Here is a 72,089-nt window from a genome sequence, read left to right as displayed (position 1 = left end):
CCAATGAAGGCACTCTTGCCCCATGGTGCAGGAGTGCCTGCATTGGCGCACAGCATCCCATTGTGCACCAGCGCAGGGGAAAAAAACAGGAATACGCTGTATCTGATAGATATGATGCATTCCTGCCCTATGGAAAAACCTCATAAATAAAGCCCTATATATGTAATTGCATGTAATATACGTAGAAAGGTTTGTATCAGAGCAGTAACTGGAAAGTAGACACATTAAAGAGAAGCATTGTGATATGATTTCCAGTGACAAAGTGACATCATTACGCGTTCTATGTGTTAATTAGCCACCCACTCTTTTCTATTATGGCTTTCTTTCGAAGGGTCAGCTTGGGCATCCGGTCCTGATGTTAGTCAAGGGGAGACTCTCATGACCACTTGTACCACCCTCTTCTGCCCACTGCATGTTGGGGATGCCGTCCTTAAGTGCGCTGTGCCCAGTGCGAATCGTTCTAGATAGTAACAGTGACCCGCCCCGCGCAGATTCGATCGCGTCTACTCTTGTGGTACTTTGTCATAGGGCAGCGTGGCCTCATTAACTTTCAAAACGACATCTACATAAACCACCGACATAAAAATCTAAAAGAAAGCGTGAATAATGCAAGCCTGGCCCCGGCTGACCCCGTCTGCTTCCGTGGGTTTGTGAAATAACTTCCTCCTGTAGTTTATTAACAGCTTGGCCCCTCTTGTATCTCACCTTTATAATGAGAAGGAGCTGATATGATGGATTACATTATCCCTCGCGCTCCCACTCAAAGTGAATTATTATTACCGTATCAAGTCAGCCCGAATGGTGTGGGTTTCTGGCGCTCATTAAGGATGCCGGGGGCCTGGGGGACGTGGAAGGGAATGTGCATACTTAAAAACGAGTCTCCGGCCTGTGAAGAATAGTAGATGCTGCGAACACAAAGACCTGTGACAATGCCGGAGGAAGAGTGTCAAGCCTTCTACAAGAAAGACAGGGCAGGCTGCTGCCATCGTTTGATAGCGAGACCAGAGGTTCGACTTGAACATTAAAATGAATCCGACGCCGTTGGATTTAAATTTCTCAAGTATAATACACTGCACTGCCTCTCTGCTGAGGAAGGGTAAATGAGAAACATGCAATGAACACGCTCGTGTTAACAACATCTTCTCTAGGAGCTGCTGAGCTCTGGGCAGTCTAATTGCCTCTGTCATCATACTAAACTCTATTTAAAGTTGGAAAAAATGCCCAGACTCCCAGTTTAATGGTTCTGTAGACATTTGCAAGCCATTTGAGGTAAGAGGAAACTCTAACTAAAGTGTATACTTTTCAAGGAAAATTCCCCAATGATAGCAGACTCACAGCAAGGCCGCTTCTTTTTGTTTGGACTCTGGCTTGCATATGTTTGCAGACGTAGAATTGTCCTTGGAAACCTTTTCAAATGGATCCCATTCTTTATTGTTTATCTTTATCCCCCCTCCCCTTCCCCTTTCTCACTCTGCATTCTAGTTGATGTTGTTGAGGTGAATGAGTTTCAATTTTGGCTTCTGAAGTAAAATTCCCGTGCCCTTACTCTAGCATCCAACCTGTTAGTTTACTACAGGGGAGGGTATTTGCCACCCTCTTTTAACTAACGTTAACCTAAGCATCTGTTAAATATAGATTGTCGTTCTCAGGTTCTTGGTATGTGCACCGAATGAGTTTTCCCATGTCCCTATGTTAAAGCGGTTATCTTGGAAACCATAGCAAGTATCTCTTCCCTTCTCTTTGAATGTATGTCTTTAGACTGTGGATGACTTTGAGGCACTTTCAAGGGAGCGCCACTGTAAGGATTGAGGGGCATATTATCTAGGGTTGGCGATAATTATCACCGAGCGCGCTTTTCTTTATCGCTGGAATATCTCGCCAAGCTAGCGCTGTATTACCAACGCTCAGCGCTATGGTGATAAATATTCCAGCGATAGCGGGCAAATGGCCAAACATCGCCTAAAAAACAGCGATGTCCCTCCCAAAACGGCGATGATCTTGGTGATATGACCCTGTGGCCTAAACCCCATAATCCACCTCCCATGTTAGGTATGCCTAACACAGGAATTTAGCAGATGTTAAATTCCTGCGTTAGGCCAGAGGTAGCGCGATTATCATCATCGCTATCCCTCCTTGCTAATATTGCGAAGCTGCCTTCGCAATATTTTCCCATGTTGTTTCTGTCAGCCACGCCTATTTTGCATCTCATTATCGATGCGTAGCGAGTGGTGACAGAAATGGGAGATAAATCAAGAAAACACGCGCTAGCGTGTCCTTGTTTATAATGCAATAGAATTATCGCCGCTTTTTGGCCGAAAACGTCCGCTAAAGCGGCGATAATTCTTTTGATTATATGCCCCCGAGGTTTTTACCTGAAATATGTTAAACTGACCATAGAAAATCGCTGCACAGCTGACCGTTCACTATGGCCCAGCCTCACGGGGCAATTATAGGAGAGAAATGGACAATTTCCTAGGTAGACCATCCTTGATGTAGGTCCTATGATTAAGTTCACTAAAAAGGCTCTTTTGCTTTTCGAGCTATGTGAGTCATGTGATGTGCGCCATTTCTGAAGGTTTTAGTGTGTAAGATATTAGGTTATCCCATGCATTTAATTGTTTGATGCAATATGAAACTACTGGCTGGTGACTGAAACTAACTAGAGAGCTCACATCTGCAGAACAGACCTCACTCTCTGCTTGAGTGGTAGTCCAGAGCATCTGTACAGCACATTTGGCTTTGACTCCTGTATAAAGACCATCAAATAGACACACAGATTCGCTGTTTCTGGTCAGGCACTGTGGCCCACTCATGCTGCATATTCCCTTCAGCAATGTATAATAGTGGTTAACCTTCTACAGAGAGGTGTGTAAAGCCAACTCTTGGCTGTGGTATAGGACCAAAAACCACAGGTAAAGTGCAGTTACGGTTATAAATTAGAACAAAAAAACCCCTGATATTCGCAAATTATGGCCCATAACTCACACTACAGTCATGTAAACCTTAACATGCATACCAAGTGCAACACTCATGACCTTACAATATTTATATCAATTAAGTTCCCCACCTGAAATATAAATATAAATAAGCAACAACATATAATCAAACCTACTAATTATATTACATTCGTAGTCAATTCCCTCAAAGTGATAGGGCTAATGTGTCCTGTGTAATGTGATTTATGGCATTTGCCCTGTGACCAACTCCTGGAGCGCAAGGGCAAAGGCCTTCTATTTCACAGCAGTTGTTGAACATTACGTACATCATAAAAAACACAAGGAGATTCAGAAGGAAAAAAACGGTTAAAACTTAGTATTGTTCTCGCTCCGATGTTAAAAACCTCTGAAATTCACCAGTTTTGGTTAACAACACACACAAAACGAACCATATAACATTCCACCCACCATGTTCAAAATACCGATTTGGCAATAGTATAGAAGAAAACTCCACTCGTAATAGACTTTGCTGCCTTCGCTGTTTTTTACCCCTGATTTGCCGCCTGTGTTGCAGGACTGGAAGAGCCATCTTGACCCTGTGTTGCTGGAGCGGCTGGGACGCCGGAAAGCACCGCGTGGCCGCAGAGGAGGGTGAGGCGCTGGCCCCGGGACTGCGAGGACCAGCATACAACAGCTTCAGCTGGTCCCCTTCCAGCGAGAGCCGCGCCCCCTCACAGTGCCGCGCCCCCAGCCAAGCCCTTAACATCTCGCGGCACCCGCTTCGCGGGTGCAACTCGTAATAGACTTTGCTGCCTTCGCTGTTTTTTACCCCTGATTTGCCGCCTGTGTTGCAGGACTGGAAGAGCCATCTTGACCCTGTGTTGCTGGAGCGGCTGGGACGCCGGAAAGCACCGCGTGGCCGCAGAGGAGGGTGAGGCGCTGGCCCCGGGACTGCGAGGACCAGCATACAACAGCTTCAGCTGGTCCTCTTCCCGCGAGAGCCGCGCCCCCTCACAGTGCCGCGCCCCCAGCCAAGCCCTTAACATCTCGCGGCACCCGCTTCGCGGGTGCCACTCGTAATAGACTTTGCTGCCTTCGCTGTTTTTTACCCCTGATTTGCCGCCTGTGTTGCAGGACTGGAAGAGCCATCTTGACCCTGTGTTGCTGGAGCGGCTGGGACGCCGGAAAGCACCGCGTGGCCGCAGAGGAGGGTGAGGCGCTGGCCCCGGGACTGCGAGGACCAGCATACAACAGCTTTAGCTGGTCCTCTTCCCGCGAGAGCCGCGCCCCCTCACAGGGCCGCGCCCCCAGCCAAGCCCTTAACATCTCGCGGCACCCGCTTCGCGGGTGCCACTCGTAATAGACTTTGCTGCCTTCGCTGTTTTTTACCCCTGATTTGCCGCCTGTGTTGCAGGACTGGAAGAGCCATCTTGACCCTGTGTTGCTGGAGCGGCTGGGACGCCGGAAAGCACCGCGTGGCCGCAGAGGAGGGTGAGGCGCTGGCCCCGGGACTGCGAGGACCAGCATACAACAGCTTCAGCTGGTCCTCTTCCCGCGAGAGCCGCGCCCCCTCACAGTGCCGCGCCCCCAGCCAAGCCCTTAACATCTCGCGGCACCCGCTTCGCGGGTGCCACTCGTAATAGACTTTGCTGCCTTCGCTGTTTTTTACCCCTGATTTGCCGCCTGTGTTGCAGGACTGGAAGAGCCATCTTGACCCTGTGTTGCTGGAGCGGCTGGGACGCCGGAAAGCACCGCGTGGCCGCAGAGGAGGGTGAGGCGCTGGCCCCGGGACTGCGAGGACCAGCATACAACAGCTTCAGCTGGTCCTCTTCCCGCGAGAGCCGCGCCCCCTCACAGTGCCACGCCCCTACAATCCATCACATCTGAAAAACGACCCCTGAAACGCGCATCGCGGGACGCGCGCGGGTCGGAGCCCGGGGCGAAGACCGGGCAAAGAGCGGGCCGTTTGAGGCCGTTCGAGTACGGGAGAGTCCGGTCCGGCCCATCCCCCTAAGCTCTATTTATCTCTGGACATCAAAACACAGGTATTTACCATTTCTCTGACCTCTCCCGAAAGTCAACAGTCGCCATATAAAGTTCTCCTCATAATTTCTCTTTGGAAAATGAATACGAGAGCTAGCAAGCAAAAGAAACATAAAAAAAATGGGATAGGTGAAACACTGCTAGGCCCAATGGACGATTTTCTTGCCAAAGCAAATACGTTCATCGATCAAAGTATAAGTCTAATTGAGGGGAGAGTTTCAACTGATCTTGCAATCGCATGTCGATCCTCATTGGGACTATTAGCAACCGCAAGAACCCCAGATATACAGTCAGCACCAACCCAAACCTCGGTAGCTGCAAATAGACTTAGCCTCCCAAACAATGTAGACCTTTCTGCTTCCCAAATCTCCGTCACTTTCACTGAAAGTGACCTAGAAAAAACCCCAGATATCTTCCCTGACCCAACCCCCGAAGAAGTAAGGCAAATAAGAGGGAGGCGGGAGGGAGCCATAAAGAAAAGGAATGCTAGGAAAAATCCTAATTCCATCGAAAACACTAAAACGACCGACCACATAGTTTTGGTTGGTGACACAAACCCAGTAGTATTAGCCCACCATTCTGCCCCCCCAACTAACAACGTAGTAATAATACATCAGCTACCTCACGATCTTCAAGATACCTCTATTCCAAATTCCCCAAGCTCACAACAATTAGGTAAAGAAAGAGAAACAGCGAGACTAATTAAGGAGATTGCTTCCCTCCTAAACTCCTATATCCGTCCTTTAGAAACTAGACTTAGTAACATTGAGACTCAATTAACAAAAATTTCCGTTCTTTCAAACCCACACCCCCACAACCCATCCCAAAACCAGCCTCAAATCCTACGAGTACACTTCCTATACCCAAGAAACCCGCAACCCCACTTCCTCTGCAGACCATAAAACAACCCACAGTAAAACCCTCTACAGCACCAAACCCTTCCACTGCACAAAAACCGATCCCCAAGCCCCTGACTATTCCCTCACAAATTAATCACCAATTAACACCAACAGTCAATACACCAACCGTAAACATACCTGCCCCCAAAACCCCCGTTACAACAAACACAAATCCACCAAAAACAAAAGGAGCCCCGAAAGGGACCACCGATCAAAGACCTACCTTAAACATGCCACCTGAGGCATGTCCATACGTGGTCGTTATGACGGGGGTCCCCGAACTTACAGGGGAGGGGACGGAACCCAATTGGTCATTTAAGAACAAAGTTCAGTATTGGCTGAATGCAAACCGCCCCGTCCCGCCATCCTGGAAAAGCAGAATAGCTTCAGTCTGCAGGACCTCGTGGGTGGGCCATAGGAAAAAAAGTATCCGGGGAGATTGTGTCGTAATCACTTTCGAGGATCCCAGCATAGCTGAGTACATCTGCTCCTGGGAATATAATAGCACTACAGGTGGGATCACCACAAGATCTTTGTCATACTTTTACCCAAAAAGATATAATAACAACAATTATATACGTGACACTGATAACATTTGGCGGAAACCAATCCCACAGCCGTGGGAGTTAGATGTCGCCGGTCCAAGACCATTTCCGCAACATAGTGACCCTGATAATTCCTGGAGGACAGTAAACCAGAATTACCAGCAAAGAGAAGCCCCGTGGCAGATCATGGGCCCACAAAATAGACCTAGAAAATGGGAGCAGTGGGAGAGACCATCCCACCAACCATACGGACCCAATTACAGAGATTCCATCAACTGGCAAAACTGGTTAGGCATACCGACCACGAACCGGTTTAGCGGCCTGGAAATGGTCGATTGACCAATAACCAAATCCCTGGAGTCACAACAAACAACCTCGGCCCCACCTATTTCCATTCCACCCTCTTCACAAACGAAAAACCCAGCAATAGATAATACATTCTCACAGCTTTCTGTGATCTTTTGGAATGTGGCGGGCCTCCGAAATAAAATAGAGGACGGCTCGGCCGCTGGTTTCCTGAGGGACACCCAAATCATTTGCCTACAGGAAACCTGGGCAACGACGCCCCTACATCTTGAGGGTTACAGGACATTTACATCTCCCGCCCTTCCTAGCATTTCAGGTAGACCTAAAGGAGGACTGGTAATCTACCTAGCAAACACAATTTCCAACATAAAGATTATCAAGGTAGATTTATTACCAAATTTCCAGATCCTCACCTTTATAATCGGGAAAAAACTTTTCATTACAATAATCAACCTACATAACAATCTAGAGGATGATAATTTCTTGAATGTCCTTTCCCTAATACAAGAAAAAATAACCGAACACTGGCACCCCAAACAGAAAACGGAAAATGCCCATATAATTTGGGGAGGAGACTTCAACCTACATCCCTGCCCCAACATTGACACCTGCGGAATGGTGGACGAATATGAGAACTCTTTAGTCCACCTGATCCATTCAGAAGTGGGGTTAGCCATGAACAAAATACTTTCTGATCTGGATCTGCAAATCATAAACCCTATCCAACTATCAAACAACAAACTAGCTCCCACCTACAGAGGAAGGGGCCACGAGACCACCGTTGACTACGTTATAGTCTCAGAAGGCATCAAAGACCAAATCAAAAAATTTAATATTTTAGAAAACATTCTCAGCGATCATTCTGCTCTAAGCCTAATCTTTCAAACAAACCAACCAAAAACACTAATGGCAACTATAGCAAATTCGTTAACACAGAATAGGCTAGAATTGGGCAAAAATAATGGTTACACCATAAAATGGGAAAAAGTGGATCCCAATATTCTTACCAAACGGCTAGTAGAATCTGCCTATAATAACATTTTGATCTGTCTCGATCCTCATGCGGAGCCGAATCAAATTCTGGAAAACTTTAATATAATAACAGAGCAAATCAAAAAATTACTAATCAAAACACCCAAGCAAAATAAAACAAGCCCCATAGGTTGGTTCAATCGAGACTGTACCAAGGCACTGACCAATCTGAGGAAAGCTCTTGGCAATACGAATAGAGACAAAACAAACATCCAAGCTCTTCGACGGGAGTATAATACTGCTAGAAAAGCAAGAAAAAAAGAACTGAAACAATCTCTGTGGAACGCTCTGCACAAGAGTGCGCTTTTGAAAGATAGCCAGGCATTCTGGAAAATAGTTAAATCCCCCTTGCTAACGGACTCCAACGGCCCAAAAATAGATGTGGCCATCGACGAGGACTCGTGGGTGAACCACTTCTCAAAAATCTTTAAATTGACACCCACTAGTGAAGAACATCATCCCAACATCTACCCAGTAGTATATCCAATATCAATGGATGTTGATCTACAGGATGTCGAAATGGCGCTATCGCTAAGCAAGAGTGGGAAAGCTCCTGGCCCTGACGGGGTCCCAGTCGACTTATTTAAACATCTTCCTGACCTCTGGGTACCAATACTAACGAGAGTCTGTATAGCAACAACGAAACTCGGCCTGGTAGAGTCATGGTCATCCTCCATCATGGTCCCTATATTCAAGAAGGGGGACCGACAAGACACCAAGTGTTACCGACCAATATCACTCCTCGACTCCTTGGGCAAGGTAGTCGGCAGAGTCCTTCTTGATAAGTTACAGCAATGGGCAGAAGACAAAAACATCCTCTCGGACTTACAGTTTGGGTTTAGGGAGGGCTTCGGAACCGTTGAACAGGCCCTAAATCTAAGCTTGCTAACATCAAAATATACTCATGCCAAACCCGGTTCCATCTATATGGTATACGTGGATTTGTCCTCCGCGTTTGACTGTGTGTCGCACGCAAAGCTTTGGTCACTGCTGAGTACAATGGGGGTAGACCCTCCTCTTTTAGACTATCTGAGGGAACTATACAGTGATGCCACGGCGAGAGTGAGGTACGGGTTAAAAGGAGAACTGACAGCACCATTTAGGGTAGAGCGGAGAGTGAGGCAAGGCTGTGTCTTGGCCCCCTTCCTCTTCTCTTTGTACACCAACGGCCTAGAAGAGACTATGTTGAGAGGGGGAAGGGACCTCCCTAGAGCCAAAGACCGCCCGATCCCCGCTCTGCTCTATGCGGACGACGCAGTCATTTTGGCACGCACCCCCATCGAACTACAGAAATCTCTATCTAAATACGCAGACTTCATGGGTGCTCTGGACTTGCACATCAACGTCAAAAAAACGTTTGCCATGGTAGTCGGTGGATCAAGAAAAGCAATTAAGTCCATCTTTCTGAAAGATCAAAAGATCGAAAAGACCTCACAATATCCCTACTTAGGCATTATGATCGATGACGCCCTAAATTGGAAAGCGGCGGTCGAGGCCAGGAGACATCTCTTCAAACGAGCGATCATGGCGTTGATGAAATTCTCTAACAAGCTCGGACAAAAACCCCAATCAGAACTGCTACAGATTTATGCTGCGAAATGCCAAGCCATCGCACTATATGGTGCAGGGATTTGGGGACATACACACACCGGCTCCATACAAAAAGAGGAGAATACCTTCATCAGATTCCTTCTATCAACTCCAAGAGGCACCTCCACCTATGCCTCACACATGGAACTGGGAATCCCATACATCGAAGACTTACTTAAAATTCAACCTCTTTTACTCTGGAGGAGAGCCTGGTTGTCGGAAAAAAATAGCCTGACTAAAAGTATTCTACAGGACACTATGGCTTTGGACCATGCTCACAAAATAGCCTGGCTGTCCTATGTAAGACATTTCTTTTCCGATCTGGGCCTACAAAAATATTACCACACACCAGAAAATTTGAAAGAAATTTCCAAAAAAGAGCTGAAACTAGTTGCACTGAGACATCTGGAATCCTTGAGACTGACCTCGATGATTACAAAAAAATCTGTTACCCACGCAATTATGACGCAGCAGTCCCTGAAAATTCAGTTATATTTGACCCTGGAGATTACACCATATGAAAAGATGCTCCTAACAAGGTTCAGAATGAATCTTTTCTTCAGGCTAGTGACATTTCCCGAAAAAAACAACTGGAATACTAAGATGGATCCGTGCCCATGCGATGACCTCTCCCAACAATCCACCATCCACACAATACTGTTCTGCAAGTTTTTCTACTCCCACCGAAAACTTTGGCTAATCCCTTTACTAAAAAAATGGGGCCATAGACAATGTCGTCCAGCTATGCTGGCTCTTCAAACTTTGGACTCCGAATGTACTGTCTACCACGTACTGAATTTCCTAAAGTGTATTATGAGGCATAGAAATAACCTGTAAAACAGAGGACTAATTCGTATATCACCCAACTGTTTGCATTTTCACTTTTTTACCCGTACATTCAACTGCATTTTTTAAACAAATCTTACTGTGCATATTTTTATATTATGCTATGTTATCTTTTATGGTTTTGCAATGCTAAAAAACCGAATAAAGATTATTATTATTATTATTATAGAAGAAAAGAAAAGAGCTGTCAAGAGAACAGTCCGACAGGCAGCATGAATCAAATCAATCTATCTATCTATCTATCTATCTATCTATCTATCTATCTATCTATCTATCTATCTATCTATCTATCTATCTATCTATCTATCTATCGATCTATCTATCTACCAATCTATCTATCTGGCCCACTATCTCTCATTATTCTTTTTATCTATTAAACTCTGTATGTTTCTGTGTTTCTCTATTAACTCTGTCTATGCAATCTGTTTACCCCTAGTGCTGTCTCTCCCTCTATCCAAATACATCTCTACCTCTGTCTATTTCCATCTCTATGTTTGCCTCTATCACCATCACTATCTCAATCTCTATCTCCATCTATTTGAGACTCTGTATGTGCCTCTATCCATCTGAACTGGAAAGGCATGGTCAGCATAAAAAATGATTGATTTAGGCCCAGATCTCTGTTCTGGGGTGAATGTATGACATTGTTCTGCATTCTGTCTATCAATTGTTCTTTTTGCATCTATCCATCTGTGGCTCAATCGCCTCCCTTTCTTTTACTCTCTCTCTCCTTCTATCTCTTGATCTAAATCTCTAATTAAATCTACCCCTGTTTATCTTTTTGCTTCCATCTAAATGCATCTAGCTATGTCTGTATATCCATCTGCCTCGAACTCTCAAATCAATATATCACTCTACCTACCTTTCTTTCTGCCACTACTCAATCTCTCTATCATCGCCTCTCTCTGTCTTTTTGCCTCCCTAACCCTCCTTGTCCTTCGCCATGCTTTCGTCCCACTTTTTGACATTGTTTCTCCCTTTTCCTTTTTTGCCCCCTCTCCCTTCCCATATACATCTGTCTCTCTCAATCGAAGTGCGTTAAACCACTTTTCCCAGGATCCGTGCGGGCATAAGGTGGTCCTGGACACAATCTAACACCGCAGGTGGGGGGCACACTCGGGCTTCAAGTAATCCCAAAGCGAGCAAGCTATGTAGCTCTGCCAAGTGCCTTAGACGCCACCATCGTCTGCACTCCTCACTCGTGTTTGATTTGGTCTTCTAGCGGCTCATCAGAGCCTAACAAGTGGACGAACAAATATCAATGGAAAGCTCTTGACAAGGCGGGTAATTGTTCCTGCCGCCCCTGTCCCTGCAGGCTACAAAGCAGCAAGGCACCGAACAATGCCCGGTGTGGTGATGGACTACTTTCACAGGAGCCCAATGGATGATTTGCACGTGCACCTCATTACTAGAATTGAAGTAGATCCGAGCTCGGCGGAATGAATGCGTGCGGCCAGCCTTTGGTCAATGGAAGACGAAGCATCCGTTCTGTGCGCACTGCACCCGCTCTGCGGGGGGCGACGGCACAGGAAGTCATGTATTGGTCCAGTAATTTATTGTGGCTGACGGCTCGCGCGCACGGCAGAGCAGCACGCGGAAGGTTGACGCATGATAGGTCTTACACAAAGTCCTGAAGAACTGGCAGATTAAGCTATCATTTGCTATCCACTTACGATCGGTCTTCCGAGGTGAATCCATTCAGCACTGCACGCGGCACCGCCACAAAACTTCCCTGATAGTTATCCTTCCACTCGTCTTGCATTATAAGAAAAGCATGTCTGAGAGGAATCGTGTCATTAGCGAACGTTGCTACAATTCTCATACAGAGTCTATGAAACTGGACTCAACGATGGAAAACGATTTCATTCTTACCTTGGCTTTGCTCTTCAATTTCTTTTTTTGTTCAGACACAACCACACACATATCCCCTCCACAGTTCAGAGAGACCAGTGTACCTAGCTGCACACGTTCAATGCGATAGAGAATGTAATTCTCGTGCAACCAGCGTGCCAAACAGCCTGCCATGTGACATTACCAATAAGAGACTATCCATACTGTAATTGCATCATTCATAGGGCATCGGGGTCACTTTTAGGGCAGTGCGACTCATGCAGCTGTACGTGGTGCTGACGTAGGGGGATTTCGAAATAACTTATCGGTTTAGGGCAACAGTAGAGTTCTTGTTTGTCCAGAAGTTTTCAGGTAACAATAACAATGTCATGATAATTCTGGTGGGAGTTTTGTCTACTGGCAGTTTTGTCTCATCATAATGTAGATCAGAGCAGTTAATATGCCTATTGCAAAGAGTGCGCACCATGCAGATCACAGAATGTATTTTATGTGAATGGGTTAATGGTTTTGACACAGAGATCCTTTTGTTATTTGCAGTCCATAAGCTACATCCTACAATAGAACAGGGACTATTATACTGTTGTCAGAAAGTTATGTTTTTTTCTTGTCTTTAGTTGACATAATGGTGCTAAAAATGGTTAGTTTGGGGGGAGGAGCCAAGATGGCGATCGAGATGGCTGCGTAACCGCTCGGCTCCGTGAGCCTCCTCACCCAGCACATACATCCTGGCACTTATCCTGAGCAGCAACGGCATTTACATGTAGGCGAAGAATTTCTTTTACTTACCGCTTGCTCCTGAGGCTTCTGCTTGCTGCGGACCCGTTGGAGTGTCCCCGACTGTTTTGAGGCCTTCACGGAGCTGGGACCGGGGTCTCGAGTGTGGAGAGTGGCCGGCCGCGACTGCAACAACAGCGGCCTCTGGTGATGGTGAGGTCTCGGCCGGCGGGAACTAAAGACCGATTGCCGATGGCGATTGTGCCGACCCAGCCCAATTGGCGGAGAACCATGTGGGGAGTGTGATGCCGCTGGGTCCAGGGCGATCCATGATTCTTAGCCCCCCATTCCGGTGTTGAATCCGGGCCCATTACCGACTTTCCCCGGAGACGGCGTGCTGCCACCAGGTTGCGGCGGAGTTTTTAGCCTTTTGGTGACTCTCCGCTGAGAAACCTGCTTTGGCTTGTGAGATTCCCGCTGTGAATCCTGTTCCTCCCTGGTGTGAGACCCGTTCCCGTGGTGAGGTGGAGAGAGACGAGGCCGGAACAGCTAAGATGGCGGAGAGCGCCCTCGTACGCACACCTCACCCGGGCAGAGAGGCCGATAAGCGAGAGAGTCCTGGGGTCTGGCGACACGAGAGAGAGCCCACGCCTGGAGATGTTTTGGCTGCGTTAACAACTCTGCATAAGACCCTGATCCGGGATGCTCGGGATCTGGGTAGGAGGATGGCCGCCATTGTTGTCCCGCCGCTCCACATGGGTGGGGATGAATCACAAGGAAGCGCCGATGTGCCCGCCTTTTCGTCAGTGCTGAACGTTCCAGCTGCGCCTACGTTTTTGGAGACGCCGATAGCCTCGGTCCGTGACATCGCTTTGGATTGCTCTATTGTGTTTGGGAGTGTCTCGTCGGGGCCCTTATCTATATGGCGGCGGAAGAATCAACATCGATCTATAGTTTGGGCTGCCCCGGCGGCGTTTCAACAAGTGTCGGATGGTGTGTCCTACTCCTCCTGGCTGATGAGACTGTGTTCTGCCTGGGGGATGTTTTCGGTATCTGTATTGCCACATACGGAGTTCCGCCATGCGTACTTGACTGGGAATGGGGGGCTGCAGTCCCATGGAGTATTGGCGCTTCCCGTGTCGCCCGGTTCGGTTGGACCCACCACACTGTACTGTCTGCCGCTTGATGACTGGCCGTATGTGGGTGCTATTGACAGAGAAGGCCTGGGATGATAACGTATAGGATCTGATGGATTACATTGTCGGCTGACGGTGTTTTGAAGAGACACTCCACGGGGATGCTACTGTTTGACTTTATGATTCTTGCTTACTGTGGCTCTTCTGACTATGCTTCTGATGTATATTGTGTGCGATAGGGGAGGGGGGGGCCGGGTGGTCTGATTGATGGCCCTTCTTCATATTTTTCCTTTCCTTTTTCTTCCTTTATTCTATATGTCGGGTTTTTCTTTAGGGCGATAGGCACGCTGCTGGGGGGGGGGGGTAGGCCGTAGCCTTCTGCAGGGGTGCAGGGTGGGGGGTAGGGGGAAGAGGGTTGTTTATTTGTTTTATTTGTCCTTCCTTTGTCTCTATGGCCCTTTGCTTTTTCTTTTACTGGGTGTCGTCGTCTTCATGTTTCCTACACTCTGTTTTGTTCTTACGGGCTGGGGTGCTGTTTCGACATGACGTATATGTGTTGTTTACATTTATCCTGATTCGTATGCCTTGCCCCTGTGTCCTCCAGTGTATTCGCCCTTATTGCGAATTTCTGTTTCCTGTTGTTGTTGTAGGACCATGTGTTACCATCTGGCACTTCTTCTGATATTTTTTTGTTTTATTTCTCTTTAATGTAAAATTAACCTTCTTTAATCCTGCTTATTGCGCTGTACGCTTCACTACGAGTCGTATCCTGTATATTTACCTGACCCCAGCTTTTGGGCCGCTGTTTCTTTTTCTATTGCTTTGCTGCCCTCACGACATGTTTAGCGGCCGGCCGGGTTGGTTGTAGGCCCATGCTTGTATTCATGTGACGTGATAAATAAAGGTTTAAAAAAAAAAAATGGTTAGTTGGGTACAAATACATTCTTATTAGTAAATCCAAATCCAGCCACTGTGGTAAGTGTTAAATCCTGAGTTTGTGCTATTCTGAAAAAAAGACTCTTAAAACATATTGCCTACTAATATGGATGATATGTAAATCCTACACCTTGTCATTGCTATTTCTTATGTAATATTTCCTATATCGATTTACACGTCTGTTTCATTGTCTCTGTATGATGTATATGTAACGTAAAGTGCAAGGAAATCCTGCAGTAGTATGAGTAGTGTTATAAAACAAATCAAATGCACATGGGAGAGGGGCTCTAGAGAGATGAGGATCATCACTATTGGAGGGTGGTAGTGAGAGAATATGTGGAGATGGAGGTTTGGCGGGGGTGGATGGGGGCGCCAGATAAGATTGTTGCACCAGGCGCACCAGTGACAAAGCCAGCCCTGTATGACAAATTTGAGAAACAAAGCCAAGCCTGAGAACATACACAGCTTAGGATATCACCATGTATGAAGCGACGGTACACACATTTCTAGAAAATAAACTGCAAACACACTCCTATTAACACTAATTGCTTCATCAACTTATTTCCTCTATGTAGTAAAGCCTACACCTCCTTATCCAACATTTAACATAACTATGGCAAATTAAATCCTGTTAGGCCTCTATTACTCAAGATCTCCACTAGGGGCACACTTTCCGCTGTATTTTCATTCACAAAGTAATATATTTATGTTCTTACATTAGTACTCTTAGATAGACGCTGTCATTAGTCTCACCTTTTTAAGTTTATTGCTGATACTTAAGTTCCAAATTAAAAAACCCACTTTGGGTGTAAATAATTCGGATTTTATTTAAGACTTCATATTGAAATCGGTATTCGCTGCCAACTATGTTCCTTATATGTTACATTACTAATGCCGTATAGTATTTGTATTCATTACATTAACATGAGCATGAGCTAGTTGTAGGACAATAAACAGTTGCATTGCGGTAAGTGCCTTTCTTTAAGTACCCACAACCCCCCTCCTGTCCTATACCCACTCCAGAAAAAACTCTTTAACAAAGAAAAAAGTTGCTGCTGTAGAGTAATCACACCCTGTCAGGTGTACTGTACCATGTAATAGTCATGTCCGATCTCATATGGAAGGAGAAGGGGAGAGCGCAACTAAAGGAAGATGAAAGAGGAATGAGGAGGGGGAAGGTGGGATGGGATGGGGACGATCTCAATGAACCAAACTTTCGTACAGGTAATAATCAAGTGTCAACACCACCGTCTTCCTGTGTTGTCTGAGAACCCTCCGACCTCTCTTCTGTGTCTGCCTTAAAAAGCTCTATCAGTTGTGCCCAGTCCAGGGATATTGGATGTTTTTCTCAGCCACCTATACTCCTCACGCTGCAGCGCATCTCTCTCCGCAACAGCCCATCGGAGAACTTCCTCCCTCCGTTTGCCTTCACGTGGTGCTGCGTGGGATTTTCAGCACTGTGTAATCAATCTCTTTGCAAGCACCAGGGCTAATCCTGCAAATCGGCGTAGTAACTTCACCTTCTTGGGGAGCCAGAAAGGGCCCAGGAGACAGGCCTCTACCGTGTCCCAGGTGTGCGTTCCGTTGACGACGATAGAGAGTAACCTCCGACCAAAACCTACCCAACACAGGACAGGACCATAACATATGAATAAAATCAGCATCCTGATCCGGGCATCTCGGGCAACCCGAAAAGGCAGTAGGGTACATCTTTTGTAGTGTCTTCCGGGTAAGATACACCCTGTGTAATTTGAATAGTTGTATTGTTTTTAACCGGCAATTACGAGAAACCCGCCTAGGGTGTTCCAGCACTAGGCTTCCCATTCTCAGACTAATACTGTTTCCCATTGCTGTCTAATATGCCATAGTAGGGTACTCAGCTGTTCCTTCAACCCCCGGTTTAACCACTAAACCAGGTGGGGGCCATGCCCCATTATTTGAATGGATTTCAATAATTGGACGGTGGGAGGTTCCTTCTGGTCTACGAGACAATATTTCCGAATAAATTGCACAATCACTGCATGTGTGAGAAACTGGGTTTCTGGAACTGTATGAGTGGATACAAAGTCCTTATGGGACATCAGATTACTTTCTAAAAATAAATCACCAACCGTTACTATACCCAGCTGCATCCAACCCCTTATTCGAGCCATTGAAACTATTTCTTGTCTGGTGGGTAGGCCACAGAGTGTTATATTCGGAGCATATGGGAAGGGTATCTTTGCAGATTTTTTAGCTTGTTTCCAATAATGCATTGCTATATGTAGGGGAACAGGGGATTCCGCATTCTGTCAGCCCCCGGACACAATAATTCCTGTAGTGTTCCACGCTCAGGGGAATAACCTATTTCAAACAAATTCTGGCCTGCCAACACATATGCTGACCACTGGAGTTGTCCGACTATACGGTATGTTTTAAAATCTGGTGCCCACATCCTGCCTGCAGCACTAGGAAGCTGCATCTTTGCCAAATTTGGTCAAATTTGGTCAACACGGCCAGCATATAGGGCCAACTCAAGGTATCGAAAGCTTGGTGCACATCTAAGGATAAACATCCAGCGAACTGTCCTGTTTCCAAGCCGCATATAGTAAGGCATGGAGCTGGCAAATATTTAGTAAGGTACTGCGTTTGTGTATAAATCTGCATTGATCTGTATGTATTAGGTGGGGAAGTAAGAGGAGAAGTCGCGATGCAAAATTTTTACTAAGTATCTTGTACTCGGTATTAAGGATAGATAGGGGCCTATATGACGTAAGTTCAGTAGGATCCTTGTCCGATTTCAACAGGGACGTTACTAATGCTTCTCTAGTAGTGGGAAGCAGTGCACCCGCTTTAAGCGAGGAGGTGTAAAGTTGTAACAATTTAGGGACCAGCGTAGCTGCAGAAGTTGTATAAAATTCAATAGGGAGTCCATCCGAGCCTGGCATTTTATTACGGGCTAATGCCTTAATCGCCGTACGGATCTCTGCTGCAGTAATCAGAGCTTCCAATTCCTTGATGTTTGAATCTGAAATAGTGGGTAGTTCTACATTTGCAAGAAAGCGAGTGGTAGCGACTGTCATGTCTAGAAGGGGAGCCGCAAACAAATTTGCATAATATTCCTGAAAGGTAGTGTTTATCTCGGCCTGGGAGGTGATCAATGCATGCTGTATTGCTAATATGCGGGTGGGGGTTGTGGGAGGTTTAAATATTCACGCTAACAATGTGCCGGCTCTATCTGCTTCAGAATGCATGCGAAGTGTGTATGCTTTAAAGTCGATCGTCCTCCTGGCAGCCTCTAAAGGTGCCGCCCATCATCGCTCAACTGGGCCGACACCTCTTTTGCCTGTAAGACCTCCTCTAGGTCTGCTAAGTCCCTGTTCTTTCCCTCCTAAATCCTACCAAGGATCCCATAGAAACCCCATCAGATTGTGACTATAAAGGCTTCCCATTAGTAGGATCTGGTCATGGCTGTACCCTCATTATCTACAAAATATGTAGCGATAGCTGTAGCCAATGTAATTCGATACACTTGGTCTTCTAAGTGTAGAGGCTGCATGCTCCAAGTCAGGATAGGTGCGTGGGAACGGCCCAAGTCAGCGTTAATTCTATGGGATTGTAATCTGATATGGGCTTGCCTAGGTAAGTACACTGCATAAAGGATGAAGACAAGTCTGCTGAACAAAGGAAATGATCCAAGCGGGTGTACTTGTAACTTGTGGGGGTGAGAATAGAAAGAATATTCACGCATGTTAACACGCAGGGATCTCCAAACGTCCAGTAGATTCCAATCCTGTTCCCATAGTGTTAACCCAGCTGCTTGGGAGCGTGCGTCATTATTCAATAAGGGATGGATGAGAACGGTCGAGATACACCTTAAACACAGCATTGAAGTCCCCTCCCAATAATCATGGGTATTGCGACCAGTCTGAGAATGCCTGGGAAACCGTGATAAAAAGGCCTCTTGATCCGTATTTGGAGCATATATGGACCCTAACATCATCTGCCTACCACCCAATGCCCCCCTCAGAAACCTCACCCCCACCTCAGCCCCCCTCAGAAACACATATCGTTCTTGGTCATCTATCTTGCTCTCACTAAGGGATGAAGGGGATTCCAACCCGCACCCATATTGCAGTCCCTGTAGAAAAGGCAGAATGTGCTCTTGCATATAATTGACCCCTCCAACGTCTCTGTAACTTCGTAGTTTCAGATGGTAGTCGGTGTGTCTCCTTAAGATGTACTATTTGGGCTTTACGGCGGTGTAATTGCGCCACTATTCTATGTCTCTTGTGAATAGTTCCTATCCCCGGGACATTCCAAGATATGATAGTATAAGATTTGGCAATAGACATCATCAGAATATAGAGACAAAACCCCCCGACCCCAACCCCAACCTCCCGGCCCCCCACCCCCGGACATCGGACTATGCGGCAAAAATATGAACAGTATAACATCACCCCAATACTGGGTCCAACGACCAAACTTCGCTCGACCAAACTGTACAACCAAGATCAACATAGTTCACATCAAACAGTTGATAACGCCTGTGGTGGAGTTTCATATACCACTTTGTTCCTAAAAAACAGTGAGCAATCCATGAAAATGCCCAGAATGGGCTGGGCCAAGGAACATACTAAGCTGTCCCTTTCTGTCACTGATGTACATTACCTTCAAAGTACACATTAATGTTTATACTAGTGAACATGACTGTGAGATCAGTGTTACAACCCACAGGAGAAACTTGTATTGTTCAGCCAAACTGGACAGGTACAATGCTCCACGTCACACCCCATAATGTCACCCCAAAGGATCATTACTTAGCTGGGTGGTTTCCAAGGGAAACAGTGCCACACTTCCGCCTGAGTCAGAGTTTGAATTTGCCTCATCGGAAGAACTTGTGCTGATGGATGCACGAGATGTACAGAAGGTAGAGGCAGATCGAAGGGCCCCCTGTCTACCCTCTATCACCTGTTGTCTAGGCGGAGGACTGGAGCCTGTTCTCAGTGTAAGTAGACCCCTTCTGCATCTCTGAGGGGGGTGCTGTGATTTCGGCTGCGATCAGTCCATCCGTCTGGTGGGTAGGGTATTTGGGAAGGACCTGTCAAGCCAATCCAAAACACTGTCCGGTGTGTCAAAAAATAAAGAGCGCTGGTTATATATGATTTTCAATTTTGCCGGGAACAGTAAGGCAAATGTAAGGCCTGCTGCCTGGACCTGAGCTTTTAGTTCCATAAATGAAAAACGTTTGTGCTGCACAGCCAGTGCATAGTCGGGGAAGATCGAGATTTTCATGGTATCTACTTGTAATGGGCCATTATCTCTTGCTGCCTGTAACAAATGATCACGACCTCTATAGTTCAGAATCCTGGCCAATATTGGACGGGTGTTTGCACCAGGTATTGGCCGACGTGTTGGGACTCGGTGAGCTTGTTCGACTGTGAAATACGCAGACAGACCAGAAGGAGCCACACTAGTTTTCAACCAGTTCTCTATGTAAGTCGTTGGGTTAGGGCCCTCTGATCCTTCCGGAAAGCCCACTATTCTGAGGCTATTACGTCGGACCCGACTTTCTGCATCGTCCGCACACGCTTGAAGGGAGTCAGTTTGTTGACGCATTTGACATAATTGTTCCATATGAGAGTTCACTTGTGCTATCACCGTTCCCAGAGTTTGTTCTGCAGATTTAATTATATCAGCTAATTTCTGATGGCCATCCTTGAGTAAATTGAGCCCAACCGAAATCCTGCCTAATTGAGTTTCCAGTGCAGACCTAGTACCTCGTATCACTGTCAAAATCACGTCCAATGTATCCACTGGGGGAGTAGAAATAGCACTCTCCTCAGCTTGATGCGAACGACCAGATGAGTACTCCGAGAGTGGTTAAAGTGATCCTGTTCTCCCCGATCTCGAGGTTGTTCTCGGCTTTCCTCTCCCATGATCACTAGCAATCAGGGCAACTGAGCGTCAGAGGGGTAGACACCGGAGCAGTTCAAACATCACTACTGATATGAGAGCGGCTGATGGGCTAAGGGAGCGTTCTCTGTAGGCAACAACAACAATAGTATATTAGCTTTGTAAACCAAGTGGCCGAATTGCTATTGTGCACCTTAGGTCGTGAGCCGACGCTAGAGCATGCAATTATTTGATTGCTGCTTCACGTAGCTGTGACTTCAATGTTGTTGGATGGTATAGTGGTGTCCTTCCACCAGCAGCAACCACCAATGAGGGCAATAAACTGCACTTGTATGTTCACTGTGTAGCTGCTTAGTTTAATTATGAGTGTCACACTATTTACAGGTAGGCCACAGAGCCAGTATAGCACACTGGAGATGTCCCAGCCAGATCCCAACCGCAACTCTTCACCACGGTCCTCACCAGCAGGCCATGCACATGTAACAAGACAAGGAAGAAGGGGTGACCCAGTGTAGTACGTTACAGTACTGTGAGGGGCACCCACCTCCAAACCCCTCCTCACTGCTACAGCAGGTTCCGATGAAGCACCATCACCAATCTGGAAATTGGGGCTCATTTTGCAGTGCAGGCAGTAAAGGGAGGGGGAGACTGACACCAAGACCTCCACCGTGGTGCAGCGAGCAGCATGCCGGGCCTCTGTCTGCGACCCAGTTCTCTCAGTGATTGTGCAGTTTAGTCCATGTCAGGGTCACTCCAGTTGAGGTCACAGCTTTTTTGACAATTTACTGTTCCGATCTCTGCCCTCACGATACCCTATGGCCACGTGTCATTTATGGCTGATGTCCGAGAGTAGTGCATTCCATGGGGGAGTGAAGGGGGGAAAACTGGTGCTATTCCAACAATACAGGTTGATTCCGCCATCCCGAGGGGGTCCGTGTGGTCTTCGCAGGAAACGGCATCGTCAGGGATAGACATGGCAGTAAGGGTCAATAGGAGGAATTAACCCCACATATGGCAGACAGTAAGCAAGCATGATTTTCCAGCGGCACAGTAGAGAGGTTGGGGCGACTCAGTTTGCATCAGGCAATACATGGCTCAGTCGATCAGCGGAACCTTCCAAGCGATGAACGTAGGCACCGGGAGGAGGGCCCTCAGTCAGGGCCTCAGGTTAGTGCGCTAGCCGGTTTAAGGTTCATTCAGCCCAGCCCCTCTTCAGGCGAATCCGCCGTAGCTGAGGCCACTCATACAGTCTAGGCCCACTGTCACATTGGAACTCAGCGCACCACAGAACTCAGCCAACCAGCCGATTCAGAGCATCTGAGTTACTGGTGCAGTCTGCTATTCATGGGTAGCTAGTACACTGAATTGCTACCAGCCTGCGGAAGAGGTAGGGAAGATTGGATTCTGTCTGGATCAATTGCTCTGGCCCGGATCACGTCACTTAAGCGACCACCATCTTGGGCTGCAAAGCACGCCCCCCCTCGCTGTATTTCAGTATCTGCTGCAAGATCCGACCCAGCTATCTTTTTGTCAGAGCACGTTACTAACAGTGTCTCTTGTGGTTGCGCACGTTAGTAGGCCTACCGTGCTGACAGTAATGCATATCTATGGGGTATTCATGCCCCTACATCAGCAGCTAACAGGTTCTGATTTCACAGCTTAAAAATCAATGATTTCTGTGTCTTTAATTCGAGAGAAGGCTCCTGTCAAACAAACTCTTACGATTAATATCTTAGGGCAAGAAATGTACAGCTGAGTTGAAGTAACATGTTCACCGCCTCTATCTAGGTCAGACTCTAACTGCAAGACTAGGGTTCGGTTCATTACTCTCTTCTCCTCATCGCTGTACTTTTTCCAGAAGAGTTCAAGGACATTTTTTACAATATAGGTCAAGACAACTTTGCTCTCGTGAGGAGGCAGGGCACATTTGTGCATAAATGGAGAATGCCAATTCAGAGTCCTGTGCTCTGTGCATAAGAGATTTAAACACAATGGAAGGACTTCCAAAAAGGATGGATGAGGCATCACCAGTTATCAAATGAGCTGCCTGGTTCTGAAAAACCTCCTTTCATTGAAGAAGATAGTCTGCTTGCCCCAAGTAGACTGATTTGGCACAATCAAGCTGCTGGCCAACGAAGCCCTGACAACCAATCGTTTTCCATCATCGTTAAGATATATTAAGACTTTTCTTCATTAAGTCAGGCATAGTGTGAGTTAAGAGCAGAAATCTGACTTCCAAATTACGGGCCATATGCACTTGGATGGAAAGAGCTCCCATTCCTGTAGGCCAATTGGAAGCCAACTAAAGGTTGGACCTACCATTTACTACCATCACCTTGGTTTGGTTTTATGCTTGAGACAATTGCTTCACATTTCATACATTGATGGAATTGTACAGAAGATCACGTTTCTGCACCCCCCAACCTTTTGTTAAGATGGTTGTTGTCTGCATTCATTGAAAAAATGACACTATAACATCCTGGGAATTAGCAAGAGGACCAACATACACCTTTAGTTGGTGATGTGACATGGATGATCCATAGGAGTCCTCACAGTCCGTTGATACAGCTGAAGTTCAGAACAGTAAAAGCTGGACAGATTGTGCACAGTCCGTGAAAAAGGAGCGAAACTAGGCAAGTGCTCAGGCGGTGACTACCACTGCCCTAGAGGATTAAGCAGAATGGACTAGTTGGCAGCTCTAAAAGCACTATCAGCATCAGCTTCAACCCTGAGCTTGTCCATGGCCGTGTGCAACAACAGCGCCTAGACGGTACCCTGCCTGGGTAAACCCTTTGAGCTCTGTGGCTTCTAGTAGCAGCAGAACCCTTTGGCAGTATGTCCTTTAAGGAGATAAGTTGCTGCATTGAGAAAAGTAATGGGCCTGTGGCTACTCTTGATACTGTAACTGTAGTCTGCATCAGTGTCAAAGCTGTAGGTTTAAATTGGTCTAGCCTCTACCGGATATCAACAAAGAATTCAAGTCTGCTATAAGTATGAATAAATCACTTGCATTTACGTAAATATACTGTCTGCAAAATGTTTTTATAGTGAGCCCGATTTGAGTTTATGCTGAGTTACAATAAATGCGTCAGATCAATTATAGTTCAAAAGGATGATAACTTTTAGTGGGCTGAGATATTTTGTAATTAGGGAGTGCACTTAGGCAAGTTACATTTGGTTCATCCAGTCAAAAAGATTAAATCCTAGGAAATGTAAAGTCACGGAAGCTAAAAAGTATATCCCTATCAGTCGATGAAAACATGATGGGACCACAATGGTGGTCGTAACAAAAATAGCCAGTTGCCCATTTCCTTTATACAACATAAACTAACAGTAATATACCGGTATTAAGGAAGCAGTCCTAAAGTGACGAGGGCCCATGGCAAGCAGCCTTCACGGGGGAGAGAAAAATGCAGCACGCCAGAAAATATTAATTAAAGGAATGAGCGACCCAGGAGAAAGAAGGCGTCAGACGGAGACAAGAATTGATGAAACCCGGGGAATGTCATGGTAAGGAATTCACAAGTTGAATGCAAAGGCTTAATTAATCAATACAGCAATTTGTAAAGTGAGACGGGTGAGGGATTCCATCGACAGGGCGAGAGCGGAACACTGTAAGAAGGCTTACAGACTGTCCCTGGTGGAAGGCCGCTGGGCCATGGAGTCTGTCAAGTGACTTAAGTAAACGCATGCGTTCTTGGACCTCTCTCGAACTCTCGTCGCTGGTGCGGTAGCACTGTGGGTCAATGCACTTGCTTCATAAATGTGCCTGTGTGACTCGGATACAAAAGCTTCGGACGTTACAAATATGACCTCCAGTGTATAATAAAGAGTATATACTTTTAAACACCAAGCAGCATTTCCAACCTTTCCCCCATGACTTAATTAACTATGACGGCGTAAAATTCACCAGTTAATGTAGATCATTTGGTTTATGTACGTGCTGCATAAATCTGTATAACACCTACACGGTTCAGTATCGATGTGTTGACTCAGCATGTTATCAATACAGTATTAATGAAATTTATATAATTTTGTTGGACTTGGCCCTCTCTGCAAGGCATCCCCAAACCTTTTTCCTTTATCCCCACTTTTATTTCTCAAATTCGTTTTTGTTGGCCTCAGGGATGCTAACAAGTGCTTGTGCTCTCTCCTTAAAACATGTTTAATTGCTTTAGACCCAATGGGCATATTTAATTTACTTGTAAGTCCCCGGTCAAGTGGCACCACCTATGCCCAGGGCCAGTAAATGAAATGCTACTAGTGTTCCTACAGCCACCCATGTAAGTAGCACTTTAAACATGTCTCAGACATGCCAATTTAGAGGCTGTGTGTGCACTTTCAAAATGCCATTTCGACCTATCAAAGTAAACCTTTTATCAAGCTCAACCTTTCCTTTTTAACCCCTTCGATGCTGATGACGGAGCGGTTCCGTCATTGCTGATGACGGAGCGGTCCCTTCATCAGCATTGGTTGGGCTGTGCTGATGACGGAACCGCTCCGTCATCAGCACAGCCCCTGGGGGGAGCGCTAGTGCTCCCCCCTGGAGCATCGATTTTGCTCCCACAAACAGGGATGGCAGCGGAAGAGTTTCCGCTGCCACCCCGAGCCCCCCCACGCTTCCCCATGACGTCAGCGCGCACAGCACACGCCAACGTCATCAGGAAGCGCTGGACGAGCTGGAAACCATTTGTTTCCAGCGCTCGAAGGTGTGGTGGCAGCATTCCCGAAGGACCGCTGAGCGCTGGGGGCAGACTGCGAGCCAGTGTTACCGTTTTGAGCTCTTCTGCTACCCGTTCCCTTTTCAGGCATACTACTTTTTAATCGCGCTTCCCGCCCGATAATTTTAAATACTACTTCCCTCACCCTCCTTACCTGATTTTAATTTAGGCCAGACTGCGGGTGATCTAATACCTGTTCCTCCTGCAAGGTGTGCCTCCCGGCCCCGGTCCATCACGGCTGACGTGCCGCTTGTTGTGGAGGGCAGGCACCATCTTTGGTGAGGACCTGTACCCCGGCGGTGACGTGTGCAGCGGTCTAGTTGGGGGTGGGGTTTAGCTTCAAATTGGCCACTGGCGAGGGGCGTTTCGTGGAGCTCGAAGGTGTGGTGGCAGCATTCCCGAAGGACCGCTGAGCGCTGGGGGCAGACTGCGAGCCAGTGTTACCGTGTAGAGCTCTTCTGCTACCCATTCCTTTTTCAGGCATACTACTTTTTAATCGCGCTTCCCGCCCGATAATTTTAAATACTACTTCCCCCACCCTCCTTACCTGATTTTATTTGGGCCAGACCGCGGGTGATCTAATACCCGTTCCTCCTGCAAGGTGTGCCTCCCTGCCCCGGTCCATCACGGCTGACGTGTCGCTTGTTGTGGAGGACAGGCACCATCTTTGGTGAGGACCTGGACCCCGGCGGTGACGTGTGCAGCGGTCTAGTTGGGGGTGGGGTTTAGCTTCAAATTGCAATGCCACCCCCGGAAGCGCAGCGGATGAGCGCAGCAGGCGCGACGACGGCATGCCGAAGGTGCGCCTAAGGAAAGCCCATCTGCGCCCGTCCGCAGCCGACCGGGGCTAGGGGCTAGCCCCCCTGCCCATTTGTTTAGATACTCATTCTCTGATTTACTCTCATTGCGCGTTTCTCGGCCTCCCACCATGACTATTCGGACCAGACTTGAGTCATTGGCGCTATATTGCGACAGGGAAAGCCTCCCCGATATAGACTCTCTTCTGGCATTGGCCCCTGGTCCTCTCCCCATTTCACCTCCTTCTCCAGATTCCGATTCCCTTCCCACCACAGGGCCCCTATATTCCCAACTCAAGGTGAGCTATCTTAATAATCGCTCTCTGGTAAAACACCAGCTGGAAATTTTCCACTACTTATATTCCTTTAAACCTGATATACTGCTGCTGACTGAGACCTGGCTTAACGAGGAGTCCTCCCCAGATATTCTTGCTGCAGTGCCCTCTGGGTACTATATTCTTCAAGCGAATAGAGCCTGTGGCAGGTCAGGAGGCGGGGTGGCAGCGATTATTAAATATCCAATTAGATTTTCCACTTTGTCAACTGTTAGTATTCCTTTGGTTGACCTTCTTGTGCTGAGACTGGAATCTCCAATGACCCCTCTCACTTGTGTTCTAGCATACCGTCCCCCTTAGCGGATGCCTGATTTCCCAATGTTGTTTGGTGACATGCTCTCCCAATTAGTGATTAATCACTCCAAAATTTTAGTCTTGGGAGATTTTAATTACTGGCCCACTCACGAGAAGGAGAGCACTTGTTCTATTATGTTTTCTGATCTTCTATCTGGAATGAAATGTAGTCAACACATAAACGCAGCAACTCATATTAAAGGCCACGTCTTAGACCAGGTCTGGACCCTGAATTTAGATATCTCTGCCCCTCTTATTTCTCCCTGTTTATGGTCTGACCATCCTATTATCTCTTTATTCCTCACGGTCACCTCTTACCCCAGTAGGGTCCTAGAGGGCAACCTCTCGGCCTGGAACTGGAATAGAGTGGACATGAGTGAATTTGTTAACCTTCTTAGAATCTCGATTCCTTCTGCCTCGGACTCTGATCTTATTGATACCCAAGCCTCCGCTCTCACGGGCTGGCTCGAATCAGCCAGCGACGTTGTGGCACCTCTTAAGCAGATTAAGCTCAAGCGCTTACACGATGCCCAAAGATGGTTCACTGAGGATCTTAAAGGCTTAAAGCTCGGTCTTAGGCAAGCCGAGCGCTGTTGGCGGCGAGGCTACGCTACTGACACGAGACTACGTTTTACGTCTCTGCTTAAAGAGTATAAAGTGGCGATTTTACTTGCAAAGACCTCTTATTTCTCCAACAAGATTGTGGAGTCGGCGTCCAAAACTAAAGATATTTTTTCTATTGTGGAGGAGTTGTCACATCCGGATAGGGTCACCATTAAACCTCCTCCCTCTCGTGCGCTTTGTGACTCCCTCAATCAATTCTTTGTGGAGAAAATTGCCAACATTAAAAACAGTATTTCCCTTGCGGGTCCTCCCCCTCCCTCTATGTTTAATTCTTCCTTATCCATTCCTAACTCTCAGTTATTGACTCAGTTCCCTCCTATCTCGGAGGAGTAATTCTTAGCTCTTTTAAACAAGGTGACCTCTGGGTCCCCCACTGACTGTTGTCCCCCCCAATTTCTTCGTGAGGTTTTTACAGCCTGTCCGCCCCCCCCCCCTTTGGGGCTTCTGAACAAGTCTCTATCTTCTGGCTCAGTCCCCAGCCTATTTAAAGTTGCAGAGGACGTGCCTATTTTAAAAAAAACAACGGCAGACCCTCTGGTTATGAGCAACTACCGCCCCATTTCCCTTCTCCCCTACCTGGGCAAGATCCTTGAGTCTTATGTGACCAACTTTTTGAGCTCCTTTATTGAGCATTCTCAATATCTTGACCCCCAACAGGCTGGTTTCAGATCCGCCCAGTCGACGGAGTCTGTTATCCTGTCTGTTATGGAGGAACTGCGAAGAGGAGCGGACTCTAACATCAGCCAGGTTCTGGTGCTCCTGGACTTGTCGGCCGCCTTTGACACGGTCGACCATGACATTCTGGTCGATCGTGTCAGGGAGGCTGGCGTTCGGGGCACGGACCTTGACTGGATCCGCTCCTTTTTAAGTAATCGCCACCAGGCGGTCCGACTCTCGCAGTTTACTGCGGATAAGGTCAAACTGACCTGTGGCGTCCCGCAGGGTTCCTCCATATCCCCCCTTCTTTTTAATTTGTATTTGGTTCCCCTTATTCGTTCTTTGCGAGGCAGCCATGTCACCGCGTTTAATTACGCGGACGACATTCAGCTGGTCTTTAAAATCGACTCCTCGGCCCAGTCCATTGCCAATTTCCAGTCAACTTTATGCCATATCAATGACTGGATGGGGGCCAACCACCTCAAACGTAACCCTGACAAGACCGAGTTGGTTCTTGTCGGGGGCATTGCCACCCCATGGAAATCCACCTTTTGGCCTGCGAGGTTGGGTCTTCCCCCCAGTCCAGTCGACTCAGTTAAAAGTCTGGGGGTAATCATTAATAAAGATCTCACTCTGAAGCCCCAGATTAACGCTGTAGTCTCTTCTAGTTTCTTTCAGCTGCGGAAAGTCCGTAAGATTGCTCGTTTTCTGACGATTGAGGCTCTTACTTTAGTTCTGTTAGCCTTAGTCATCTCAAGGTTGGATTACGCCAATTCTCTGTATGTTGGCATCCCGGCGTATCTAATGAAGAGGCTACAGATTGTCCAGAACCAGGCTGTGCACCTCATTTACCATCAACCCAGGCATCAACACGTTCGCCCTTTGTTAAAATCCCTTCACTGGCTCCCCGTGTCCGAGCGTTGCAAATTCAAACTGGGCTGCACTATTTTTATGTCCCTTGCCGGCACGGGTCCGTCCTTCATTTCCTCATTAATATATCCCTACGTTCCCTCACGTAACCTCCGTTCTTCTCACCTTGCCTTGCTTAAGGTCCCAGTTTACAAACGCATGGAGGTTTGAGATTTTCTTTTCTTGCCCCCTCCCTTTGGAACTCACTCCCCTTAGATATTAGACTTGCTTCTTCCTATAATCATTTCAGGTCCCTTCTTAAAACTTATTTGTTCTGTAATGTTTATCACTAACACCTTTTCTCTGTGGACTATTCTCCCCTTTGTGCTCGAGCGCCAAGAAACCGTTTGGTGTTAGTTGCGCTATAGAAATATTTTTTACATTACATTTTTGACATTACATTACATTACGTCCAGGGACAGGATGTAAGTTTGGGCCTACGGCGGGGCGGGGGGGAGGCATTTCTTTGTGCCTTGAGGCATCGGGGAGGAGGAAACAGTGTTTCCTCTCCCCTGATGTCTCGAATGCAGGGCATTCCTGGTGCACGATCTCGCACAGCGCCGTGATCGTGCACCAGGAATACCCCCACCAGACACCAGGGGCCAATCATTTATTCAGACTTTTCTGCCCCACCCCTGGGTGCAGATCGGCTGTTTTTTGGTCGATTCTGGACCCGGGGGGGGGGGGGGAGGCAAAAAAGCCCTTGGAGCCACGGATTATTTTTTAATAAAAATCGGAAGCGACCCCTTGGGCAAGGGTCGCTTCCTTGAGCCCAAAATTAGAAATAAGTGGATTCTGACCCCTCTGGGGGCAGATTGGTTTATTTGTTTGGCCTTTCTGGGGGGCAGAAAACCCCACTAGACACCAGGGAATTCATTTTTAAAAAAAATGGAAATGCCCCCTTGGGCAAGGGTCGCTTTCAGGGGGCCCACTTTATTTTAAAATTATATACTGCTCCCCTGGAGACAGATAGCCTTATTTTTTGGCGTTTCTGGCCCCAGGGGGGGCAGGAAAGCCCACTAGAATTGTTTTTTTTTTTTATGGGAAGTGTCCAAAAAAGCCCTTGGAGCCACGGATTATTTTTTAATAAAAATCGGAAGCGACCCCTTGGGCAAGGGTCGCTTCCTTGAGCCCAAAATTAGAAATAAGTAGATTCTGACCCCTCTGGGGGCAGATTGGTTTATTTGTTTGGCCTTTCTGCCCCCGGGGGGGGGCAGAAAACCCCACTAGACACCAGGGAATTCATTTAAAAAAAAAATGGAAATGCCCCCTTGGGCAAGGGTCGCTTTCAGGGGGCCCACTTTATTTTAAAATTATATACTGCCCCCCTGGAGACAGATAGCCTTATTTTTTGGCGTTTCTGGCCCCAGGGGGGCAGGAAAGCCCACTAGAATTGTTTTTTTTATTTTTTATGGGAAGTGTCCAGTCGCTTCCAGGGTCCATTTAAAAAAAAAAAGTATATTCTGCCCCTCCCCCCCCCTCCACAGATCGGCAGATCGGTTTCTTTATTTGGCCTTTCTGCCCCCAGGGGAGGGCAGAAAACCCCACTAGACACCAGGGAGTGTTTTAAATTTAAAATGGAAGCGATATATTTTTGGCATTTCTGGCCTGGGGTGGAGGGGGGCAAAAAAGCCCACTAGTGCCAGGGATGTAAAAATAAATAAATTGGTTGCTTTCAGGGGACATATATTTGTTTATGTGTATTCAGCCTGTTTATTTGGTCTTTCTGCCCCGATTTGTGTAGTTACATAGCCTGTTATAATGTGTATTGTTTTTATTTCTTGTGAATTGTAATGTTTTATCTCCCCCTTTTTTGTTCTAGTTCAATGCTTTTGCTCTTTAGACTGTTGCAGGTTGCGGTTTCGTTACTGGTGGTTCTACTGTTGTGTAGTTGCATGTGTTGGGTAAGAGACCTTTTTTGTACAATTTCAATGTAAATGTGTTTTTTGCAAAGTGTGTAATAATACCAGTATGTTTGGTTTCTGTTTTTTGAGTGTCTAAAAAATGTTTTGCATTTGTGCTTGATATGTATTTTGTTTTCTGTATATTAATTGTTTTTTTTGTTCTTTCTAGTGGGATATCGTTGACTATTTGCTGTGTCTTTGCAGAGTAGGTGCTGGTGAGTGTAGCTGTCCCTTGTAAGTGAATTGTATAGTTTTTGAGTATATAGATATTTGTGATAAAGGCACACATTTTTTTACTTACTTTGCACAGTGTTGGTTGTTGACTTGTTTGTGCAGTCTCCTTTCTTAGTAAGGATAATGGTTAGCTTCCGGATTACAGCTCAGCAAGTTGTTGGAATGCTTTTTGATTCTTCCTCTGAGCATGGTCCAGAGACTGACTCTGATTCTGAGGCAGAGGTGGGAGGGAAAGATTCAGGCAGTGAGTTTTCTCTCCACATGGCATCATCTGATGATGAAGTTACTCTCAGTGCAGATAAAGCTACTCTTGGTGCGGATGAAGTGCCTGTGTTAGAGGAGGACATTGATGTGCCGATAGTGCGGCAAGAGGCATCAGGGATGCAGCCTGGGGCTGCAAGACCTCCCGTTGGTATAGTGAGACAAGAGGTATCTGGGTTGCAGCCTGGGGCTGCAAGACTTCCCGTTGGTATAGTGAGTCAAGAGGCAGCTGGGCGGCAAGCCTGGGACTGCATGGCTTCCTGTTGAAAGTTCTGACCTATAGGTTGCCCCAGGCATGGTGCAGCCAGCATTGCCAGACTTTACTGGTGTTCCAGGGTGTAGGGTAAACACTGAAAACTTTTTGCCGATTGATTTTTTTCAGTTGTTTATGGATGATGTGTTTTTTGGCAGAGATTGTTGAGCAGACTAATTTGTATGCCTAACAGTTTTTGAGGGACAACAGTGCCAGCCTTAAGCCCCACTCTAGAGCTACCCGGTGGAATCCCACAAATCCAGAAGAGATAAAGAAGTTCTTGAGTTTAACTTTTTTGATGGGCTTGCTAAGTAAGCCATCAATGGCTTCATATTGGTCTACTAGTCCCTTGATGGCAACTGCTATATTTCCGGCAGTCATGAGTCGTGATAAGTATTTGCTTCTGCTTCAGATGATGCATTTTGTCGATAATGGTTTAGCTTTGCCACGAGATCACCCTGATTGTGACCGTATTTTCAAGATTCGGCCTGTCATTGATCAATTTGTTGATCGATTTTCTGAGATCTTTGCTCCAGGGAAAGAAATTGCTGTGGAATGAGTCTTTGGTGTTGTTCAAGGGCCGCTTGGTTTTTAGGCCATACATTCCTAGTAAGAGGGCACGCTATGGAATTAAGCTGTATATGCTGTGTGACAATCGGACTGGATATGTCTGTAATTTCAAGGTGTACACTGGTAAGGAATCCAAGATTAACCCCCCTGGTTGTCCGTCCACTTTTGGAGTGACTGAGAAAATTGTGTGGGAACTTGGTAGAGGACTATTTAACAAAGGCCATCATTTATATGTAGATAACTTCTACACTGGTGTGCAGTTGTTCAGGGAATTGGCCAAAGTGGATACTGTTGCTTGTGGCACAATCCGCTGTAACCGTAAAGGTTTCCCCAAAGAACTTGTTTGTCCGGGGACAGTGCAGTGCATTGCATTGCGAGGAGCTTCTAGCTGTGAAGTTTTCAGACAGGAGAGATGTCTACATGTAGACTACCATCCACAATGAAAGTACTGAACCGGTAACTGTTTGGGGTGAGGTTGCTGAAGGGCGCAAACCTTTGTGCATTTTAGACTATAATAGGCACATGGGTGGTGTTGACAGAGGTTGGAACAGTATGCTGCTCTTCGTAAGACTTACATTTGGTACAAGAAGTTGGCTATCCATATTTTCCACTGGGCAACCTTTAATACTTTTCTTGTGTTCCATTAATCTTGTCCTAAGTCAAAGATGACTTTTGTAACGTTTCAGGAGTCTGTAATAGGCAGCCTTGTTTTAGTGGAACAGGCAAGTGTTCCTAGAGTTGGAGTGGTGTAGGATGTTGCTAGATTGAAAGATCACCACTTTCGTGATCACATTCCTCCTACATCCTCAAACGACTTTCCCAGTAGGATATGTAGAGTCTGTTGGCGAAGAGGTATGCGGAAGGAGGTCCGTATGCTCTGCCCCGAGTGTCCTTCTAACCCTGGGCTGTGCGTGCCTGCTTGTTTTAGAATGTACCACAAGCAAAATAATTTTTGGGAGCTTCCATGAGTAGTAAAGTGAACAGCCTGGCCTCTATTGTTTAATCATTTTTGTTCAGTTTCAAGGTTAGCATTTGTGTAATGTATTTAGTTTTAGTTGTTGTGTTAGTAGATTTGTATCAATTTGCAATTTGTTTGTGTTTTCCTATTTATATTAAAAAAAAATCCTAAATGGGATGTCGGTTTGCGTGGAGTGGCGATTGTCTGGTGGTGTGCGTGGTCTGGCGCTTGGCTGGCGGTGTGTTTGTACTGACTCTTGACTGGCAGTGTGTTTGTACTGGCGCTTGGCTGGCAGTGTGTTGGTACTGGCGCTTGGCTTACAGTGTTCGTGGATTGGCGCTTGGCTGGCAGTGTGCGTGGACTGGCGTTTGGCTGGCGGTGTGCATGGACTGGCGTTTGGTTGGCGGTGTGCGTGGCCTGGTGCTTGGGCGGCGGTGTGGGTGGAGTGGCGCTCGGCTGGCGGTGTGTGAGTAGTGACTTGATGCTGGTCACTACACACACTGCTAGCTGAGTGCTACTCCATGCAATCCATCAGTTTGTGTAGTTGCTGTGTCGGGAATGTGGGCGTGTGAAAGTGATGGGCCCTTGAATGGCGCTGTCTGCTGGTGGAAGTTTTGTAATGTGATGGGCCCACGGCTGGCGGTGTGAATGGTTTGTATGTGTCACACGTATGAAAGGTGAATGGCCTGTAAAGGTACGCAGACATAATATCGAACTTTTAATATCGAAGTGACATAATATCGAAGTTTAAATATCGATGATGAAAAATATCAGAATCACCAATATCGATTACAAAAATATCGTAATAAGTATGTGTGCTGAAATATCGATAACAAAAATATCTAAGTAAAAATATCGTTGTAAAGAAATATCGATAAATAGTAAAAATATCGAAATAAAATATATTGTAATAATTATGTAGTAATATGTGTTATTTTTGTGTAATAATTAATAATAATTAGAATTTATTAATAGTAATGTGTACCTATAAAATATAATAAAAAAATAAAAAAACATATATAAATTTAGGAGCGGGATGTTGGGTTAATAGGGGATAAGGGTGGGGAGTGTATTAAAAATGTATATATTATAAATATAAAATTCCATAATTTTTATTTTAATTAGAAAATATTACCAAAAAATATATTTAAAATTGTTTTTTATATAAAATGTAATTAATTGATATATAAATTTAGGAGCGGGATGTTGGGTTTATAGGGGATGAGGGTGGGGAGTGTATTAAAAATGTATATATTATAAATATAAAATTGTAGATTTTTTATTTTATTTTGAAATTTTAAAAAATAAATTATTATAAAAAATAAATTTTATATAAAAATTAATTAATTTATATATAAATTTAGGAGATGGGATGTTGGGTTTATAGGGGATAAGGGTGGGGAGTGTTTTAATTTTTTTTTTTTTTTTTTTTTTTTTAATTTAAAAAATATAATAAAATTAAAAAAACATTTAAAACGTAAAGATTTATAATTTATAAAATAACAATTTATTTATCCCTTTAAGTGCTGCCGTCGGCCAACGGTCGTCACGGGCACTACCTCCCCAGTGCTGCGTGCGACCGTTGGATGTCCATTCAGCACTGGATAATGGACAGCGCAGCACTGGGGAGGTATATTTACGAAGCTCCTAAGGTGTTATAAAAAAATAATTCACATTAAATTTCAAAAAAATTTGATATTTGAAATAGATGTTATTTTATATTAATTTTTTAAAATTAATATTATATAAAACATGTTTATAAATAAATATATTTAAATTGGAGAAAAATATTAAAATGGTTAAATAATTATGCATTAAAAAAGTGTTTTAAATTTTAAATTTATTTGGAAAAAATTTAATAAATAAATCAATATGATTTTTAATTTAAATATATATTTTTAAATTTTTTTTTTTTTAATATGTCAAAACATTTATTAAACCAATATGTACATTAAATACAAATTTAAAATTTCGAATTTCGAAAATATTTTTAAATAAATTGCGAAATTTTTTCTATAAAAATTTACAATATTGTTCTACTTTCAAATATGTTTAACTATTTATTTGATATAAATATTTGGAATACTTTTTAACATTTAATTCATATTTAAACATTTGGTTTAAGTATATTTGTTTGTTGAGTGTATGGAGTGAGTAAAATTGTTTACAATCTATATTGCTGTACAGTTTTGTATATTATACTACATTTGAATAGTGAAAAAAAACATTATTAATTAGAAAAGATTTTATTTTTATACATTATTATTGTATATAGTGTTTAAGGTATCTATTTTAATTTAACTAAACATATATATACATGCATTTTATGTACCTTGGAGTGGGAATTTTAATGTATATGTAAATAGTGTACTAAAGTATTCCTTATTAATGTAGAATGGAGTAGGAATAGTAAATTATATATAATTAGTGTCTACCATCTATCTCTAATTAATGTAGACTGGAGTGAGAATATTAAATTATATTTAATTTGTGTCCAGCACCTACCCCAAATTAATGTAGACTGGAGTGGGAACAGTAATATCTATTTAATTAGTGTCCACCACCTACCCCAAATTAATGTAGATTGGAGTGGGAATATGAAATTATAATTAATTAGTGTCCACCACCTACCCAAATTTAATGGTGACTGGAGTGGGAATAGTAAATTATATTTAATTAGTGTCCAGCACCTACACCAATTTAATGTAGACTGGAGTGGTAATAGTAAAGTTATGTAGATTGAAATGTCATTAAATAAATCTTGTAGTGAAGTAAAATATGAAATACTGTAGTGTTTTTTTGAACAAATGAATTTTTTTATTCACATGAGAAAGAACAACAATAAACATTACAATAACATATATTTTTTAAATTTTTATTTATTCATATATTTGTGTAATTTGTGTAAATTTTATTAAACATTTCTAACAATATTGGTAATATAACTTAATTCAAAGAATACATATTTAATTAACATAAGTATTGTTAGAACTAAATAAAATGGGAAACAACCATTACAATGCAACTTTTACAACGCACTACCATTACAATGAAATTTTTACAACGGTAAAACTATTACAACGCATGTATTTACAACGCATTTTTTACCAACGCAGGTACTTTTACAACGCATACCATTACAACGTAAGTATTGGTAAGTATATAATTAAAAATTACATTTTATATGTTTGGTTTTTTTTAAGGGATAAGTTTAAGGGTCCAGGGTCAGTTTTCAGTTTTGGGGTAAAGGGGTATTTGTAGGGTTCTGGGTCAGTTTTCAGTTTTTGGGTAAAGGGGTATTTTTAGGGTTCTGGGTCAGTTTTAGGTTTTTGGGTAAAGGGGTATATTTAGCGTTCAGGGTCAGTTTTCAGTTTTTGGGTAAAGGGGTATTTTGAGGGTTCAGGGTCAGTTTTTGGTTTTTGGGTAAAGGGGTATTTTTAGGGTTCTGGCTCGTTTTTGGGTTTTTGGGTAAAGGGGTATTTTTAGGGTTCAGGGTCAGTTTTCAGTTTTTGGGTAAAGGGGTATTTTTAGGGTTCAGGGTCAGTTTTCAGTTTTTGGGTAAAGGGGTATTTTTTGGGTTCAGGGTCAGTTTTCAGTTTTTGGGTAAAGGGGTATTTTTTGGGTTCAGGGTCAGTTTTCAGTTTTTGGGTAAAGGGGTATTTTTTGGGTTCAGGGTCAGTTTTCAGTTTTTGGGTAAAGGGGTATTTTGAGGGTTTAGGGTCAGTTTTCAGTTTTTGGGTAAAGGGGTATTTTTTGGGTTCAGGGTCAGTTTTCAGTTTTTGGGTATAGGGGTATTTTTTGGGTTCAGGGTCAGTTTTCCGTTTTTGGGTAAAGGGGTATTTTTTGGGTTCAGGGTCAGTTTTGGGTTTTTGGGTAAAGGGGTATTTTTAGGGTTCAGGGTCAGTTTTGGGTTTTTGGGTAAAGGGGTATTTTTAGGGTTCAGGGTCAGTTTTCAGTTTTTGGGTAAAGGGGTATTTTTAGGGTTCAGGGTCAGTTTTCAGTTTTTGGGTAAAGGGGTATTTTTAGGGTTCAGGGTCAGTTTTCAGTTTTTGGGTAAAGGGGTATTTTTAGGGTTCAGGGTCAGTTTGGGGTTTTTGGGTAAAGGGGTATTTTTAGGGTTCTGGGTCAGTTTTGGGTTTTGGGTTTTTGGGTAAAAGGGTATTTTTAGGGTTTAGGGTCAGTTTTGGGTTTTTGGGGTACAGGGGTACAGGGGTACAGGGTTAAAATAAAATTAAATTTAAATTAATTTAATTAAATGAAATGAAATTAAATTAAATTAAATTAAATTATATTATTTTCTATTAATTTAAATTAAAACAATTATTATATACTTACCAATACTTACGTTGTAATGGTATGCGTTGTAAAGGTACCTGCGTTGTAAAAACATGCGTTTTAAATACATGCATTGTTATAGTTTTTGCGTTGTAAAATTATCGTTGTAATGGTATGCGTTGTAAAAGTATGAGTTGTAACGTCATACATCCAAATAAAATATACTGTTTGAAAAATACATATACAATGTATATATTCAAATACATGTTGTTAATAAACAATAGTTTAGTATTTATATTAATATTAGTATATTAATATTACATTTTGTAACAAAATTTTTAATTGGAGAAAATATTGTAGATTACATTTATTTATATACATTTTGTTAAACATTTTGTTAAATTTTTTAACACCATTTCAACATTTTTACAATTATAATAATACATATTATGTATTTTATAATATTTATTTTTATAATTTTACAAATTGTGTACATTTTTCTAAGTAATTTAATACAAATTATAAATTACTATTTTTTCATAGTATTCCTTGGTTTATTAAATTCACAAATACTTTGCTTGCATTAAATAATAAGTGTGTAATTTCTAACTTTTTCTTTAGTTTTGGGTCCTTTATTTTTAACCGCTTTAGGTCGTTTTGTGTCATTTTGAGGAAGTTCAGCTAGCGGTTGGGAAACACTTCACGTCTCTGAAGGTAAGGTTTATTTAATATGTTTTAACTGTGTTTTAAATTAATTTTGAGAGTAGTTTGGTCGTATTTAGTGTTGTTAGAAGTAAATGTGTTGTATTGGAGATTATGATATGTTGTGTTTGCGGATGTACATTTAACGTACTTTTTAGTGTTGTATTGGCTTGTGTGTAGAGTTAGTGTTTCGATGTTTAAGTTTATTATTCGAAATATTATGTTGCTATTACTTTTAGTAGGACTGTATGTGTTATTTTATGTGGGTGGGAATATTTCTTTTATGTCTTTCACTTGCAGGAGTTCCTGATGTCCGAAGGAAGCGGTTTTTTTGGGGGAGAAGTGTTCGTTAGTTTTATTAATTGATAGTTTGTAGACACTTCTTCAATTTTTTCGGTTTTCCTGGAGCCTTTTTTCTACATTTTTTGGTTTTTTTATGGTATTTCGAAAGAGCTTCGTGGAATGGATTTATCGATTTTGGGACACTTGTATTTTTTCATTTTTTTTGGGTAACTGGAATTCGAAACTGGATTATTTTGGTGGAAATGGATTCTACATCATTTGGAATATCTTTGGTAAGTTATTTTAAATTTTTATAATTGTGGGTGGGTAATGTTTTAATGTTTATTGTTTAGTTTTATTTATTTCAAACATAATTAATGTGTATATATATATTTAATTATATAATATATATTCCATACATTAATTTTTTTCGAAATAAATTATATGAATGTAATATTATTGTATTACAACATTTTTCTATTGAGATTGTTTGTGGCTTACAGTAGTTTACAGTAGTGTTTTGGCTATTATATTGAGGTATTCCATGCCTGTTGTGCTAGGGTACAGCTTTACTTGTTGCTCTAGGTATTTGTGCATTTGTTTTGTTTGTTTGGATGTTTTTGGAGTTAGTTGTGTAATGGATTGCTCCATTCTTAATTCCTGATAACTTTGCTCTTTTTGGAGGCATGTAATGAATTTTTCTAATGTTGGTTTAGTTCGGCCTGTTGATTGGAGGAAGGCATTGTGCCAACCTTCAACTGCGTTGTTTGTTTTAGATTCTCCATTTAAGGTGCTTCTGTAAACATTCCACCAGGGTATTAGGATTTTAGGATTTCTCCTGTGGCCAGATCTATGGAGTCTACCTATCCAAGTGTCCTCAAAGTAGTCTAAGAGAGGACTTAACTTTGCTTCATTTTGTTTGTAAAATTGGCTGTCTATTAAAAGGTTGTAGTGTTCGGCCACATCTGTTTCAGGGACGTAAGCTAGTGCTATCAGTTTTTTTATTTGATATGCAAAAGATGAGCTTGTAGCATATTCTATGCGTAGAGTAGTTTTTTGTAAATGCCTCCAAAGACACTGATTAAAATGATAATAGCATCCTTGGATACAAGTATGGGGGTGTATTTTTAAAATAGCTGAGAGCATTGCTTGTTCAAAATCCAGTATAATTTTTTCTGGGGAATAGTCATTTGTTTTTTGTTTGATAATGTTTAATAAATCCATATATGTTGAATTAGTTTTATTTGGAAGCAGTGCATATAGTAGAGGTATGTTACAGTTTTGATATAAGCCATGTATTGTGTAAAGTTGGTAGAAAGGTCTGGGACAGATGTTAAAAGTTCCGTCCATCATCCAAATTTGGCATTGTTGGAGTTTTATTAAATTTATAGCAGTACCAAAGATTATTATTCTTTTCTCATTGTTTTTATTGTCGTAAATTATAAAAGGTATTTTGTTTAAAGTTATAGTTTGGTTATGAGTTAAATTTATATCACTATATGTTTTAGGTGGTGGAGTGGTAGTAGTACTTGCTTTTTTGGTACGTGATATTGTTCTTTTGAGAGAAATTATATTAGGCATTTGGGTAGTGGCTGTTTTTGGGATTTGTGGAATTTGTTCTTTTAAAATTAGGCTTGTAGGTTTTTGGGAACCTGTACTAGCTTCTTTAATGTTTTCTAATGCTGTTCTGACTTCTATTTCTGTAACATTTGGAGGGTGGTTGTGTTCCCTGGTGTAAAGGACAGTTGCTTCTCTAGTTGTTGCTCTTCCATAACATTTGTTAGAGTAATATTTGCAACATTTCCAATTTACTTTCATCCCAAATTGTTTCTCTTGGGTATAAGTATAACCCATGTAGCAGAGTAATAGTTTCCCTTTTTGACTGGTAACAAATTCAGCTCCTTCTGTCATTTTCTCCTTTTTAAATCTATAAGAAATATATGTCTATAGTTATTATAGTTATAGTTATATGTATTTTAAGTGGGAATTATAAATATTTATATTGTGCATGCTTACCTTTGGTTGAAGTTTAGTCTGTGATTTTGATGTTCTTTACTCTTTTCCTTGTGGTCTGTCTTTTCTGGTGTTTCTTTGCTTGAAAAAAACATTTATTTGTGTTAATTGTTTACTTATATTTTGTTGGGTAGCTTTTACATGTTTTCCTATAAGTTAAAGCTTTTACTTATTTTATCTTTTGGAAAAGTGTTTGGATATACTTACTTTGGTAGTTGTATCTTTGTTTGTTGAATTCTGTTCTTTGATATTTGTTGTTAGTGGATGTTGTAGTGGTGCTAGAAAAAAAGAAGGATATATGCATAAATCTTTACAATATGTTAGCAATTTGTAATTCTTTAGGAGTTACTGTTTGTCACATCATTTAATTGACTTACTTTGTATTAGTTGCTTGTTATGCAGAGTTTTAATGCTGTTGTAGGTGTAAGGCAATCTGTTCAATTTTCTGTTGTGGCCTGTATTTTCTTTGATGTCTTTATCTGTAAAAAAAATATTATTCATTACAATCCATATTTAGAAACATATTTTTGGTAGCAGGTCTGTTTGCTGTTTTAATGTTAAAGCTTCAATTAATTAATGTTGTTCGAGAAAAAATAGAAAATGATTACTTTGTTAGTAGTTTCGTCGTTTTCTTCTTAGGTTTTTCTGTTCTTTAGTAGTGAAGTTTTCTGTACTGGTAGGAGATAATATACAATACATATGTATGAGTAATTTGTCCCTTTTACTAACTGTGTAATTTTAGCAGTTCCTTTAATTAAGTTACATTTAGTTACTTACTTTCAATCCTCTTAATGGTAGGTTGAATCTTAGTTTTCTTGTAGGCGTCGTCAAATGTATCCACAGTATTCTTTCCTGCCTTCTACTTTTCTCAGGTAATTTGTTTGTTGGATGTAATTGTTTATATAGTGTTTTGGAGTTACTAATTAGTTAGCTATTGGTGATTCTATGTTTGTACTGTTTTGATTCGTTGGTTTGTATTTTCGAAAAACTGTTGGTGTAATTAATTACCATATATGGTAAACGCTAATTAATGTTGAGCATACATACCTTTATATAATATGTTAAAGAAATAATTTATAAATGTGTAAATCATTTATTTTTAAATGTGAAAATATTTTTATTTATAAATAGTTGTAAAATGTTATTTTTTGTAGTGCTAATAGTAATTTTTTAATGTTTAAAAGTGTTATAGAATACTAATAAAATTGTTCGATATTGCTTAAATAACGATATTATTGTAGTTGATATTTTTACTCTCGATATTTTTAACGTACTGTTTATAAATTTTAATTATCGATATTTAAATATTGCGATATATATGTGGTTGATATAATTGATATCGATGTTTATGTATTGCGATATTTAATTTTTGATATTTGTGTATGTGATTAAATAAGTATAGGATGTCGATATTTTTGATGTCGATTTATTTGTGTCGATAATTTTGTACTACGATATTGTGTCTTACGATAATATGTCATAGATTCGCCTGTAAAGAGGTTGCTGCCTTGTCGTGGCTTTACGGCTCACGAGCTGTGAGTCAATGGTTCAGTTTCTCGTCCTTTCAATTATTAACAGTGCATTTAATTTTTGTGAAATCACTTGCTAATACAATTGTATATACTGAACCATCACTCACCCTCGTGCCAAATCCAACCAGTATGTGTGTGTGTTTGAGGAATAGATGGCTGTGCAGTAATATTTGTATTTTTTGTATTTTTGAAGCAGGGTGCCCCTTGTCCCTTTTTGTGAATGTTGTGATGTGTGGCTTTCGTGCCTGGTGGTGTGAATGGTATTCTGTGTATCAAGTGTGAATGGTGTGTGAATGGCCTGTAAAGTGGTTGGTGCCTTGCATTGGCTTTACAGCTCACGAGCTGCGAGTCACTGGTTCGTTTTTTTTGTCCATTTAATTGACAGTGCATTTCATTTTTGTGAAATCTCTTGTTAATAAAATTTTATATACTGAACCATCACTCACCCTCCTGCCAAACCCAACCAGTATGTGTTTGAGGAATAGATGGATGTGCAGGAATCTTTGTCTTTTTAGTCTCTCTGCCAAGGTGTACATTCCACCTAAGAATAACCTACCAACTGTAGATATTGTTGAAAACCCATGGGAGTACATGGTGATGTCTCTGTGGTGATTTCTAACAAGTCATTTTATCCACAATGTCCTGCAAAACTCACAATGTCTGTTACATTATCCTTGCAATATTGTGCCAAAATGGTCTCGCTGCAGAACTAAACAACTACTTTTGTCAAAACGATCTGGTTTTGCTAGGGGGGTCACCTGGATTTTTGGCCCCGTGCTCGGCGGCCATCTAAGGAAACCTACCAAACCCACACATTTCTGAAAACTAGACTCCTGGGGGCTTCCAGGGAGGTATGGCTTGTGTGGATCCCCCAGAGTTCCCTTACCCAGAATCCCTTGCAAAGCTCGATTTTAGCAGAAGAAATCGCTTTTCTCACACATTGTTGTGTGGGAAAGTTTGGCATCACCGGGCTCACACAAATTTCCTACCACCCAGCATTCCCCCAGGTCTCCCGATAAAAAATGTGCCTCACTTGTGTGGGAGGCCCAAGTACCTGCGACAGCCAAGAGCCCAAAACGTAGTGAGGCGACATCAAATTTGCCAATCTACAAATTTGAGGTTTGCAAGGGGTTCTGGGTAAGAAAACGTTGGGGGATCCACGCAAGCCATACCTCCTTGGAAGCCCCGAGGTATCTAATTCCAAGAAAAGTGTGGGCTTGGTAGGTTTCCCTTGGTGCCGGCAGTGCTTGGGTTCACAAACTACAGCTAAGCACTTTGCCAGAAAAGGGTCATTTTTCACTGTGAAATTGAGGTATGACCATGTTGCGTTTTGCACCGTTTCCTGTCTCAGGCACAAAGCCGACCCACACAAGTGAGGTACCATTTTTCTCAAAAGACTTTGGGGAACGTGGGGTGGGTTGAAATTTGTGGATCCACACAGATTCGAGAACTTTCCACCACAGAAATGTGGGGAAAATTAATTTTCTTGTGTCAATTGTTTAGGTTTGCAAGGGATTCTGGGTAACACACCCTGGTGGGAGGCAGTCGAGTCACCCCATCCTGGAATCCCCTGGGTGTCTAGTTTTCAAAAATGTAGAGGTTTGCTAGGTTTCCCTAGGTGCCATCAGAGCTAGGGTTCAAAAACTACAGCTAGGCACTTGGCCAAAAAAGGGTCATTTTTCACTGCGAAATTGAGGTGTGACCACGTTGGGTTTTGCGATATTTCCAGTCGCAGGCACTAGGCCGACCCACACAAGTGAGGTACCATTTTTCTAGGAAGACTTTGGGGAACGGAGGGTGGAAGGAAATTTGTCGATACACGCAGATTCCAGAACTTTCCACCACAGTAATGTGGAAAAAATGCGTTTTTTTGACAATTTGTAAGGTTTGCAAGGGTTTCTGGGTAACAGAACCTGGTGGGAGGCAGTCAAGTAACCCCATCGTGGATTTCCCTGGGTGTCTAGTTTTCAAAAATGTATAGGTTTTCTAGCTTTCCCTAGGTGCCGGCAGAGCTTGAATTACAGCTAGGCACTTTGCAAAAAAAGGGTCTTTTTTCACTGCGAAATTGAGGTGCGACCACGTTGCGTTTTGCACCGTTTCCTGTCGCAGGCACTAAGCCAACCCACATCAGTGAGATATCCTTTTTCTCGTAAGGCTTTGGGGAACGCAGGGTGCGTAGAAATGTGTAGATCTACGCAGATTCCAAAACTTTTCACCACAGAAATGTGGGGAAAATGTGGCTTTCTTGACATTGTTTTAGGTTTGCAAGGAATTCTGGGTAACAGAACATGGTGGCAGGCAGTCAAATCACTGCATCCTGAATTTCCCCGGGTGTCTAGGTTTAAAATATTTATGGGTTTGCTAGGTTTCCCTGGGTGTCGGCAGAGCTAAGGTTAAAAAACGACAGCTACACACTTCGCAAAAAAAGGGTAAATTTTCATTGTGAAAATGTGGTGTGTTTCCGTTGTGTTTTGAGCCCTTTCCAGTCGTGGGTTTTATGCCTACCCACACAAGTGAGGTACCAGTTTTATTGGGAGACTTACGGTAATTCAGATTTGTAAAGCAACTGTTATTACCTGTTGAGTTTTGATGCAGATGCATTTCTGCCTTCCAAATGAAAGACATTGTGTAAAAAAGAAGTCATTTTGAAAAATGACCAATAATTCTCATGCTAGCATGAGTATTCCCAATTATGAAAATGTGCAAATATGTACTGTTTCTAAACTCTATATATGTACCCATTTCAGAAATACATAGGTGTCTTTCATACCGATTTTTCCATGTATACATTTTCTCACAATAATTGCTATATACCCGGTACATAATAAATAGCCATTTCAAATTGCTACTCAGTTTTTGACTCTGGGTTTGTCTGCTTCTTGGTGAACCTACAAGTCCTATATATCCCCACAACTAAGGTCCAGCGGATGTAACGGTATAATGCTTTCAAAGAGCTGTCATAATTACAAGAAGTTACAGGTGAAAACGTTGACACAAAAGGCTGTTTTTTTCAACTAATTTTCAATTTTTGCAATATTTAACTGTTCGTTTCTATAAAGAAACCCTGATGGAACTACACAAATGACCCCTTTCTGAATTTAGAATGTTGTCTACGTTTCTAAAATGTATAGCTTTCCAGGATCCATTATTGCTTTCATACTAATTTTTACCATTAACTGGAAGGCGGTTGAAAGCACTAAAAATAGCAAAAATAGGCTATGTCCCAGAAAAATGCCAAAACTGTGTAAAAATGTTGGTTCTCTGATTTCAGCCCCACAACCCCTTTTTTGATAACATTTGCAGGTAAAAACCCAGAGGCTTTCATGTGTAGCCCGTTTTTCAAATTTTTCTGAAAAAAACAAACATTTTACTTTATTTTGGCTAATTTCTGGGACCCCTCCAAGAGAATCTACAAACCCTGGTTACCTTTAGAACCCCTATGATACTGGAAGAAAAGGAGCAAAATTGGTGTGGATACCTTATGTGGTCGAAAAGTTACAGGGGCCTAAGCGCACACTACCCCAAATGGTCAAAAAAAGGCTTAGCACAGGAGGGGAAAAGGCCTAGCAGCAAAGGGGTTAATACATATAAGTAACACCTAGTTTAGGCCCCAGACAGACCTGGAGGCAGGGTGCAATGCATTTAAAAAGTAGAACATGCAGTTTTAATTTTTACCTGGCCTGTTAGTTAAAATTCTTACATTTGTTTTTCACCACTGAAAGGCCAACCTCACCGATAGGATAACACTGGAGTTACCTTATTACATTTTATAAGTGTAACGTCCAAATGGCAATAGGTAACAAGTTCATGTTTGGGTTCCCTGGAATCACAATAAAAAACATAACTTTTGGTGAAGTCAGATTTTAGAACTTTTGGAACTTTTAGAAAGTTGACATCTTCTTGCCTTAGCCATGTAGTGCCTGTAGCCTGTCTCTGGTCACATGACTGGGTGTAGCTGAAAGTTGAGCTTTATCTATTCATCTCAGACCGCCACACACAGTAGGCTTCTTCTGTGTGCCTGGATGGGCCATCACTGACAGGATTGGAGGGAGGAGCTGGGCACAGCCCCACTTGTACGAATAGGTTGTTTCTTGCCTCCACACAAAGGAAGCAGTTAGTCTGGAGCAAAGACTGCGAAGGCAGGATGTCTACAGACTTCAAAGGGAAAACCCTAGAGGCTTCTACCCCACTTCAAAGGCACAACTGGGTATAAATACTGGACCTTAGATTCAAACTCTTTTGTACACTTCTGGACCCGTGGATACTCTGTCATGAAAAAGGACTGCTGTGCTGCTGAAAGGGTTGTCACTGTACTGGAATGCTACTCTGAAGGAACTACTGTCCTGCTGCACTGCCCTGCAGCATGCTGCCCTTTTGCCTGGGGAGAATAACTGGACCTGCAACCTCATCTGGACTACTGGTCCCCATGGTAACTCCAAATTGCCAGTCTCCTGGCCTCCTGATTTGAGCCTTACAGACATAAAAGGCCCCCCAAACAAATCCTGGGCCCAGCTGAAGCTAGTTTTTAACCCCAAAGAGGTGCCCCTCAGGTCCTGGACCCTTGGTGTACCTCAGCGTACTTAAATCGAGCTTTTGAGATCTTCAAGACCGTGTCGCTCGCACCAAAAATCTGAAACTAAATAACGCCATCACGTTTTTTTGCACTTCAGCCTCGACCACTTGTGGAGGTCTGGAAAAGTGAAGCTTCAGCCCACCTATCCAAAACTCTCCTTCTGCTCTTTGCACCATGCAGACAGCCTCCAGGAAACACACTCCTTGCTCCTCACGGCCCTCTCCAACTCAAACGGGACTCTTGACAAAAATCTTGAGAAGATACATTTTCGGTGGGACTAATCTGGGACTTTATCTGCTGACCTACGCTCCATTTTGGTTGGCCTGAACTTTTGACTTTGCCCCCGTCCAGCACGATGAGATAGCTATAGTTGATGCTTTTTGCTTTTAGGTACTATTTTACAATTTATTCTTTAAAAAGTCATATTTTAACTGCTTTGATTTTTATCATTTAGTTTTTGTTTTATTTATCACATTTTGCTCTGTTTTTTCAACCTGGCGTGAGATCCTGTTTATGTGGTGTTTTCATGGTGTTACTGTTTTCAGTGTTGCACAAATACTTTACAGATTGCCTCTAAGTTAAGCCCGACTCCTCTTGCCAAGCTCCCAGGGGGTTGAGCACAGGTTAATTTAGGGGTTGCTTGTGCCTTACCCTGACAGGGATTGTGGTTGCTGCTTGATAAGGGCTCACATCCCAGTCAACCAACAACTCAATTTTTCACATATTCCCTTTAGCAAAACAAAAATCTAGACTGCATTCCAAATTTGAATCAACAATTCAAGATTGCAGAATTTACACTGCTGATGGTACAACTTTGAAAAGACATTTGAAGTAAGCACCTGGAGCCCAATGCAATTTTTAACCTGGTAGGTTCATTTATGAAACATTGCAAATAAGAGAAAAGTGTACCACTGAAATCTAACTAATTCTGAAATGCAAGAGCAACATTACATTAAATTTAGCCAGTTTAATATTCTGTAACAAATCATTTTTTTTTACTAATCATTAGTCAAGCACTACGGCCATTTTTCATCTGTGTCTAAAACTATGAAAAATTATTTTAAGAATGCAATTCAATGAAGGAAATTGTAATCGATAACTTTGAGACTATCAAACTGACGGAAAGGAGATTTTTTTAGTTTTTACAGAGTTTTATATAGCGCAAACTTGACCCGAACCGGGTATCAAGCGCCTTACATTGCTTCAGTTTTGTTACATGAGGACACACATTGATTTTTGTCAGGCACGTGGAGATTAAGTGATTTGCCCAGAATCACAGGATGTTCAGCATCATTGCCGAGACTCAAACCCAGTTCCCTAGATCCGAGGTCCATCACCATAGCCCTAAGGCCAACTCCTGTCCCCGAAGTTTTTATATTAAATTTCTGGCTTTGGAATTAACTGACCCAAATTCCCACTCCAACAGAATTTGTAATCGTGGAAAAATCGGCCCATTTTTATGTTGATCAATTCCTTTCTTTGTCATCACCGACCCTCGTATATGTAAGCTACCAACTTGATACTAATCAAAATTTAATAGGCAAGGCTATAAACGAGGCTTATAATTGACAAGTGAAGCTCAAAACAGGGTTTGACAAATGTTTCCTTTCAGGTAAAAAGTGTTTGTTTATCGACTGTTTTATCATGACAGCCTGGACTTAAACCTATGACTTTTAAGACAGTGTAAATCCTCAAATTGCTAAAGGGCGATTTAGTGGGCATTTACGAGCAGCAGGGTGCAGCCCATAATTTCCATAAGATAGTGAGTTCTAAATTAAATTAAAACAGCTCTCTGCCAATGATTTGAGAAGTGACATTTTATTTTTGGAAGGCTGTTGTAGGTACAACACTATATGCTATTTACCAAGATAGTCTGAGTTTAAACGATCCAAACAAGATTGTATTTAATATCTAACAACATTATTGCATCACACCCAATTTCAAACAGTATTTTAACGATACTTAACAGAATAGTTCAGACATCCATTTTCAGGGCCATTAGTAGGAGGACCAGAGAGGGTATATTATTCCTCAGGCCCTGTGCCTTTTCAGACCACTTGCTCAGTGGAGGCTGGTGACATTTGAAAGTGGTGTGGCGGAAAAGTGCGGGATGAGTGTCCTGTGGCGAGCAAGTTTAGCGAGTGAGCCTGTCTGCCATAAGAGCGGTTTGGGGCGGTGTCCCTGGAGAAAATTTTCGAAAATAAAGTGGGCAAATGGTGCATTTTCCAGCAAATTTGAAAATGCAAGAAGGTTAATCAAGCAATTGTCAAAGTGAAGTTATGACCTCAATAATGAGCATCTGGGTGGCATTACTTGATTTGCAGACACTTTAGTAAGCTGGGGTGTTCTGAACGTGCTTTCCAAAGGCCCCAGGTTCTAGTAGGTACCTATTCATTGAGGAGGGTAGGACTGTGGTACAGAGTCTAATGCTAAGCCAGAACATCTGAAGGCTAATAGGGCTGGAAAAATTGTGCATTCGTTTTCAAAACAACAGAAGTGTTACCCATTTAAGGCAGCGAAAACAGAAGTGTCTAAAATGCAGGCTCTAATGGGGGAATTAATAAACGCTACCGATGCAACAGAAGTCACAGAGAACAAGTGCAATGCACAATGCAATGCAGAGCTACAATGCCACGACAGCTTAGTTGCTTCCACGATCACTCCAGAGCCAAGTCTAACTTGCGCCTTTCAGCGCTGTGAGGGATGGAAAAAGTGCATCGTTGTCACTATTCAGTCTTCCAACCTTCAGAGAAAGATAACATCAGTGCCACTATGTCAGCTTCCAAAAACGTACCCATTAATAAAACGCAAATCTCCAGTTTGTTGGGCGTGTTACTTATAAATAGTTAATATTGAGATTGCTACTACCACGTGGTGGCACACTGTAACCTTCAACATCTGCTCTCATTATATTAATATGAAATATCATTGGCTTTTCACATAAGAAAGTTTGAAAGATACATATAGTTTTGCGATACCTAAGTAACCCAACCGCAGTCCCCAAAGAACACGTGCTGACCCCTTTTGCACCAGTTAAAGTGTTTGGACCTCCATTCTAATGTCTAAAAGAAAATCACAGCATGTTAGTAATTTACTAGAAGGCCCGAGCTGAGAATATTTCTGGTTTACATCATCTCAGGGGTGGGATGAAACACCAGCTGGAAAAGCAGTTTTGTTAGATTAACCTCACCCTATTGATTGCTGGGACACAGAAAACATGAACGTGAAACTACAAAACACGCACACTGATTGTAGACACTGCATGACCCTGTACAGTCAGCAGACAACAAAACACACAAGCCTGTGACTGAAGCATTAAAACCTCTGAGCAGGTCTTCCACAAAACAGGTTTGCAACAGGATATACAATAGTGTGTCTGGTTTTCATCGGTGAATAGGTCAAGTCCAGTTTTTATACTCTGCATTCTGAGACTTGTATTCCACACAATTCCATTATAAAAACATGATTGCAACTCCCAAAATACTAACAAAAAAAACCTCTGACCTGGATGAAGTCTCACACATGAACCTGGAAAGCTACAGAGCACTGTAATGTAACTAACTAGTGCATTTTGGGATTTGTGGTCTACGCATTCTTCTTATACAACTGATAGAGATTTTTTTTAAAGAACCCCCAGTACATAAAACGGTGTCTTAAGCTCAGACTTGTTTCTCTGCCCAGGCCAGTGGGGATAAAATCGGCGATGGAAAATATTGTTGGCTCATCATAGTACTGGTAACTGTTGTGGTCACGGTGTCAGGGCGGGCAAGACATGTCCTAGTGTGTGCTGCTTCACGTCACTGGAAGTCCCTGGGCTGCCCCTGGTCTCCTGGCCTGCCTGTGCCCGAACTCCAGTTCACACTCACACACAGAAACATTTGCTAGTGTCTAGTGGTTTTCTGTCCAGCTTGGGGTCAGATGAACCTAAAAATATAGCTGATCTGCCCCAAGGAAGGCAGAAATGGCCAATACGTGTGCACAAACAAAAGAGAGTGACACTTGACTATGGGGAAACTTCCTAACATGCCCATAAACATATCCCTGGTGCTTATTGGGCTTTCTACCACCACCCAGGGGCACTGATTGGGTGTAATAACCACCATCTGCCCCCGGGGCCAAAAGACTGCACCCATTTTTGGGAGAGTGGGGGTATTGGCATGCCCATTCTGGGCAGCCCACACCCCTCCCTAAACTAAGGAAAAAAAGAAACCCTAGTACCCAGTGGGGGGCAGCTGGTGAAGCTCTTCCTCAGTTCTTGAGTCTGAAAAAAGAGAAAGGAAAATCCTCCTGCTGTAAACAGCTGAGATATTTATGGGTGGTGTGTCAAGGACGTAATGGTTACATCCTCGGCACACTAGAGCCACAGGTGAGGACATAACCTTTACATCCTCTGCATGGAAGGGGTAAAACATGAGACAGGCAACACATCTGCAGCAACAGAAGGAACCAGAGCTGGAGTTGCTGTGTTTTCTATTTCCCTGAAGAGTATATTTCTAAACTTGGTGCTTGTGCTATGCGAGAACTGCATGAAACTGTTGACCAAAGCCTCACAAAACTTAAGACATGCATGTCTGCCTTTCCATTACTCAAAAAACAGTATTTTTCAGGTGATACATAATAAAATGTAAGCGTTGTTTGATATTACGTAAGCTGAACATAGGCTTTTTTGGTCTGTTGTGTGCCTTCTCTGGTCAATGTTTTACCAAGAAATGAACTTCAAATTCTTTGGCACACTGCAAATGTAGGATGAATTGCCCGCAAACAGGATATCATAGCAAGAGATGTAGTAGTGCATAGTGTGGGTGTAATGTGCTCTAACAAAATCAGGGAAATATAACCTTTCTCTGCCCAATTTGTCCTGTAAAACTCAAAACCTGGCGGAAAATGGCCTGGGGTCCACTGCATCTGTTGTGCTAGTGACAAGCAGGGGAATTACATCCTTGCCCAGGGACCCTCTCATCGAACTTTACTAAAACATGTGATAGATGGCAAATCTTAGATGAGGGAGAGAAGGTTTCTAGAAACCATCGGTCTGAGCACCAGCATGAATTGTAAAGAAGGCTGTTATAATGTCACCTTAGGCATAATAAGTCAAATATCACTTAGTAATTTTGAAAATGCATTTAGCAGGGTTGAACTTTTGGTACTAAAGGCTCAGAAAATAGGACTATTAGAAATTATCATCTTTTGTGTGATATTTCCCTAGACTTTTGCCTTCTTGTACTGAACCTGTTTTTGTTGGCCACAGGACTCCATACATTTTACCTCTTCTAACTCATGGCAAAGTTCAGTCCCCTTCCTTTCAAACATGTTAAAATTCAAGTACATATGATTACCACCTTTAATTTGCTTCTAAGTCCAAATTATATGGTAACCCCAGTACCCAAGGCATAAAAAATAAAAGTTACTCATGGTGCCACTCAATAAAGTAGCACTGTCAAATATTTCTTCAGGCAGGCTACTGCAGCCTGGGTGGGCAGTTTTAAACTGCCATTTTGACCGGCACATAATAAACCTTTTGCCAGACCTAAACCTTTCTTTTTAATACATGTATGTCACCCATAAGGGAATTAATTAAAAACCCATAGGGTGGGGCACACAGTATTTAAAAGTAGGACATGTATATTTAACATTTTAAAAATCCCAACCAGTGAAAAAAGTAATTTATTCACTGTGGCAAAGATAGCTCACCTATAGGGTAACAACACTGGGTTAAACTATTGCATTCCATACATGCTAAATTCAGTTTGGGAGCAGCTTGAGCAATGTTCAAGGACTCATGTTTTAGTAATTCAAACTCGAACTCAATGGTGTTTTAGAAATTACCCTTTTAGAGAGTTGTCATTTTTTTCCTAAAACAAGAAGATTTTCATGCCAGTGTTCATTTGTCAACTGACCCCTGATGGCTTCCTGCAGTGAGATGTGCATTGTTCACAGAGACTAGACAAAGGGCTCTGGGTGTGGGTAAGGGGGTTCTTCCCATGACAGGATTGCCTGCGTGCTTTGGCCTGACTCTTCCTCAGTTTCAAAAGATGCCTACCTTGTAAATGGCATATTAAATTCACACCTAGGACTGCCCCCATTGTCTCTCTACTCAGATGGGCTCCAAACCCAGTGGAAGGGGATGAACTGACCAGAACTGGTTTAAGGGGAGTACAAAGGCTTGCTCTCCACATACAGGCTGACACTGGGCATAAACATAGACCCCACAAACCTCTCCTCAGAACCCTCCTCGGCCTGTGAAGAATCTGAAAAAAGACTGCCTTTTGTTAAAAGAACCTGATGGTAGGCTGTATAGCTTACCTTAAACCCACAACCCCAGAAGTGACACCAAGGGTCAGTTGGCAGACCTCCTTTTTGAGCTACAGGGACATAACACGCTGCAGTAATGAGGTCCGCAGCCAGAGTGTAGTTTCAGGTTGATTTATTAAATTCAATTACAGGTAGTTGAGTTGTTGAGATACAGCCCCACCAGAAGCAGTCTGCCTGCTGCTCAGCCCACACTCCAATTGTCACACCCAAGCATCCAGGCACCCAAACATTCCATTCAAGATCATCACACCAACATTCCATGCATCACATTCACCCTGGCTGAGCAGCTAGGAATGAAGTAACAGAAAGTAAATAGATAAAAATAATACAGGTTACAATATACCTTCCCTTCTTCCACTAAACAAAATAAAAACCACAAAGAAGGAAAAGGTTCGAACAAGGCAAACCCCAAGAAATAGAAAAATGGAAAAGTAGAGAAAAAGCAAGAAGAAAGTGAACCCAGATGTGAAAGGATCAAGCAAAGATACCAAGAAAAACAAACTATTGTAATGCAATCGGTCTCGCCTTTGGGATCTTATATGTATTTAGCTATGCAGCACATTAGCCTGAGTGCTTAAATATCTACTGTTCTGTAACATGGAGGGAAAGTAAGCACCAAATGTGTGACATGCCAGGGATGTGAACACATGGAAAAAAATATTGCCTTTCAGTGGAAAATGGTGTAGGCCAAAGCTCTGTTTTTAATATAAAATCAGGGCCTATGGTGGTCATATCACTGAAAATACAAGATTAGATTTTCTTTTATTGTCAGTGGATGCGCATGGGAGACAATTTCTTTGGACTGGAATCTAGAGAATGCTTAAGTGATTCTTTGTATTTTACTGACCTCTGCTGGTCGTTTTCTATCAAGAAATTTGCGAAGAAGCAGTGGCCCGAAAAATCAAAAAAAGAAAATCTCTCAGCAGAAAGCAATTCTGGTATTGCATGTACTTTTCTATCAAGACAGTTAAATAGAGGCAGTTGAACAGAAAAAAAGTCCCAAGCGAAAGCAGACAAGTCCTAGGGCTGATCTCTAGAGCCCACATAGTGCATACACATATAAGTATATAATAAGTATAATCTAAACTATATACAAGAGGTAAAAGAGTCTGGATGCTGAAATGATTATGTTGATATACGAAGAAAGGGTGTTTTACATGCATGCTTGCTATGAAACCCTCTGTGTTTATGGAGGAATCCAGAAATGAGGTAGGAAGAAAATACATGGGTTCATGCAAATTCGACTCATCACTGCAGTAAGCTTATGTGATGTCCACCAGGAACTGTACCATGACTGAATGAATCTGAGGTACACATATTCTAAAGGAAGGAACCGATTAACATAAGGAATCCCTAGATGAAAATCCCTAAACTACGTGAGGCACTTTATGATGTAATCAACACACCTGTCAGGCAACTAATTATTTAATTGCCAAGATAATGTTTCAGAACTTGTAAAATGTTCATTTCAACCCACCACCCTGAAGCCCCAAAAAACACCTAAACTAGCACTTAGCCTACCATTAGCGGGCTAAGCTCCTGCAATGTGAAATCTGTTGTTATGTGGCATAAGTACAACTGTGCTCTGATGTACAGAAGAACTCGTTCTTCAACTTCCACACAGATAGGGTTGAATATATTAAAGTGTCTTAAAACCAGGTGACAAGGCCAAACCAGCTCAACAGTTAAATAATTTGGCAATGAGTTGTTCAATCTTCAAGTTCAAGGTAGCCATGGTTTACATACGGGCAAACTAACATGATCTATCACTACTTTGTGACTTTGCAATGGCCCAGGTGCACCTCCTTGGTCAGCCATTCACACAGGAATGATGAAGTGATAATGAAGCACAATTTTTCATCAATCACTAACAGAATGCTCACAATTTCAAACTGTGAAACAGATGTACATTAAATACATGCAACAAGCTGCAAGAATCTTCATTTATAAGGGTTAAAAAAAACAATCACCAGCGCATTAAGATGTTAAAGAGGAAGTAGCATGATGAAATAGTGATCGCTGGGCCTGCTGCATACACATGTCTAAAAGGCAATTAGGGAGGACATGGCTGGCCCAACGCCCAGGGCGCATGCGAGTTGGAACTGGACTCTCTTTTGGATGACTTTTGAATGACAGTGCATGGACGAGCAAATGTGAATTTACCCACTCAGTGTCTTGTAACGCTCGCTTTAAGCTGAAGCACTATATTTCCTTCATGGGACATATATGACCCCCGCCTACAGATCTACACCATATATCCCTCACCCGTTCAGGTAACTGCCTGTGCAATACCACCAGTGGGACAGACTTTATGCACCTGGCATGGAGATGCGGTACAGTGAAGGACTTCTGGTAACCGGTAGTGACGGACCTCCAATGGGCCACACATTTCTGAATGGACCATTCAAGACTTCGCTGTCAACTGGGCTATGTTAAGAGACCAAAGGGTCATAAGGTAATCTATACATTCTTGCAAAAAGTGCTGGTTCTGGCCAGGTGGAGAGTGGCCATCACCTGGAAGGTCACTAGTTGAACAGTGGCATAGGGATGTACTGGGGTGTGCACTGGACGAAGAGGTGCAGATGAAGGTGAGTCGGCAGGATGCTAAACTGGAGGATCACATACTGGCATGGAGGGATGTGTGTGACACCTTTCTAGACCAGCACAAAGGCACTGAGTCTGCTGACAGTGATGGCTCGAGTGAAATTGTGTGCTGCCTGTATGGTGTATGGTACAGAAACACAGAGAGATGGAGAAAGACCAACTGAGCATTAGTTATTTGAATAATGAACCCTTTCATCATGACCTGTTTCATGTATAATGCTACCCATACTGCAGTCTGTTGTTCATAAAACTAAAAAATAAAGGTTAATAGAAAAATAAAAAATACATCTGCCTCTACATTATGGAAAGGAGTTCTAACAATATTACATAGTACCAAAGAATATATTCAAATTAAGAATTATAGGTTGCACCTGCTCACCTGAAGTCTACTGGCGAGAGTAGCGAACTTAAAATAATTCACATTATTGTATTGGTCAAATCCTTCCAGTTTTTAAATGCTATGCAGACTGCTGCAACAAGCCTGCTGATCTTCAAACCTCTGCTATTCACATACAATAACATCTAGAATTTTGTGATGTTGGGTATGGGGGACTAGGATCGCATTGATTGCTGGCTCAGAAAAGACAAACTTCTTCCTGCAGATTTAGGCCTGCTTTCAAGTTGCTTCTTAGATTTTAGAAGAAAATCTTTTTTAACATACTCCCTTTCACTTACTCTTTTGGGTCATGATTACCCATGCCTTTCCCTCAACTCTAATTGACTAGGGGGCCATGTACCACAGCCCCCCTCCAAATGGATATTAGAATTGATATCCGTTCACTGACCCATGTCTTTGAACCTTCTTGTGAAAGGTTGGCTTGCATCAAAGGGAGATATTGAGGAAAACAAGATCAGGAAAACAAGGCTCCTGAAATAGTGATAATTCAATACTTGCTGTTAGACCACTCAGTCGCACAAGTCAATAAGACAAATTACATAATATCTGAAAAGAGCAATGCATGGTATGTCCATATGACAATTTTACCACAAGGAAGCGTCTGGTGTGCTCACCACTATTTCTTATGCCCATGTTAGTAGAATGTTAAAGTGGTCATTGTAGAATCTTACAGTCGTTATAGTAATGGAATATATTAACTTGAGAACTCCTAAGGTGGTCAGTTGATGTTGTCTGCCTTGGAAGTTGAATCTGATCTTCTTTTCAGAATCATCTTGAGTTCAGCTTATTACTCTGGAATTCTACACTGGCTTAGTCGGCAAGTCTAAGAAGGTCCTAACAACATGTTTTCTTCAATGAAAATCCGAGATTCTCCAGACTAATTCGGTGAGAGATTACCAATTTGAAAATTACATTTCCTCATTGAACTAGTACAGATGGAAATTATCACAGACATAAGAATAAAACTTATGTCTCATCTTTCGTACTTTAAAACAATACCAATTCTGTGATTTAATTAATTTGGGATTGGGTGCTTTCGTTATCGCAGCAAAATTCACCTCTTTAAGTATTGTGGGATTGGGAGGTTTTGTTGCGGGCTCATCCCTTTATAATTGAGTAATTTGGATGGTACAAATAGACTGTGAGCACGAGCAATCGTAAAACTTTGGCAAGCTCATTTCTATATTAATCAACATTGCTTATGTGAAGGCAACGTAAAGCGGGAACAATTTGAAAAGCAGCAACTTGGAAACTGTTGCAGGCTTGACTTGCTTAGATACTGATAATTCACTTTTTGTTAAGTTGTTTGAGTATGAGTCTACGAGCACAGTAACTGTGAATGTCGAGAGATAGCATCTTTTGAAAACTTACAGTTTGTCTCCATGCTCGTGCCACTTGGCTGTCTGTGTGTTCATTGTCAGAACCCTCCATAGCTTCAAACTTCTTTGCTTGTCAGTGATGGCGTCTACCTTCATCATGTGGCATTCTCCAGTGACTTATACGGGATTATGCTCTCACTCTACAGAAATATACGTGATGGCCATCTTGGTTTCTTCATCTTCGTGTAGCCAGCATTTTTGGACATTAAAGAAGTTTATTAGCGTGACGTTTCAGTGACACGCACACTATTTCTCTTTAATTAAATGGTTTATTTATTAATCTTATAGTGCTATTTCAGTGACATGCACAACATTTGAGGAGTTTACTTTACATTTTCTCTGCGTGTCTTCCGTGACATGCACACTTTTATCAAAAGACATCTGCCTGTCATCTCAGTGACACGCACACTATTAAATGCCATCTCAATGACACACACACTGGTTATTGTTTTTATTATTTACATTTTAAATGTGTTTTTTTATGATATAACCATGAGTATTACATGAAAATATCTGCGTGTTTTGTGAATGATATCCACTTTTTATAAATGTTCATTAATTTATTGTGGAAAGTTTGTCATTTCAATGCTGATGTTCTCATAACTTCTTCTTGTTGTGTAGCATGATAACATTTATGGTTTTGTAACTGATGTGGTATTATTCACATTTTCATAATAGTTATTGTTTCACTTATATAAGGGTGATTCACGAGATATAGCAACATGCAAAATGTTGCAGCAGCACCATTTTTCTTATCAAATCCTGGAATTCCACCAATAAATTGGCAAAAATGGAAGATGGTATTTGAAAGATATACCAGGGTATGTTGAGCATCACTTAGTGTGGAGATAAAATCATCTTTATTACTTCACTGTCTGTGTTCTGAGGGCCTAGATGTGTTTGATCATCTTCCTGATCTTTCACCTGCAGAAGCAAAACACATAAATGATTATGAGATCTGTATTAAAAAACTTGATAAACATTATTTGCCTAAACTCAGCACCATCTTGGAAAGATATCAATTTGCAAAAAGAACACAAAAGGATTAGGAACGTGTAGAAGGTTATGTCACTGATTTGAGAAAACTTGCAAATCCTGCAAATTTGAAAACTTAACTGATGAATGCATCCTTGATCAGTTTATGTTTGGTTGCAATGTGGAGAAAGTAAGGGAAGAACTGTGATTCCAAGACGAGCCAACTTTAGATGACGTTCTCACAGTAGCTAAAAGGATAGAACATTCATTGAAATGTGTCGCAGTGATAAAAAAAGGATAGTGAAAAAGATGCTAAAATACAAGTTGTTAAAGAAAAATAGCAAAAGTGGATGGAAAAGGGTAAGGACGTTTTTTGTTTTAAAAAAAGGGATTTGGTGAAAAAGTGGTAGAACGTAGTTGCTACAGATGTGGTAAACTTGAGAATTTTGGGAATGATAAAAGATGTCCAGCATTGGGTCAAAAGTGTGTTAAATGCAAAAAGAAAGGGCATGTTTCTTTGATGTGCAAAACCAAACCAGAACCAAGAGTCAAGAGAGTAGAAGTTTAAAACGCTAATGATGGTATTACTGTTGAAGGGGAAACCCCTCATGTTTTATTTGATTCAGGAGATAAGATCACCATCATTTCTAATAATTTTTATCTCACAAACTTGAAAGACAAAATATCACTCTTGTAGCCTGATATTGTTCCTTTGGCTTATTGAGATGAGCCTATGAAACTACATGGCTATTTCATTGAGTTAATTGAATACAAATACAGGCTGGTTTCTGGAAAAATCTACGTATCTAAGAAGGGTGATTGTATAATTAGTTGGATAACATGAAAGTGACTTAGGGGTATTTCTTGATCCAAATTCTGATCCTCTCATTCAGATCAAAGATAGGGTGGATTCTGTGATGAAATATGGAGAAGATGAGTTTTACATGATCTAAAAAATTAATTTCCTGGTGTTTTCAAATGAGAGTTGGGATGTTTAAATGGTTATCAACATAGAATCAAACTATGCTGCAAGGCAAGAAATGTTCCTTTTTCTGTGAGGGTTGATATGCAGAAAGACATTTTTAAACTAAAAAGCTGTGACATCATTGAGGAAGTTGAGGGGACAGAATGGTTGGCTCCAGTAGTCGCTGCCAGGAAACCTAACGGAGACGTACATCATTTTTTCATTGATTTAAGACTGTTAAATAAGTGTGTAGTGGTGGATAGATATCCACTACCAAGCATTACAGAGGTGTTAGTGTTACTTGGTGGGGCTAAAGTATTTAGCACAATCAATCTCACGTCTGCTAACCATCAGATTGAATTGGAAAAAATTGGCACATTTAGATTTATTAGAATGCCATATGGTTTAGTCTCTGCTTCTTCAGTTTTTCAATATGCAATAGAAAATGTTCTTAAAGGCCAAGCAGGGGTCTGCTTATACCAAGATGACATTTTGATATTTGGTGATAATGTGGATGAACATGATGCTCGATTGAGGATGGTTTTAAAGAAGTTGTGTGATTGCAATCTTACTATAAAAATGGAAATGTGCAGATTTAGGTCTAATTCTATAATTTACTTAGGGCATAATATATCTGGTGAGGGAGTCAAGCCGAAGAGTGATTTGGTCAATACCATTCAAAATATGAGTTCTCCTACAAGCAAGAATGAATTGATGAAATTCTTAGGAATGGTAGAATATTATGCCACATTTATAAAGAATTTTGCTGAATGTACTATGAACATGAGGTGTTTGTTGCGTAAGGAAGTTGAACTTAAATGGACGGAAATTTGTGAAAATTAAATTAGTACTGTCAAAGAAAAATTGAGCACTGCTCCTTCTCTTAAGAGTTTTGATCCCAGGTCCAAGCCAATTTTAACCACTGATTGATGTGAGAAAAGACTTGGTGCAGTTTTACAACAGTGCAGTTCTTCCGGCCTGTGTACTATTATGTTCCTATCTCGAAGTTTGAAAGATTCTGAAACACACTATTCTGTTGCATAAAGAGAATCCCTTGCGGTTTCCTGGGCTATAAAAAAGTTGAAGACATTTATTTGGGGAATTTAGCAGAATTGATTTTGATGTCCGCAGTGGCCATAAACCTTTAGTGGAAAATTTTAACAAAAAAGGTCTGGATTTATTTTCCAGCAGGATCACCAAATGGGTGATTGTCTTACAGGAATATAGTTTGTCACTTAATTACATTCCTGGTTGTGAAAATGATGTTGCTGAGGTGTCGTCACGCCACGTTACTGGAGAGTCTCTGGAAGATCAAGATTCTGATGGATACCAGTAGTGGGTCTGTGTGGTGGATCATGATATTATTTCTGAGAAAAGGTGGAGTGAGGAGGTAGGCAGTAATTCTACTCTGACTTTTTGCAAAAGGGTTGGGCAAGCATTAAGAAAAGATCTGAGTTATCTAGTCTATTTTGGTACTTGAGAAATAAATTGTCTGTTGAGAATGGTATGTTGTTTCAGTGTAGTAGATTAATCCCACCTGAGAGCCTTAAGAAGTAATTAGTGGATTTAGCTCATGCTAGTCATGCGGGTCTTACTAAAGGCAAGGAAAGATTGCTTATGTCATATTGGTGGCCCGGCATGGACAAGTTAGTGGAGTGCATGGTGCGAGACTGTGTTCCGTGTACCTTGAGTGACAAATCTAAACGTCCCAGAGTACAACCTATGATTGCGAGTAACGTCCTTCAAGTCCTTGGCAAGACATTGCGTTAGACATTTTAGGCCCTGTACATGGTAATGGGTTACAAATGTATCTTCTGGTCATTGTTGATATGTACTCTCATTGGCCAGAAGTTTTCTTTTTATCAGTAATCAATTCTACACATGTTATTAAGTGTCTGAAGGAATTATTTTCAAAGAAAGGGATGCCTGAGTCAATGTTAACTGACAATGCTGTTCAATTGACTTCAAAAGAAATTGAAGAGTTCTTATCTTCAAAAGGCATAGTTCATAAAACTTGCTCTCTTTACCATCCTGAGGCTAATGGGATAGTTGAGAGATTTAACACAGTGCTTAAGGAGACCATTACTTTAGCTAAGTCATTGTCATTGGAATGGAAGGATGAGGTTCTTAAGAAAGTTGAAGAATACAGGTTTACACCTCATGGCACCACTGGAAAAACTAATTTTTGTTATTTTGTGGTAGAGTACCAAATACCAGATTGGAACCTTGTTGGGTCAACAAGTATGAATTGGCCAAATGAAAGGAAGGTGCATGTGATGGTAGTGATGTACATCAGAGAGAAGAGAGAAAAGCCACTGAAAGGAAAATTTATTGTGATATAAGCAATGCAGTAAAAACAATAGTGGTGAATGTAGGAGATTGGGTTATGATTAAGCGTCCTGGTCTTGTTAGTAATTCTTCTTCTAAGTTTATAAAGCCTTTAATGGTTATAAAAGTGTTCAACAATGATATTAAAACTCAAGATCATCGTATTTGGAACCTTAACAGAGTTAAAGTTGTGAAGGGAAAACTTGATGGGAGGTTTAATGCAAGTACATGCAACAACACTTCTCGAGTGTGTCGCTCTCCTATAATGGAAAAATATTCCAAGTTGAGGAGTGACACTCATCGCTTCTTGAGGGTTTGTAAACTCCTAGTTATCTTGATGATTATGATTAATTATCTTCTTATGTTTTAGGTTGTTTGTTTCCTTGCCTTATGACCAGCTTTGTTAATGGAGGGAAGTGTGTGGTGTGCTCACCACTCTTTCTTATCCCCAGGTTATTTGAATGTTAAAGTGGTCATTGTAGTATCTTACAGTTGTTATAGTAATGGAATGTATTTACTTGAGAACTCCTAAGTGGTCAGTTGATGTTGTCTGCCTTGGAAGCTGGATGGGATCTTCTAGAAAAATAAATCTACTTTTGATTATCAAACTGAGTTTAGCCTATTACTCTGGAATTCTACACATCCACCTTCATATTCAAAGAGCCAACAAAATATACAACTGACCAAACACAAATTATCATAGTTCAGGGCACATTGCAGAATATGCTGCTACTGACCATCTAAAGAATAATTGCCTCAGTGTTGTAACTGTACACTGAAAACCTAAAAAAAATGGCCTATGTGTTTTCATAGGTAGGCATAAAGAATTCAAAACGCATCTTATTGCTATGTGTGAGTAATGGCCATGCTTGGACCTTTACTTCAAGCTGTCAGACCTTTGACATCATGAGGTGGTAACCTTGTGCTTGTATACCAATAATCAATGTCTAATATTAACTCCTCCTCTGAGGAATAATACCCCTTTAGCCATGTCACTACACAAGTCCCAAGAAACAGGTCTACCAGACCTGACACTCTGCCTTTCAATGTAGCCACCACTTTCCAACTTAGCTGACATCCCCACCACCTCACAGATCCAGCAGAGGGAAAGACTCTTGAACTTGGTCGCTCTAATTTCTCCTCAATAATGGGACGTTTCTTTACATTTTTCATGACTTGACCAGGCGGTGTGCCACCATCCCCCTCAGCAGCACGAAGTGGACTTGTTACCACTTGGCACAATTCCCTTTCAAGAGGTCCAGCAGTCTCCTGATGCACCAGTAGATTGACTACTACCCTAATGGGGTCATCTGCCGCTCACAGCCACAGGTTGCAATCCCTACATTTACAACAAATATTTGATTGTTACTGGGCTTTCTGCCTCCTAAAGAGAATTTTCACTGTTACTGCTTCCTCACCATTATTCCAGGTAGGGCCTTCAAGGTTCAGTTGCTTATCGCTTTCAAATATGCAAGTCATTGTGCAGATGTTGGGTCAATCTTTGCTATTTTGTTCTCAGTCAATCAAGTTTCGGGTCATATTAATTTGTTGTAGAGTATGCACTGGGGCAAGCATTCATTCTTCAGGACACTTCATGGTGATAACAACTCAGTTACTGGACATACACTTTCTTCAAGACCTCCAGTGTGCAATTTAAAATGTAGTGTTTAGAATTGAAAAATAGTGTAAATTATAATCCCATGACAAAACCACAACAACAATACTTCATACAGCCAGGCTCCATGCATTACTTGTTTGTTGGCTGCGAAAGCTGGAAAGAAATGGAATAAAAGAGAAAAGATCACTAACAATGACTGATTAGTCGAGTTTCCTAGAGTACTGTGCCTAAATTGTAGCTTTTTAAATTCTGGATTATCGTTGCCTGTCAATATATGTATTAAATAACTTGGTCATCTGTCTGTTATTGTACTTCATATTATGGGTGCACTTGGCACAGCGATTAGCCTGCTATTTGCTAAAACTGAAAGGTTTCCTATTACTGATCGAAACCAAATTACGTATTCCTTGTGATGGTCAGCCGCTGACTAACTTTATGATGTATAGCTCACAAACATGTTCATCTATTCCCACAGTTCCATTCACTCCCCCACAGGGGCCTACATAGAGTGATCACATGCAATTCCACATACAATGCATGCTAGAGGAGCCCTACTGTACAAATATTTGAAAAGAGTAATCTGAGGGAAAACCTATTAGAGATGCTGGTGTGCAAATCAAGCTGACCATTCCTAAATAGTGATTGAATCCTTATATGGGAATGTTCTACTGCAGTTATTACAAATAATGCTTTATAAACTTTACATCTGGTGACAAAAATCTACAAAGGCGACAGATCGTTCAGTGATGTTGCACCTGCATTTAGCAAAACCAAAAGGGGATGATGGACGGAGTGTTGAACAATGCAAACACTCACCCCGAATCAACTGATCTGGCTTTAATCCATCATCATTCTTTAGCTCACTCCACCACCCCAGTTCAGACATGGCCATATGCAAATCAGTCTGACCGTGTGCCTCATGGGAACAGTCCAGCCCGAACTGCCAAACTATGTCTTCCCTGGACCGGAAACAAGCATCCTGGGACCGGTTTCTGGCTAATCAGCCGTCATCAGCCAGGCTAGCTTGAATCCAGTGGCAAAGTGAGCAAGGGACCCACACCTGGCATACCATGCCAGCTTAGAGCGAACACAGCAAAACCAAAGGGGATGATGGACGGAATGTTAAACAATGCAAACACTCGCTCCCTAGTTAACTGATCTGGCTTTAATCCATCATCATTCTTAAGCTCACTCCACCACCCCAGTTCAGACATGGACAAAATTGCAAATCCGTCTGACCCTGTGCCACATGGGAACAGTCCAGCCCAAACTGCCAAGCCATGTCTTCCCTGGACCAGAAACAAGCATCCTGGGACCGGTTTCTGGCTAATCAGCCGTCATCAGCCAGGCTAGCTTGAATCCAGTGGCAAAGTGAACAAGGGACCCACGTCTGGGCAAACCCTGCCAACTTAGGGTGAACAAAGCAAAAGCAAAGGGGATAATGGACGGAGTGTTGAACAATGCAAGCACTCACCCCCAATTCAACTGATCTGGGTTTAATTCATCATCATTTTTTAGCTCACGCCACCACCCCAGTTCAGACATGGCCATATGCAAATCAGTACGACCCTGTGCCTCATGGGAAGAGTCCAGTCCGAACTATCAAGCCATGTCTTCCCTGGACCGGAAACAAGCATCCTGGGACCAGTTTCTGGCTAATCAGCTGTCATCAGCCAGGCTAGCTTGAATTCAGTGGCAAAGTGAGCAAGGGACCCACGTCTGGGCATACCCTGCCAACTTAGGGCAAACAAAGTAAAACCAAAGGCGATGATCGACAAAGTGTTGAACAATGCAAGCACTCACCCCCAGTCAACTGATCTTGGTTTGATCCATCATCATTCTTTAGCTCACTCCACCACCCCAGTTCAGACATGGCCATATGCAAATCAGTCTCACCCTGTGCCTCATGGGAACTGTCCAGCCCGAACTGCCAAGCCATGTCTTTCCTGGATCGGAAACAAGCATCCTGGGACTGGTTTCTGGCTAATCAGCCGTCATCAGCCAGGCTAGCTTGTTTCCAGTGGCAAAGTGAGCAAGGGACCCACATCTGGGCATACCCTGCCAACTTAGGGCGAACAAACCAAAGCAAAAGGGGATGATGGACGGAGTGCTGAACAATGCAAGCACTCACCCCCAGTCAACTGATCTGGGTTTAATCAATCATCATTCTTTACCTCACGGGGGCGTGGCTTGGAGTCGATGGTGGAAGCCCCCTAAACGAAGAGCTCCGTACACTGCCCCGCAGGCGATTGAGGCCTGCGATACATAGCGAAAAAGCCATAGACGCCAGCGGGGGCGGCCCTCTTGGGAAAAGGTGTGAGAGTGGCCCAACCTACAGCGATTCTGGGAAAGGTGGCGGCTCGATATGAAGCACAGTCAGTAAGCCCCTGAGGAGCTTGTTTGGAGGAGGAGAAGAACGACTGGGGGATCTTGCCACCATAGCTGCCGTGGAAACTTCGGTAACTAGGGGACATGCGGGTGCTAACAGTGCTTTGCTCATGCGGGTGTGCTCTACACCAGGATGATCAATGAAGGGTTAGCGCCCCTTGAGACACTGAGAGGAAATGGGAACAGGACATAGGAAAACCTATTCCTGAAACGACCTGGACACAGATCATGCGTAGAGCCTGGAAGAGTACGAGGAACGCGAGATTCCAACTGGTGCATTTCTACATACGCCATAGAGCATATTAAACACCAAGGAAAATCCAAAAATATTTTAACCCCTTCCATGCTCATGACGAGCTCAGCTCGTCATGGCATATACCTCTCAGGTGCTTTTGATGAGCTGAGCTCATCATGACCACACCCGTTTTCGTTGCTGTCCAGCACAGCAGGGGAAACTACCAAGCAGCGATGTGGTTAAAATAGAAGAGGCAGCGTGTCCATGATGTGCACAGACAGGAGTAGAGTTAGAGCACATGCTATGGTCTTGTCCTGCGATGGGAACCTACTGGGAAGAGGTGGGAAACACTCTGAACACTATTACCGACTGACAATTGACCTTTGACATGGCCACGAGCGTTTTGCACTGGTTCCCTCATACATCAAAAAATAAAATAACAATTAAATTTGTAGATATGGGGCTTCAACTGGCAAAACGGAAATAACGAGACACTGGAAGACGACAGTAGGGCCTAACAGCAAGAGATGGAGGGCTGAGTTTGTAAAATGGGCAAGCAGCGAGGGCGCTCTTAGGTACCAGCAGGGAAGACGACTGGGAAATGAAAGGGCGCTGGAAGCTGCGACGGCATGGGAGACATTAGTGCAAGCGCTACAGGTTCATCAGACTGAAGATGAGTAGGAGGAGAGCACGGCAACAATAGGAGGCCCCCAAGTTAGGACAGGTATGCTGAGAGATTAGAATAGATGTAACCATTACTAGCGCAAGACGAACAGGACTGACAGCAACGCACACACCGGTGAGGGGGGGAGGGGCAGGGGGAAGGGGGGGTTTCATTACAGCTGGGGGGAGTTTGGGGTTATGTGAATTAGCGAGGCATGTTTTTGTGACATTCGGCTACCTGCTGAATCACAGTAGATGTTTTGCATAACACGGAAAGGTCAGAGGGGCGGGGTCCTTTACATGGGTTGAATTGTCGTGACGATTGATGAATAATATGCATATGTATAAGGAATGAAACGAAAACTACATTTTGAAAAAAAAATCATTCTTTAGCTCACTTCACCACCCCAGTTCAGACATGGCCATATGCAAATCAGTCTGACCCTGTGCCTCATGGGAACAGTCCAGCCTGAACTGCCAAGCCATGTCTAAACTGGGGTGGCATGGTGAGCAAAAGAATGATGGATTTAACCCAGATCTCTACTGGGGTGAATGTTTTGATTTGTTCTGCATTCTATCCATCAATTGTGTGTATTTTGCTTTTTCTCCCTAAGTGCGCCAGGTATGCTCAGACGTGGGTCCTTGGCTCACTGTACCACTGGAGTCAAGCTATCCTGGCTGAAGAGGGGTGAAACCCCGAAACTGGTCCTAGAATGCTTGTTTCCGGTCCAGGGAGGACCTGGCTTGGTAGTTCGGGCTGGACTGTTCCCATGTGGCACAGGGTCAAGACTGATTTGCATATGGCCAGGTCTAAACTGGGGTGGCATGGTGACCAAAAGAATGATGGATTTTACCCAGATCTCTTGAGCGAGGGTGAATGTTTTGATTTGTTCTGCATTCTGTCCATCAATGGTGTGTCTTTTGCTTTTATGCCCTAAGTGCGCCAGGTATGCCCAGATGAGGGTCCCTGGGCTCACCGTGCCACTGGAATCAAGCTATCCTGGCTGAAGAGGGGTGAAACACCGAAACCGGTCCTCGGATGCTTGTTTCCGGTCCAGGGAGGACCTGGCTTGGTAGTTCGGGCTGGACTGTACCCATGAGGCACAGGGTCAAGACTGATTTGCATATGGCCAGGTCTAAACTGGGGTGGCATGGTGAGCAAAAGAATGATTGATTTAACCCAGATCTCTTGACTGGGGGTGAATAATGTGATTTGTTCTGCATTCTGTCCATCAATTGTGTGTCTTTTGCTTGTTTGCACCTGCGTTTAGGACATGCTTACAATTGAAGTCCAAATTGGTTTTAGGGGAGAGCACATGGCTCTCAAAGCAATGGCTATGATGTAAAATATTTGAGTGCAGTTGGCCTATCGCGACATTCAGTATAGATCAGGACCACTTAAGTCAGGGCAGCTCTAGTCTAACTTTTTCCCTATCGGGATCCAGAACAAGAGGTTCTTGATAGCTTCTCATAAACCTTCCTTCACAGGCACTAGTGTCAGCTGCCTTGAAGGTAGCTGGTCATGCATACCTTGCACTGAGATCAACTGGTTTTGGCCAAAAAACACAGTAGTATTTTTCTACTGAGGACTCCTCAAAAAAAAATAATGATCAAAGATCTGTGTATTCTCAAGAGAATTCTACTTTAGGTCAGGTATATTTCTCTATCCATGCCTCAGACATGGCATTGAGTGAGATGACCTTCAGGTGAGCCACCACCTCATGTGCTAGCTACTTTATCAAACATAAGGCTTCCATAGTATAATGTGTACTAAATTATATGACATCACACTATCACTAACTTACACCAGGGCAATACAACAGCTGAAGGAGGCAATGGCAAAACATGACTTCCTGGAGCTGTACAGGAGTATACTGAAAACCTATACAATATAAAGTGAACCAATTTCCCTCTCAACTTGGCAGACATGGTAAACTGTTTCCCTCTTAAGATGATGGAAAGCAAAATTAATAGCTACTTTTGCCCCCTTTCTGGCGAATACATTTACATGACAGGTACTTCTTGCCTTGAAAGTCTTTAGACCAGCTTAATGTCTTATACCGATTCAGATAAGGATGCATTCAACCATTTGACTCTACTTGGGTCTTCTGAAGAAGACCTCTGACCCAGAAGCTCTATTACTAGTGCCTTTGATTCATTTTCGTATTCAACAGGGTTGGTTCCAGTATCTCCTAGAAGTGCTAGTGTGAGATGGGTTTTTCCAGCTAACTTCCACCCCATCTCTCTACTATTTAAAATGGTTTAGAGTACAAGTTGGCAGGTTTGCATCATGGTGAGGATGGTGTCAAACCATGGGTGTTTCACTTTCTCGAGAGGTTGTGTTATTTTTCTACACCACATATGTTTGTTAGGCGCCCATGGGATTTAAAATATCTTGGTGTGTTTGAAGGTCCCCTCTGTGTGGTTCATTTACAAAAAGCATAGCTCTGCACTTACAACTGAGTGTTGCTGCACTAGGACTCAATAAGGCTCAGAATGACCAAACTGTAATTACCTGCCTTGTTTTTTAAGGGAAAAGTTCTGTGGGCCCTGAAGCACTTCCAATATATATCACCTGAAGAATAATCTGTTGTAGTACAATATGGAGTTAGAAAGTCCTCTTTTATTTTTAATGTATGTGGAGAACCACTAGAGGACAGCAGTTAGAAGCATAACTTAAAGTGTCACAGTAACAACACCACACATCAGTCTACATCTATAAATCAGGGACAAAACTTGTGCTCCTGTAACCTGCCTGAATTCAAAAGCATCATCCAAATATTTACCCTCTCCCACCAGTAGGATGGCCAAGGCTTGTTCGAAGCCCTCATGACTCTTGTTTGACTCACTGAAACGTGCCTAGAATGAATGCAGGTGCTCCACTTACAGGGCTAAAGAAACACAATCTCTTCCCTCCCACCGTAGAACACCTGCACAGACTTTCCCCGGAGACACATAATCAAGATGAATTGCATGATTTATTCTGCGGCAACCAACATGCCACCCTAAATGGCAGCAAAACTCAGCATCTTTGAAAGGACAAAGTAAAACCTAAAGACAAAACATTGCTAGACTTAAACTCAGTAAGTGAAAAATGCCAAAACTAGGATGCTAGTCATCTTGAGCTACGCATCAGAGCCATAGCAAAATCACACCCCCGGAAAGTTTCACGCTACCATTCATCCATTCATGAACTGTGAAGAAAACCCACATCATCCCCCTTTCCCTCACTACTCTTTTAGTCAGAATTACAAGTAATTCCCTGCAAACCTATGGACAACACTGCTTTGCTTCCTACCTAGGTTAATTTTATAAATGTTGTAGAACATGTATGCATGCATGCATAGCGAGACTCCATGAGTGTTATTTACAACAGAATTTGGGACGCAAGAAACGGTCAAATCTATGATGCCTTTCTGTCAACTTGTCACAGTGAGCCTCGTGCCATCAGTACTTCTCTGCCAGGAGTCTATAGCTTATTACATTCATGTAATAAAACATGGACAGGCGCAATTATTGAAAAGTAATTTACACTGCAGAGCTGCCTTACCATCACAATCAATTCACTGAGCCTCCTCCGACACTTAGCATATGCTTTTAATGTTTAGAAAATAAAGCGAAGGCAGAGTATGAAACTGGTTAATGTACTCTGTGTGTCTGAGGAATAATTGAACAGGTTTAATTTTCAGGAGTCATACAAGGAAAAAGTAAATATAACAAGCCTTTGTGGAACTCAAGCTTTAGCTCCAAACATCGCAAGCTAAAGCACGGGTTCTGCGATTGCTTAAAAAGTAAAGACATAGAAAAACATATTTATTCTATTTCTTTACTTTTTTAGCAATAGCGGCACCCGCGCTTTAGCTTGCGATGTTTACAGCTAAAGCTCGAGAGCCCCGATAGTAACAGTAAGCAAATGGAAAATACTTATTTGCTTGCATTCCAAGATAGCCTTGGAGCTGCCTTTGGAGAGAAAACAAAAGGATACCAGCCAATTGGAAGGAACTGGGAGTGATTGCTGCAAAGAAATGTAAGCAGCTACGGGTCTGAGCAGCCACAGTGTAATACGAGGTTGAAAACATATTAAAATAGTCGCCCCACGAGCAGATTAACAGAACAAAGCGTAATGATATTGTACTAAGTCCCTGCTCCTTGGAGGAAAAAGAAGGGACAAAGAGGCAGGACTGTACACTACTAAGTAAGGATTTATAAAGGACATTGAAACAAACAAATGAGAAGCAAGGAATGGCATCTAGCCCACAGAGACATATGTATACTAAAGTATATAAGAGGTCGTACGCTTACTCTCGACGTAAAAATCAAATGTGAGAAAGGAATAAAATACAATGGAGATGTGCAAGAGTAACTGAAAAAGGTTAAGACTGAAGTACAAGAGAACTGGAAAGAAAAAACTGAGAAAAAGTAGCAAAGATGAACAAGAAGTACATGTAGGAAAAATAAACAATGTACAGGAGATGCAAAGATAACTATACATAAAATATATAACGCACCCATCATCCTCCTATACATTTGTTAAAAAGAACAGTAGAAATGGGTGACGGACACAAAAACGGACATTTCCCAAAATACAGGTGAATAAATGGACCAGAAAAATGGAACATCTATACCCAACATCAACACAAAAAATAGTTAAGGGGAAAGAAAAAACAAATGTTGACTGCTAACCATACAGCCAAAAAGGCCTAGGGACAGACAACCACGAGTGTGGCAAACTAGTGCGCAACAATGATACACATGGGACTCGTACCCGTTAGAACCCCTAATAAGAGGTTAGTAACATGAACAGAACAGCAGAACACATGGGACTCATACCCATTAGACCCTCTAAGTGAAGATTAGAAATGTGAACAGAACAATGTAACACATGGAACTCATACCCATTAGAACTACATAGATGGAACTAAAACCCAAAACCCATTAACAGAGAGAGCTGTGTTGAACGGGACTGAAACCCATTTACTGTGTTAAATGGGACTAAAAACTCATTAACTGTGTTGAATGTGACTACAACATCCAACAACAATCTGTGTAGGATAAACGAGAACATATAAATACTGTACGTATAGCATCAAAACAAACATAAAGAACTAGAGGCAGGAATACAATGAAGAACATGGCCGAATGAAGACAAAATGACAAAAGACCACAAAATCCTTCACCGGTGAGCGACCACTCACCTGTGTCATGTCATAGTGTTATACAAATATAAACAAAACACTAAACATACATAGTGTAGCATACCAAAATTTTGAATATTTGTTGATTGGCTGTTTCTCCAAAATCATTGACCCAATACCCATGTTGTACCTTTGCATCACTAAAACAACATGAAAGGGATGAACATAACTACAACCTCAACCCAAATTGAGCAAACACTTTGTCTTTGACACTTGTTTTTAACTAAAACAGTAACTAATCCAGGCCCAGCAAGACCTCCTGTGAGCGATGTCTCACACAAAATTTGCCAAGAAAGTCAGTTTTTACTTTTTACACCACAACTTTACTCAACTGTTCATCCATGAACTATGGTGATATTAAATTGTAGATAGGATTGACATGTAAAAACCATTATGCTGTGATAAATA

The sequence above is a fragment of the Lissotriton helveticus genome, chromosome 5_1 (assembly GCF_964261635.1).
Source record: "Lissotriton helveticus chromosome 5_1, aLisHel1.1, whole genome shotgun sequence".
NCBI classification, from domain to species: domain Eukaryota; kingdom Metazoa; phylum Chordata; class Amphibia; order Caudata; family Salamandridae; genus Lissotriton; species Lissotriton helveticus.
This window is presented reverse-complemented; position numbering follows the sequence as displayed.